The 70655-nt window shown below is 47.6% G+C and overlaps 5 protein-coding genes and 3 pseudogenes across 8 annotated transcripts; 3 read left to right on the forward strand and 5 right to left on the reverse strand.

Annotated features, from left to right (window-relative positions):
• Nucleotides 1-3689: 3689 nt before the first annotated feature.
• On the forward strand, nt 3690-13782 carry LOC147977315 (protein Brevis radix-like 4). 4 transcript variants are annotated; one of them, XM_087519276.1, is made up of 5 exons: nt 3693-4201; nt 8427-8933; nt 9033-9475; nt 9577-9668; nt 13132-13782. In XM_087519276.1, exons 1-4 carry the CDS (start codon nt 4073-4075, stop codon nt 9653-9655), a joined length of 1158 nt encoding a protein of 385 aa, XP_087375402.1. In that variant the 5' UTR covers nt 3693-4072; the 3' UTR covers nt 9656-9668; nt 13132-13782. The 4 variants fall into 4 exon arrangements, with proteins under 4 accessions (XP_087375403.1, XP_087375402.1, XP_087375401.1 ...); XM_087519277.1 differs by lacking the exon at nt 13132-13782 and having other exon boundaries at nt 3690-4201; nt 9036-9475; nt 9577-10040; XM_087519275.1 differs by lacking the exon at nt 13132-13782 and having other exon boundaries at nt 3694-4201; nt 9577-10040.
• LOC147977316 (Ribonuclease P protein subunit P38-like protein) lies at nt 10151-15990 on the reverse strand. The gene is made up of 4 exons (XM_087519274.1): nt 15183-15990; nt 11678-11733; nt 11392-11584; nt 10151-11013 (listed from the first exon to the last, which is right to left on the reverse strand). The coding sequence occupies exons 1-4, from the start codon at nt 15909-15911 to the stop codon at nt 10657-10659; spliced, it is 1335 nt and encodes a 444-aa protein (XP_087375400.1). The 5' UTR covers nt 15912-15990; the 3' UTR covers nt 10151-10656.
• Nucleotides 15991-19314: 3324 nt separating this feature from the next.
• LOC147977317 (uncharacterized) lies at nt 19315-19940 on the reverse strand (annotated as a pseudogene).
• Nucleotides 19941-21298: 1358 nt separating this feature from the next.
• On the forward strand, nt 21299-22496 carry LOC147977318 (DIBOA-glucoside dioxygenase BX6-like; annotated as a pseudogene).
• A 2069-nt stretch (nt 22497-24565) lies between these two features.
• On the reverse strand, nt 24566-27830 carry ILP1 (GC-rich sequence DNA-binding factor-like protein). The gene has a single exon (XM_087519279.1). It carries the CDS (start codon nt 27632-27634, stop codon nt 24740-24742), a length of 2895 nt encoding a protein of 964 aa, XP_087375405.1. The 5' UTR covers nt 27635-27830; the 3' UTR covers nt 24566-24739.
• Nucleotides 27831-28026: 196 nt separating this feature from the next.
• LOC147977320 (uncharacterized) lies at nt 28027-30286 on the forward strand. Its single transcript, XM_087519280.1, has 2 exons — nt 28027-28234; nt 29404-30286. The coding sequence occupies exons 1-2, from the start codon at nt 28144-28146 to the stop codon at nt 30078-30080; spliced, it is 768 nt and encodes a 255-aa protein (XP_087375406.1). The 5' UTR covers nt 28027-28143; the 3' UTR covers nt 30081-30286.
• A 259-nt stretch (nt 30287-30545) lies between these two features.
• On the reverse strand, nt 30546-32893 carry LOC147977321 (chaperone protein ClpB1-like; annotated as a pseudogene).
• Nucleotides 32894-37773: 4880 nt separating this feature from the next.
• On the reverse strand, nt 37774-40387 carry LOC147977322 (chaperone protein ClpB1-like). Its single transcript, XM_087521128.1, has 6 exons — nt 40151-40387; nt 39327-40019; nt 38887-39227; nt 38501-38780; nt 38085-38282; nt 37774-37974 (listed from the first exon to the last, which is right to left on the reverse strand). Exons 1-6 carry the CDS (start codon nt 40385-40387, stop codon nt 37774-37776), a joined length of 1950 nt encoding a protein of 649 aa, XP_087377254.1.
• Nucleotides 40388-70655: the final 30268 nt, after the last annotated feature.

Here is a 70655-nt window from a genome sequence, read left to right on the forward strand (position 1 = left end):
TAGTATAGTTAGAACACAGTACTATCACTAATCTATGCCCTCCCTTGAAAAATTTCTTCAGATATGTGCAAAATCGTTTGAAAAATTCCTTCACTTGAAAATTGTTTCTGCATCCGTCACTAGTTTCACCCTACACTGGTCCCACATCTAAGCCCCCCGAGGAGCTAGCCTAGACTTGAACGTGAGTGTTGAAACATGTTACATGCTCTTCTTTATTATTTTGGAGTAAATGGTTGGGATATGTATCGTCCTTGGTCATCTAATTGTGTCTTTTTTATTTTCGTAACATGCATTACTTTAGCTGATGTCTTTTTTATTTCCTTAACCGGCAATTCTTTAGCGTGATGTATTTTACTTTCTAACAGGCAATTCTTTAGCACGATGATAGTATAAAATAACCCTGAACAGTTTGTGCATATAACTTGTTTCAAATGACAGAAATGGTGCCAAGTATATAAATTCACAAACCAAGCAAAGATAACCATGGTATGTAGCTTCCACCACCAGCTTGTCATTTGCTCCGGCCGCTTGAGCTAATGATGCACGCATGTCCATCACCGCACTAATTTGCTTGGCTCGGACTGTATGTACTACTTAAGTGCGATGCATATGCTCATTAACTTTGTGTCCACTTACTACTTTAATTACCAGCTTGTGAAGTGAAGTCCACGACTTTCATGCACTCACAGCAGTTAATCTTAATTTTAGAGCGGGCGAATTAAGCGTGCATGCATGCATGGCATGATGGGGGCACAATAATCAGTTGCAATTAAGTGGAGGAAGCGTCCGGACATTAGCTAGAGATATGATCTACCAGAGCGCACGCACGCACGCACGATGAATATATGTGGAGTGGCAGGCCGGCTCTTTTGTGCATGCCAATGATGGATGTAATGTAGGGATGATATAGGGAGTGCGTGCATGCCGTCATGCATCGCCAAACTACCTACATGTGTACTCATCCATGTTCCCGGCTGGCCTGATCATGCAGGTCGTGTAAAAATGATTGTCCCTTTTTTCAGATTGGACCCAGCTTGCTAGAGAACTGAGAACATACTAGTGTTTTCTTCAAAGAATGAACACCAATAATTAAGTTAATCACAACATTTAGAGTGAAAGTTTCCGTAAAAAGAATTATAGTGAAAGTTAGAGGAAAAGACTGGAAAAGTTTAACTTAACCACCAGCTCTAGGGCAACTGACCAATTGCGGCTGAAAAACCATGTCATGTTCTTCTTATTTACATTGTAAATTTTGTAGGCATGAAAGTAGGAAAATTTTGGACGAGCAAACACTGAAGTAGGTAAAGCTTAGTTGGACAAATGGGATTAGTTTAATTCACAGCAATACTAGCCAGTGGCGGAGCGTAGTGGGGACAATTCCGGGCCCTGGCCCCCCCTTCCAAAAGGAAAATTTACCAAATACACTTACTTATCTGCTAATTGCTCTACTAATCGTCCGGCGTCTCTGATCATCCTAGCCTTTTCTATGCCATATACACTCATTTGGCCCCTCCTAATATTTGATTCACGCTCCGCCACTGATACTGGCGTCACTGAAGCAGAGCTCAAGACGTGCCTCATCGGTCTATATATCGGTATGACCCTTCATTCACCTATTATACTGGAGACTAACTGTGCGTTTATGATGTCTTTCCTATTGAATTAAAATCTTCACAGGTCATTGCTCATTGATCTACGCTCAACACCTCGAAATTGCTGCAGAGGGTCAAGTTAATTAAGATCAATCGCCATGCCAATGTGGTAGCCCATGAGATTGCTAAGTTTAGTTTTTTTTAATAAAACACATGATATTTTGCTTAATAGTTTTCCGCATTGTATGGCGCCATGGATGATTGTAAGAACATTTTAATTAATTAATTAATTAATATATTAGGGTGTTTTATAAAAAAAGACACCACAATACTAACCGCGGCTCATTTGGTGTGTTTTTTATATTTCCTAGGTTACTTTTTCATAAGCCCGTTGATCTCCTTCTAGCAGTTTTATTTATGCATCTTCATTTAACCCTAGTATTGTTGTTTCCTTTCTTATCCTCTAGTCCTACCGCCACAAGCTCCCACCTTCTCCATGTATGGTCACTCTCATGTCATTGCGGTCTCGCTTGCTCGTCAACCAACCGATCGTCTTCCTCTTCCCCCCAAGCAACTGGCCGGCAACAATACCAAACCACCACCCCCTCACGCAATCCCTATATTATGATTGTGAGGCGATCGTCTTCTTCATCCCCCCCCCCCCCCCCCCTCTCCGACCCCTCCACCAAACCATAAGCTTTCTCTGTTACCATTTGCTTTACTCTTCGTCGTCGCTAGTGAGCTACGCCTGTCGCCTATCATCTCCCTACCGCGGATTGCCGTCGCCGCCACACCATGTGCGAGCTACGACTGACACATCTAGAGGAGTTGAGGGAGGCGGGCGTATGTGCGTCGGGTGGGTGGTAAATTAACAGGATTGCCATTGCTTAAACATTTGTGCACCCAAAACTTCTTTTGAAATGTTGGTTAAAACTCTTTGATTGCGGCCGCGCTTGCTCGTCAACCAACCGATCGTCTTCCTCTCCCCCCCTAGGTAGCTGGCCGGCAACAATGCCAAACCGCCACCGCCTCACCCAAACCCTATATGTTTGTGATGCGATTGTCTTCTTCATCGTGAGTGTCCCCTCCCCCACCCAACCCTAAGCTTTCTATGTTACCATTCGATTTGCTCTTGGGTCGTCGTCGTCACAGTTGCGGCTGGTGTGCTACGCATGGCATCTCCCTACCACGGATTGCCACCGCCGCCACGCCGCCTGCGAGCTCGGCTTGACACATCTAGAGGGGTTGAGGGAGGCAGGGCGTATGTGTGTGGGGTGGGCGGTAAATTAAAAGGGTTGCCATTGTGCTAGTAAGTACAGTACGTTTGAACATTTGGGTCTGCTGCCCACGAAGGCGAGACATGTACGCGCGTGTCGGCAGTCCTCGTGTAGGGTGCGACGGTGTCCAGCAATAGCTAGAGTCGACAGCACCGTGCTGTAGAGATGGACGGAGGGACGTACGGTACGGCGCTGGCGAAGGAAGAAGACATGGATGTAGTGGCGACAAAGGCCCAGCGTACGTACTCCACTAGTACTGTACACCACTGCAACGGCGGCACATAGATACAGCTAGCGGCCGACCAGCACAAAGAGCAAAGCAGCCGGCCGTAGCAGACGAAAGAGATTACATGCATGTGTGGGCTCGCGCGCTCGTCATCGTACTGGTACCTCCTAAGACCTCGACCATGGAGGCCGGCCGGTGTTCCATCTCTGCATGCAGCACGCGCGATCGTGGAATGGATCGAAGCAGATGCAGATCGGAGCACGCGGACCGATCCATGGAGCGATCGATAAGGAGGAAATAAAGAGAAAGCGAGGGATGATTCATGAGCAAGGCTGCGTCGCGTCGTCGATGGCACCAAAGCACGAAAAAGTAGAGTGGTGCGTTGCATGTCGTAGTATGAGGCAGGCCATCACAGCACAGGCAGCAGCAATAGCAGAAGGAAGGCAGCTGGCTATTCGATCGATCCTAGCAAGAGCAAGGCTATTGTCTTTTTTAACCGCGAGGTAACAGTTGCCCCCGCGCACCACGAGTATTAAAGTGCTACTCCTACTCAGCAGCGAGGTACTAGCTTATTTAGCCGCGTCTGCAACTCTGCATTGCGCATTGCTCAGCTCAGTGGACGCTCAAAGCCTCAAAGCAGAGAGAGAGAGAGAGAGAGACACGCACGCCATCCATCCTTCTATCCTTTCCTTGCTAGTAGTAGTAGTAGTAGAGTATATATAAAGTGCGGCACTGCGCAGTAGAGTACTCCACTCCACTCCACAGCTCCATATACTCAAGCTACAAGCGGATCCATCCATCCCAGTCCCAGTCCCAGTCCCAGTGAGGGGGCATATATATACAGCCATCAGGCCGCTGCCGCTGCAGAGTGCCGAGTGGAGCGGGGTGTGGGGATCCATATTCGAAAGTAGCAAGAAGAGGAGAGGCTGACCCAGCTGGTGGAAGAGAAGGGAGGCCAAGAGCGGGAGGGGGGGAAGATGCTGGCCTGCATCGCGTGCGTCAACAAGGAAGAAGGCGGCGGCGGCCGGGAGAGGGAGCGGGACGGCGCCGGCGGCGACAGGGACACGCCGACATGCAGGGACCCCGTCAAGTCGCTCACCTCCCAGGTACGTCGTCCGTCCCGTCCCTGCATGCGGTGGTCGGTTCCCTCGCTTGCTCCAGCAGCGCCATGCTGATGCATCTAGCTAGCTAGGTTTGTACGTGGAATCTACCGGTAAGATGCATGCATTTTTGTTCAAGTTGATTGATCTCTCTCTTCAAATTTGTTCAAGATGCATACAGGGACCCCGTCCTTCTTTACGGAGGGAGTATATCGATTCTTGGTGCTTGTTTTGTGCTCCTAATTTAAACCAAAACCAAAAACGCCTTGTATTTTGGATCGGAGGAAGTAGTATGTACGTGCGGCAAACACACGTACGCTACGCACGGCACACACCAACACACACACACACATGCAACAGTAGTTGTTGATCGGTCGACCGAAGCACCCACCCATGGCAACAGATGTTTGGACAAGTATTCTTTCTTTTGTGGGTTTTCAACTTGAAACGGTGTCCTCTCAATCTCAAGCCAACATGCATGACAAGTAGAGTAGTCAGTAGGAGCAAACATGTAGCTTTAGTTTTATTTGTTAAAGTGAGACGGACACGGTTGATGATGGTGATGATGATGTTGGTCTAGTGGTGCGGCGGTAGTGATTAGCTGCTCTGCGCGCGTGGCGTCGCTTTCCTTTCGTGTTTGGCATATCATATGCACAGACAGACAGAGAGACAGCAGGGACATGTCGTCGTCGTCCTACCCCCACCCCCTACGCGGCCGGCCGGCCGGTCTGTGCTTTCCGACCGTCGCGGCCCGGCCCCCGATGCGGGGAGCAAGCAAGCTATTCTATGCTAGTATGACTATGAGGGGGACCCGTGCGCGCGCATGGTGTGGAGGTGTGGATCAGCGAGGAAGGGACCGATGGAATCATGGCTGGCTGGCTGGCTGGCTATCTTCTTCTCCGGTCCAGCCTCTACACCTACCTCTCTGCCTGGTTGGTCCTGGAGCTACTACACTGCATGAGACTGTGCGTGTAGGCGGCAATCCCGATGCACGCACATGTCCATGTCCGATCCATCCATCCATCTGCACCTAGAGCTACACGGCTACACGGCCGGCCGTGGGCTCCATATGGACCATGCATGTCCCTGTCCACACTAGTGCATGCATGCTGCTACGGCCGCCAGGACGACCGACCGGTGCAGCTAGCAACCTCTCTCGCTCTACACTACACTGCTGCTGCGTTGCGTTACAGTTACATATGGATACCAAGAGCTGCAAACTATCCTATCATGCAGCTGCAGGTGCTGCTGGGTTGGTTTTTCTTCAACCTTGTAGTATTCCATTTCTGCCTTCTTTAGCTTGTAAGTGTTACGTGCCTTTAATCGGATCAGCTGCGATCGACGCTGCTCATCGACGGCTTTAATCGCCACTCATCAGCGAGTGCCAAAAAGAAAAAGAAAAGAAGAAAGAAGAAACGCATCCATCCAACCATCAGAATACCAGGAGGGAGGGAGAGGTCTTTTCTCTTTTCTCTTTGGGCAAAGTGCAAGCATACATGCCATGCCAACGCCAACGCCAACGCCAATGCCAAGCACAGCAGCGCACTGCATGCATGCCAAAGTTTCTGCCACCTCCTCTCCTCTGCACCCTCACCCTCTTTATATATTCTCCTTCTCTTTTTGTTAATATATGACCCCCACTATAGTACACTACTACCGTACCATACCATACACACACACACACAGCCACACAGCCAGACGAATATCTCTTCGTGCCTCTACATTCAAAGCCCACATTCATACGTACTCCCTCCGTTTCTAAATATAAGTCTTTTAAGATATTTCAATATGGACTACGTACGGAGCAAAATGAGTGAATTTACACTCTAAACTACGTCTATATACATCCGTATGTAGTTCATATTAGAATCTCTATAAAGACTTGTATTTAAGAGAACAAAGGGAGTACTTACATACTACGTACATGTATGGCGTGGCGCCACTTTTCCTTTTCTCACCGGCCAACGTCCACTTCAATTCAACTTGCAAGCATTTTCAGCCGTCCATCTGCTTCATTCTTCATCATCGCTGCCGGTCAAACCTTCAGTCCACACAAGATGTAGTAGCCGCATTCACTACTTGGTTAACTGCTTATCTCTTGTCAACAGTCCACACATTGGATCGTTGCCTTTTTCTGCTTCTGAATCCTTGACCCCAGCCAGCCAAGGTCACTGGCTAATTAAGTACGTGCTCTTTGAGCTAACTCTTTAATGAGCCGCAGTAAGACATTCGGAAAAAATAAATTCAAACTAGACTACACAGCAAGTTAATCAAAGATGGCCTGGTCAAAATCAGGGAACAGATGGAGACAGTGTAGGCCATGGCATCATGCCTGCACTGCTGCTGCAACCATACATGCATACACAGTTATATGGTTTAGATACAACCACCTTTCACTTTGTGTCATCTCCTTGTGGAGGGTTTCCTGGAACAAAGCAAAAGGCACATACAAAAATCATCCACTCCATACTATATATAAATATGCTTCTTTCTAAAATATGTGTTCCGATGCTTCTTTCTAAAATATGTGTTCAGATGCATGCAACAAAGAGTTCATTCCACCTCTTCTTTTGTGTGGCAAAGAAGCTTTGATCACCTTCAAAACCTTCTCGCTCACAACACCCACACGCCTTTCTTAGTTTCTTTTATGTTATTTTTGGACAAAAGAAAAGAGCTCATGCAGATGTCCCACTCCCATCCCCATATGAGATAAACGCATAGATCGATGTGGAAGGATGCACTATGGTTTCATATATATATAAATGTGCGCGGAGGGATTCCTGGAACAAAGCACAAGCTTTAAGCAAATACAAATGATCAACCATACGTTTATCTATTCATACATGTCTTCAGATGCTTCTTTCTAAACGATCAAAGAGCGGCCATGGACTATTCCTCCCCCTCTTCTTTTGTCACAAAGAAGCTTTGATCAACTTCAAAACTTCCTCCCATATCTGGCTCCTCCTTTGTTCTTTCCTTTTCTTTTTCTTTTCTTTTCTTCTCTTTTTGAATGGAAAAAGAAAGTGGATGTAGATGACTCATCCCCATACAAGATAGTACATAGTCGGGTAGATTGATGTACAAGGATGCATGCTTTCTCAAAAGGAGAGAATGCGAAAGAGATCCCCTGGCCTAGATGGATGGACAGACAGATAGACAGGGATGTGCCAAGCATATTGCTGCTGCAGCCTCCAGCAGCAAGGCAAGAATCCAATCCCCAGCTCTGTGCTGTGCTGTGTGGGGATCTTCAATTTTTAAATTTTATCTTTTGCCTGATAAAAGAGGTCAGGGAGGGGGATGCATCAAAAGATGGGTGCTAGTGCTATCATGAAAGGGGCCAAATCTGACTGTAGATGAAACATACAGGAGACTGAAAAAACACCATGGACAGAGGTATGTTTCTATAGACTATAGTATGTGTGTGGTTAAAGAGAACAAAAAGGAAAGCAAATGGGTCAGAGAATCCATCCTTGTTTGCTTGCTTCAACTGGCCCTATCTAAGCTAGATGCAGAGAGCAACATTGTACTAGTGTAGTGACCATGTGGTATTTTACTTAATTACCTTTGATTAGGGTGAGAATTCACCACATACTGTCATGAATTACTAACTAGCAAGTGTAAAACAGCTAGCCAACAGTTAGTAGCAAGCTGTTGTGTGAGTGAAAGCAACAAACATGACATTGGTGCTGTCTGAACTGAAAAAAGGAGTGTTTACCAGTGGAGGGACTGGCCATGAGGTCAAAGCAGAGGAGTGCAACATAATCTTTGAACATGTCATTTCTCTGGCCCCTAAAGGCGCAGCATCAGGAGCCGGCATCGCCTAGCATTCACATTTGACCGGAGACCGCATTATATATAAAATGGCCATGTGGAATGCAGTTCGTCTGAACTTCACACCAGATGGCACAGTAAAGTAAGATCAGGATTGATAGGTTTAGAAACACTTGAGCTGAGCTTCCTGAAGTTCACTGCAGAATCTTCAGCAGTTGCTTGGAGACTGTTCTGTTTGGTTGTTAATTATAGTTTAGAGTCTTTGAATCACTGAGAGAGATGCAGTCCTGCAGTTGCTACAATCTAGGAGTAAGTAGTATGCATCTCTGAATTTTGGTCTGGAGCTAGCTGCAAACTCTGTTGCATTTGAAGCATGAACATCAGCTGCGCTAACAATGGTGTTCTGTATTGATTCAACATATGTTTGATTCTGACACTTTGAATTTGTTGGACGGTGCAGCTCAAGGACATGGTGCTGAAGCTGTCGGGAGGCACGCAGAGGCAGGGGGTGCCGAAGCGGGGCGGCTCGCCGCCGCCGAGGGGCCGGACGACGTCCCTGTACCGGAGCGGCTACTACCGGCCGGGCGTGGTGCAGGACGACATGGCGGTGCCCCCGGCCACGTACCTGGGCCACGGCGCCGGGGGCGGGGGCGGCACGGCGGCGTCGAGCGCGAGCTCCACGCCGGCGTGGGAGCGGCCGCCCAACGGGGGCGGAGGCCCGGGCGGCGAGGCGGCGGTGCGGGAGTGGGTGGCGCAGGTGGAGCCCGGGGTGCAGATCACGTTCGTGTCGCTGGCGGGCGGCGCCGGCAACGACCTGAAGCGCATCCGGTTCAGCCGGGAGATGTACGACAAGTGGCAGGCGCAGCGGTGGTGGGGCGACAACAACGAGCGCATCATGGAGCTCTACAACGTCCGCCGCTTCAGCCGCCAGGTGCTCCCCGACGCGCCCCGGGACGACGACGGCGAGGTCAGTGTCACCATCGCTCACCCGCTCTCTCTCTCCGTCTGTCCGGCGACGGCGCCATCGTCGTGCATCGTTGCTTAAGGCTCAAGGATTTGTTTGCAGCAGAGGGAGTCGTTCTACTCGCAGTCGCAGGTGGGCTCCACGATGGGGAGCCCGGCGGCGACGCCGTCGCCGGCGCCGGAGAGCATCGCCTGGGGCGCGGCCTTCGCCCGCCCGCAGCCCTCCGCAGCGGCCGCCGGCCCAGGCGGCGCCGGCGCGGCGCGGCAGCACAGCTTCCGCGGCCCGCTGTCCCCGCCGCCGCCGTCGTCGTCCAACCCGTCGGAGCGCGCCTGGCAGCAGCAGCAGCCACACCCGCAGCGCCAGAACGAGCCCGACCTCCCGGAGCCGGCGAGGACGACCACCTCGTCCCTGCCGGACGACGTGTCCATCAGCAACGCCAGCGAGCTGGAGGTGACGGAGTGGGTGATCCAGGACGAGCCCGGCGTGTACATCACCGTCCGCGAGCTCGCCGACGGCGCCCGCGAGCTCCGGCGCGTCCGCTTCAGGTCCAAATCTCTCCCGTTCATTTCCTTCTCTGAATCCAGCACATGATCAGATGATGATTCTTTGGGGTTCTTGAAACTTATTATCATCGTGTTGCCTGCAGCCGTGAGAAGTTTGCGGAGCTGAACGCCAAGCTGTGGTGGGAGGAGAACAAGGAGAGGATACACGCGCAGTACCTCTGAATCTTCTCCATTGGTAAAAGTTAAAACTGGGATACTTTCACTCTGAAGCTTCAAGCTTTGTGATGCAAGGGAGGGGGAAAGATTAATAGTATCTGATACTACTACTGGCACTTAATTACAAGTATATATGGAGTTAGTTTGTGTTTGGGGTTGGAGCTGGGAAAGAGAGAGAGAGAGAGAGAGAGAGAGAGAGAGAGATAGGAGGGGGAGAGGGGAAAGAGAAATGTTTATTTAGGGTTTAATTAGGGCAGTGCCATGATGCCCAGCCCATGTGAGCTGTGATGGACTGTCACTGCATGAATGCAGGTGTACCATGTTCATGTTGAGAACCTGTCACAATGCTTGACTTGAGTATGCTTAATCCTCATTTCCTATGCATGCCAGACATCTTTATCTGTCTATTTTATTTATTTATGCAGTAATGATAGGCATACAAAAAACATAACAAAATATCCTAGCACTGCAATGTGGCATGTTGGCTCAACAATCACAATGTGCGCAGATCAGTAATAACCTTATAGATTAATAACAACACTGGTGCAATTCTGTGCATGGAAGAAATGTGCTACATACGGGCATACAGTATGATGAATCCACCAGAAATCATAAGCACATACCACATGTACAACTGCTACCCAAATGAGCTACAAACTGGACGCACCCTTGTCACGCGGTGTTCTTGACAGTTATCTTGATAAAATGTGAAGACAAGTGATCTAAAACATGACCGGAATTCCGTGTCAAACCTTGATACTGAGAGGTGAAAGAGATGGGATTGTGGAGGGTTGGATCAAAATGTGATCTGAGGTTTGACGTGGTCTTAGATCACCCCTCTTCACATTTGCCAGGGGTTGCAAGAATACCAACTAAGAACACAAGGGGCGGCCATAGGCAGATAGGCTTCACATGCTGGATTTGCATTTGGTAACTTACCTGACGACGGCACATCAATGTAGTGCACACATCGTGAATTAAGTCAAAACACTCCATCAGAGCCGCGCTCATCGAACAGCAGACGCGTAGGGGGACAGAATGTACTCTCTTATCCGGGATGCCCCGTCCCTCGCCAGCATGCCCTCGAGGTCTCCGAGGATCCTCGCCAGCCAAATCTCTAGGCTTCGCTGGATTTCCTTGAAATTGTTCCTGACTGCACTTAGTGCTCTTCTTGTGCTCACTTTGGCTTCTGCTGGCAGCTCATCGCAGAAGCTGCTTTTCGCGGTCTCTGCTTGCACTGTGCCCAGCTTCTGCCTTGTTTCAGCTGCTCGGTGCTGAAGGTGGAATGCTTCCAGCAAGTACTCTGTTTGCCGCTGTGTTCTCAACTCCGAGTTGAGTGTTGAATCACAGGGGTCATTAGCTTGCTGCACAAATAGATAATAGGTTAGTTTTTCTTATTGCAGCCGGTTAAATAGCAATAGGAAGAAGTAATACTATACTGCCTCAAGAGTCATGCAATAGAGCCAGGAAACAATTGCCCCAATATGAAACTATCTCCTACTTCTATGAACTAGTGTAACAGTTAGCTTACAAGCTAGTATAGCACTGAGGTCATTCCTGTGTTTACCTTTAGGCTTTAGCAATGCATCAATAGTCAGGTCACAAGGATGTTAATCACATCATATGTTGGATGATGCGTTTAAATAACAGTGATGCGGTACTACCAGCCAAGTTAGGTTATATAGACTGCATGTGCCTTGCGAGAGCAGTACGCATATGCCATGTCAGATGATGAAACCTACCATCCGTTTGCAAAGATCATCGATCTTCCCAGCAAGAGTTTGGTATCTCTTTACTTGCTTCCTCATCACCAACGGGATCTTGGATAGATCTCCATCTCCAACCTTCTCCAGATTAATTAACTCCTGCTCAAGCAGCCGGAGCTTTGCAGGAACTCCTGACGATTCCACATCCACCTTCCAAGGTGATTCTCTCCTGGTGAAAAAGATGGTTTAGAAATGAGAGGAAACAAGTAGCATTTATTTGGTTGCTGCTTCACAAAAATGTTTGCCTCAGTTAAATACTCACCGTGGTACAGCAAGCTTTGTGTTGTACATTGACTCAACTGATTCATACTTCATGTCCTGCAAGATGCAAGTAAAACTGAGTGACCATAGGGGCAAAACAAGTTACAATCCAACAATGCTCTAGCTAACTGTGACACAACAATATGAGCAAGCAAGAAAAGTTTTACATCAAGAATCCTTGAGACAATAACCAGAAAAACAAGTAGGTTGACTGCCAGCCACGGCATAACCCTATCAAAAACGAAGAATCAAATTTCTCAGAACTAGATAATCACTTGAACTGAAACAGCATCAGCTAGTGAATCGTCCTTAACTGAGTCGGTTGACTATATTTAAGTGGGTTGCTGATTTTATTCCCTATCTTGCTTTTTTGACTCTGCACCGTTGAGAACAGAGGTAAATACTGAATGACGAATAGCAAGCTCACTCTTAACGTTGATTTGGGAAAAGTGAGGCAAAGCATATGGAGGGAGAGGTCAAGAAAAGAGTTTGCAGTTTATACAAAAGGAAAGAACAGACTAAGACAGCAAAGAACAAACAGCATAGGAGCTGACAGGCTGTAAGACTGAATAAGCCTTTATATCTGGATCATACGAAATTAACCTAGTGAATTTTGTTACTTGGAAGTCCGAAAATAATTCGATCAATACAAACTTACGAGATACATATAAGATCTATATACCTTCACTGCTAATGAACAAAATATGGGGCAAAAATCCAAGTTCGTTCCCTTTGCGAAGAAATGCAAGATCACCATTATCCTATCATTGCAGATATATGTAATGTTTTGACATACATGAGACCAATAGCAAACAGCTAATGCATATGTGCATATCTGTGTTGCCATACTAGATGATATAGGAACATTGAGGAATTTGCAGTTTACAAAAGTACAGAACTAATATCAGCTTAATGGTGTCTCCTTCACCACCCCAGCCTCATCTATCACCAAACAATCCTCATCCTTCAATCCTCATCCTATTTTCTCAGTCTTGTAGCCACTAGCCCCCCAACACTTTCTGCTCCTCCATCTGTCTCCATCATATAATCGATCTCACCTCTCATGTCTGAGTGAAAAAACCCTATGCAAAGCAGAGCCAAGATTGAGTGTCCGCTCAAAGCTACTACCCTTTGGATACCACTAGTGCCCACTTGATCAGCCCATGTAAAACCACATTGTCTTTTAGCCTTCTGTTATCAGAGCATCACTAGTTCTCGTAGATCATATTTGAGCTATGGCACAGCAACACGTTTGGACAGTTTCACAATATGGTTGATAGCCTTAATGGCAGCTTTAAAAGTTATGTAATATATAAAAGGCAACCAAATGACAGTGTGGATTAAAAAACTACAGTTTTTCATGCTTTGATTCAAATCATTGCCTAACCACTTCAAAACATTTTTTCTTCTAATTCTTACCCTCTCTGATGGATTTTAATTTTTTTGGAATTGTAGGTATCCCCTCTGAGCATTTTGTCAAGTAACATTCTGGACACAGCAAATCAGTGGAAGTAGAAATGCAGCGTACACGTCCAATGAGTACTAGACGAAACAACAGAATCAAATAAGAAATTACTCGTGAAGGGCGGATCAGCTGTAGTTTGTGTCTTTTCCGCTTGATATGGGCATGAACTTTCTCTTCGATAAATGCATATGCAGTCAAAAAAGGCATGAACTGCTGTGTGGTTTATCTATGTTTCAACAAGGCACCAAAACTTGTACATAAGAAATAGGCTGAAGGAATACATGACATGGCATTATGCTGAGAGGAGGACATAGCTAAAAAAACGTGGGTGTTCATCCTGTACAGTAAGTCAGTAACTAAGGTCAGCAGCCCTATGATGATCTTGGTGCAGTACTCAACTACTCATCTTACAGGGCACTGTTACCATGAGCAAACAGCAGGATGCCCGTGAGTATCTGACAACCATATAGGTCTAGAAACGGGCCAGACAAGATTCTTTGTTGGATGCAGATGCAAGGGCGCCCCCACAAAAACAGTGCCTGTATCCTAATTGATCCAAGGGGCTGCTTTCAAAGTGGTTATTTGTCTGTTCTATTGTGGGTACGGCATGCATGGCACTTTGCTCGTGGAGATTCAGGGAAAATGTGTATGCAGACCTACCACAGCAGAGTGCATCAACCAAACAAAACTGATAAGTTGAGATATCATGGAGCATGGGGAAAATCTGCAATTGGTTGAGTTGTTTCCACAAATGTTGTCTCTGTCCTCCTAGTCTTATAGCCCACCATGTACTCTATACAAAGCAAAGCCAAATTAGAGTGTCCCCTCATAGCTCCTATTCTTTGGATACCTCGAGATACCGCTGGTATGTGTCCACTTGATCTCCCCATGTCAACACATTCTTTTAACCTTCGGTTCACCAAGCATCACTAGTTCTTGTAGATCACGTTTGAGCTACGGCATCGCAACTCGTTTGGACAAATTCACAATATGGTTGATAGCCTTAATGGCAGCTTTGCAGGCTATGTACTATAGAAAGGGCAACCAAAAGGACAGTGTGGATTCAAAACAAGAGTTTTCGATGCTTTAATTCAAATCGTTGTCAAACTATTTCAAAACAGTCTTCTTCCAATTGTTTCGAAACAAAGCGTAAACTGCTATCCTTGACACAACAAATCAGTGGAAGTAGAAATGCTGCGCACATATCCAGTGTGCACCCAATGAAACAACAGAATCAAATAAGCATATGCAGTCATAGAAGGCATGCACTGATGTTTGGCAGTAGTTTATCCACATGCTCAACAAGGCACCCCAAACCCAGACTTGTACATAGAATTTAGTCTGAGGTAATACATGATTATAGCAAGAAGAGACAGAGCTAAAAACTATGGCCAGCAGCCTATGATGATCTTGGTGCAGTACTGGACTAGTCATCTTACAGGTCACTGTTACCATGGCCAGCACCAGGAAATCTGTGACCATAGATAGGTCTAGAAATGGGCCAGATGAGATTGTGTGTTGGATGCAGATGCAAGGGTGCCCCCACCCCACAGAAACAGTGCCGGCATCCTAATTGATCCAAGGGGCTGCTGTCAAAGTGGTCATTTGTCTGTTGTATTGTGTGGGTACGACATGCAGGGCACTTTGCTCATGGAGATTCAGGGGTATCACTATCACTATCACTATCACTATCACTCCTGGAAAAATGTGTATGCAGACCTACCAGTGCAGGATAATGTTTTTAGCATGGAGCATCAGCCAAACAGAACTGATAGGAGCACGGGCAAAATCTGCAATTAAGCGAGGTGTTTCTACTACAAATTTCTACCAGGATAATGTAGGAGGAGTGGTCTTCAGGATGATTTTATGATGTTTAAAAGCAGAACCGGATTCGATGGAGTGTCCATCGGTTGACATTAATAATTTTGCGTTCTTCAGAGTTTAATTCAGTAGTAATAGTAGGAGACACGCACTTCCATGGTGGAATCATGGCAGAAGAGAGGTCAATGGGGGAAAAGGGGGGAACTTTTTGTCGGCTTACCTGCCACCCTTTGGAGCGCGAGTCCATCCAGGGCGGCATTCCCGACGCCGCCGCCGCGGAGGACGAGGAGGAGGAGGTGTAGAAGTCGTCGCCGCCGCCGAAGCCGTCCTGCTGCTGGCGCTGCTGGGCGTAGAGCGCGGCGGCCGCGGCCAGGGCCTCCGCGTCGGTGTCGCCGTAGCCCTCGGCCGGATCCGGCGCGCGCTGGTGCTGCCGCGCACCGGGTTCGTCCTGCCCGGCGCCGTTGCCCGTGGCGGCGAGGAGCGCGTTGAGCAGCCCGTCGCGGTCGGCGGCGTCGCGCTCGAGGCGGTCGGCGCGGGCCCGGAGCGCGGCGGCCTGGGCCTCGGCGTCGGCGAGGCGCGCGCGGAGGGAGGCGGCCTCGTCGGCCGCGGCCGCGGCGCGGGCCAGCAGGCGGCGCTCGGCCTCGGCCCAGGACGCGCGGTGGCCCGCGAAGATCTCGGCGGCGCGCGCGTTGGCCCGGGCGTCCTCGCGGCGGCGGGCCCGCAGCTGGCGCAGCTGGTCCTCGGTGGCGAGGAGGCGCGTGGCCAGGATGCGGCCCCGCGACTGCAGCGAGGCCACGTGGCGCGCGCCGGCCGGGAGCGAGGCGAGGAAGAGCGCGAAGGCGACGCCCAGGTAGGCCGCCAGGGCCTCGGCGCCGGCCTGGCCTGCGCCGTCGGCGTCCGGGGGAGGGGGCTTGGTCGGCGGCGCGTCGTCGGCGTCGTCGGCCGCCATTGTTTCGGGGGGGCGCGTGGAGTGGTGGAGAGCGATGGGTCGGAGAGGAGTGGCGATGGCGACTGTGTGTGTGGGTGGAAGTGGAAGGAGATAGATTTGGGTGACGGAAATGCCCCTGTCCGTGTGTGTGCGTGGGTGGGCCCGCACGTGATTGTGATTGGGTGGAAAGTCGTGATGATGATTGACGATTAGGATAGTGTGGTTCGGCCGCTCCTTGTCGCCCTGCCTGCCGGTCGTGTGCGTGCGAGCGACGGTTAACTATGGATGGGATGCCACACAACACAAAGCCCGCAAAGAGCAGAGGACCATCCTAAATATGCAAGGATAATAAGGTTATAATAGTGAAACTTTCGTACAAAGAAAATGTTTTCTATGAAGGAATTGATTAGTGGCATCTATATTACTCTCTCCGGTCCTTTTTACTCTGCATATTAAGTTTGTCTGAAGTCAATCTCATCCAACTTTAACCAAGTTTATATAAAAAATTATTGACATTTACATAACAACACCAATATCATTAGATTCATCTCGGAATATATTTTCATATTATATATTATAGATGCTAATAATTTCTAATATAAATTTGGTCAAACTTAGCTAAGTTTGACTTTCGGCAAATTCAATGTGAAGAGTAAAAAGGACTGGAGGGAGTACCATTAAAAAAACAAACTACTAAAATTTCTAAGAAAGAATGAGTTAGTGGCATTGGTGTTACCCTTCGAGCACAAAGAAAATGAAATAAAAACTAAAACATAATCAAATTATCAAGTTTTTTCTAAGGAAGAATGAATTACCGGTTTTGATATTGCCCTTTAAGAAGAAGACGATGAAATAAAACTAAGACAATAAAAAATTAATCAAGTTTCCTAAAAGAATGAATTAGTGGCATTCATACAACCCTTTAAAAAAGAAAGAAATTCAAAATAAAGGAATAATAATTATAATTTCCAAAGTTTGCGACCAGTTTACTCAGGAAATGCATTTTTTTATAGTACGGAATTAAAATGCTACACCTACATAGATATTGCAACTGATCATCTTTACAGTGAGACGTAGCTTTCTTCCAACCACAAAACTCCCCCTATTTCCTAAGAATTCTTGCCATGCTTTGAATTGCGTTTTATACTAAAATTTCTATAATCGAAAACTTAATCAAATAATGACAACATTTGCACACAATTTACACGAAAATTGTGCTTTCTGGTAATATGCAAGAGTAAGCATATAATAGTGAAAGTTTCACAATAAATAAGTTTTTTCAAAAGGAATGAATTAGTGGCATTTGTATTACCACTAAAAAAATAAAATCAAAACAAATCACAACACTGAGATTTTCTATGAAAGAAAGAATTAGTGGCTTCGGTATTACCCTATAAGAACAAAGAAAATGAAAGAAAATCAAAATTATGAGGTAATCTAACAAAGAATCAATAAGTGGCACTAATATTACCATTAAATAAGAAATAAAATGGAATAAAAACTAAAATAGCATAAGAGAAAAAGTAGCATGAATCTCAAAGCAGAAATCAACGACCAAATAAATTGACTAGGTGAAAATCTATTTTTAGGTGACTTACATTTAACTAAAATGAGGCTAAAATTATCCATGTAAAAAAGAAAAAAATGAATAAAAATATAAAGAAAAGTAAAAGAAAAAACATGTAAAAAACATGCAATGTGTAACGGGCTTCGAGCACAATAAAAAAGTGACTTACCCCATGGTAGGGCAAGTCAAAAATCCAGCCAAAGAAAAAATTGACTTACACCAAACAGGGAGAAGTCAAAAATTCAACCTAAGAAAGAAGTGACTTATCCCAAAGAGGGGCAACTCAAAAATCCAGCCAAAGAAAAAATCGACTTATACCAAACATGGGCAAGTAAAAAATCCAATGGTCAAACAATTGACTTACCCAGATTTAAATTCAACCTAAGAAAAAAGTGACTTATCCTAAAGAGGGGCAACTCAAAAGTCCAGCCAAAGAAAAAATTGACTTACACCAAACAGGGGCAAGTAAAAAAATCCAATGGTCAGACTATTGACTTACCCAGATTTAAAAGTCAGGTAAACTGGGATTGCTAATATGACATGAGTTTAGAGCAACTCCAATGGACCGACCCAAACGGACGGTGTATTTGTCCGTTTGGGTCGGCCGCCCACCCGACGTCTGCCCAGTTTTGTATTTGGGTCGGCAGTGCGCCTAACGCGCCGATCCATTTCATGTTCGCATTCAATTTTTTTTTTTAAAAGGCCTGCGGCCGATCATGCCAGCAGCCATGTCTCATGTCGGCATCATGCCAGCGCCGGCATACAATGCCGGCTTCAGAAAATACCACAGTTCATACTAGCGCACTCGCCAGCCGACCGGCACACATGCCAACACACAAAACAGTGTGGGACTTGAATTCGACCACGCCATCGCGGCTCCTGTGGTCATGCCGGCACACCTGCCGGCATACAAAAAATATGGCCCTCGCCGCCATAGATCACTCGTTGTCGAACTTGACCATGTTGGCCTGCATCTTCTCGAACCACGGCCTCTTCCTTGGCGACACGGTGTTGAGATCCACCTTCATGATCTCCACCCCGGTCATCATGCTCGCAAGAGCCACTTCTTTCACCTTTGTCTTGGCGTTGGCGGCCTCGATTTCTAGCATTTTGGCTTGCTTCTCCGCCTCGAGCTCGAACATCTTGGTTTGCTTCTCGGCGTCAAGATCAAGCCTCCTCCTTTGGATCTCCACGAAAGCATCCATTTGCTCCGCCTTGAAACGCCGGCACTCCTCCTCCCTTGAGTCCTTCTTATTCATCATGCCGTCCACGCTTGCGATCAAGGCGTTGGTGGCCGCATCTCGCTTGTCCTCCTTCTTGGAGTTGGTATTCCCCCTCGGCCATGCCGGTTCGCCCTCCCCAACATCCTCCACGACTTTCTTCCCCCCACGTGCCTTGAGGGCGGCATATTGTGCCTTGAACTTCTCTTCGTCCTTGATGACCCGATAGCAATGGGAGAGGTTGAAGCACTTGCCATTGTGTTGAACCTTGAATGCCTCCAAAGCTTGAAATGCCTACAAAATGTTTCCATGCAAGCATATGGGCAAGTGATAGCAAATGAAGACGTAAAAGGATGATCTTGATGACACAAAAGAGGCGGCTTGCTTGCTATCATACCATGTCTTGCATGCCGATGCCGCTCACGGGGCGGGCCTTGACGCTCTCAAGGATGGCGCAAAACTTGTTGCACTCTTGTTGGATCACCATCCACCGCTTGGAAATGAAGACCCACCCGCGCGTGCTCACAAATTGGTAAGGTGGAAACTTCTTGCGCTCGTGAAACTCGCGGTGCACATGAGTCCAAAAGGTCGAATGCTTTTGCTCGGCGCCCGTCTTTGGGTCTTGTCCAATGTCTCGTCAACACTCGCAAAGAAGTTTGTCCTCGGCAGCTGTGTACACCTTCGTGCGCTTGCTCTTGCGCTTCGGCTTAGGACCGGCGGCTTGGTTGGCGAGCTCGTCCTCGAATAAAGGCTCCGCTTCGATGTCGCACTCGTCCTCTTCCTCTAGCCCATAGTCCTCCGGGAACTCGTGGTCCAGGGGGAAGCCATCCAGGCCGATGTCGACCTGATCACGCATGAAGGCTGCCTGATCGGGATATAGCCAGCGGCCGGCGTGAACGCCCCGCGGCCGTCCTGGCTTTGTGTCTCGTCGGGATCGTAGCCAACGCCCGGCGCACCACCCTCGAAGATGAGGTTTTGCATGTAGTCCTCGTCGACGGCGGACGACATTTCCTCGAACAGGTTACGGGCGTCCGGGAGCCCGCCGGCCGACGTCTGTCGCCCGCGTTTCCTCGTGCCGCCGGACGACGAGCCACCGACCACCGGGGTGGCATTGAGGTCGATGGGCGCGGGTGCGGGCGTGGAAGGCGTGATCACACTCACGTCGAGCGAGCACTTCCCGGAGAGGCGGGAGGCCTACGGGTAGACGTGAAAGCCGGGGACCGGGTTGCAAGCCGACGCGCGGGGTGAGTCGGGCGCCACCATCCGAGGAAACGCCGACGAGCTGGTGATGGCTGCGGCGACGGCGGCTTGAAGTACGCTGTGCTGGCTAGGTTTACCCCTAGCATGACTTACGAAACAGGGCAAGCCAAAAATCAGGCTTAGAAGTCATGAAACAACATAAGCAAAAACAACAACACAAATCACGACAAAAAAATCAATGGTCAGACAATTGACTTACCCAAATTCAAAAGTCAGGTGAACTGGGATAGCTAATATGGCATGAGCTAAGAGCATCTTGAACGCTATCCCCTAAACCGGACACTACATTTGTCCATGGATCAATGAGGACCAATCCGTGAACACTGATGTGAAAGCTGTGCATTCAACCATATCTTGAAATGTCCATTTCTTAAAAATGGTAACCAAGCCGGCCAAAGCTACTTTCGGCGGATGGAATCCGTCCACCTTCCGCCAAATCTGATGGTTAGTTAGCATTTAAATAACAATTATACAACCTTCGTCAACTAACAACTTGGCATTAACAACCCATTAATAAGCAAAACTAACACTACTCTAGCGCATACGTAAGCTCTTATATATACGCGCATACACTCAACTCTATAAACACACATATGCGCACCTTATCTTTATGAGCACTTTCGAGAAACCGAGCAGATATATCATCTTGAAATTACGAGTAGGCGCCTCGTAGTCGACAAAAACATATCATCACACTGCCTAATACTAATAGAATACCATGGTTTAATTTGTTCTCTTCCCAACAGAATACTAGCAGCCTTCTGCCAAATAACAACAAGGGCCGGGGTAAGTGGTGGTTTTTCATTCGCGAGTGGATGTTTGGACTCCTGCAAAGTCTCTTTTTGTTTGTCTCTGATTTGCGAAAAAAGGGACGTCGGAATGCATTGACGGATCGTTGCTAGACTGCGTTGGATGACAAATCGTGCCCGGACAGCACGGTTTGAATGTTTACGGAAGGTTTGAGGGTCAGCTTAGGCCTTGTACAACGGGAGGTTGCTTAGAGAGATGCTTAGTAAAATAAATCAAGTTTTTTTTAAGCACCGGTGCTTATTGTTATAGGACAGACACTTAATTAAGCACCTATTCTCTACAAATGTCCTCTGCAAATAAGCATCCATACTTTGAGAAAAACTCGTGCCTCGGCGGATCCAATGGCCTCCGGCGACCTCATTTTCATTTTTCGGGAAAGAGGGGAGGAGAGTAGCCATTTCCATTTCGGGAAAGGGCAGGCGGATCCCATGGCCTCCGGCGAGACCTAATTTTCTTTTTCGAGCTGTTCTTGCTTATCTGCGTGGCTTGAAAAGATGTGAGGAATCAATCCTCGTGCCTAACATTTCTTCTTGGTTACAGATCAGATCTGATCCTCCTGCCTCGCCCTCAGCATCCTCACCAAGGAATGGCCACCCAGGGACACAGCGGCGGCGGCAGGAGCTTCGTCCTCGACGCCAATCTTCCACCACCACCCCGACGCCCTCGCCCCGCACGCCGTGTCGAACCGCGTCTCCATCCCCGTCATCGACCTCTCCGGCCGCCGCGCGGAGGTGGTCGCCGCGGTGAGGGAGGCGGCCGAGACCGTGGGCCTCTTCCAGGTGGTGGCGCACGGCGTGCCGGAGGCGGCCATGGCGGGGATGCTGGCGGCGGTTCCACGAGGAGCCGGTGGAGGCCAAGGCGCGCTACTACACGCGGGACGCGGGCAGGAGCGTCCGCTACAACTGCAACACGGACCTCTTCCGCTCGCCGGCGGCCCGGTGGCGCGACACGCTCTACCTCGACGACCCGGACAAGCTGGCTGCGGAGGAGCCTCTCCCTCCGGCGTGCAGCGGCGTGGTGCCGGAGTACGCCCGGCTGATGCGGCGGCTGGGGCGGTCCCTCTTCGGGCTGCTGTCGGAGGCGCTGGGCGTGCGGCGCGGCCACCTGGAGGAGCAGGCCGGGTGCATGGAGGCGGTGACCATCTTCGCTCACGCTGGGCGCCGGCAGGCACTCGGACCCGAGCTTCGCCACGGTGCTGCTCCAGGACCAGGTCGGCGGCCTGCAGGTGCTGGTGGAGGAGGGCGGGAGTGGCCCGGCGTGGGTGGACGTGCCGGTGGTGCCGGGGGCGCTGGTGGTGAACGTGGGCGACTTCCTGCAGCTCGTGTCCAACGGCCGGTTCCACAACGTGCGTGGTGGGCAAGGACGTGGGTCCCCGGATCTCCGTGGCCTGCTTCTTCCGCGCCAACGACGCGACGGTGTGCGCGCCGGTGGTGACGGGGAGTGGTTCACAGGCGCGGTACAGGACGGTGGCGGCGGCGGAGCTGCTGGGGTCGTCGAGGGCGCAGAACCGGCTGCGCGACCTGAGGATCTAGCCGGCTCTCCTCCCGCCAGATATGAGAGGGAGATGCAAGCTGATAAGTAGTGTAGTAATTTGGGATGGGTTGAGGTTATCTGCATGCTGGGACTTGAATGCACAAGCTGCTCCCCAAGCCTGAGAGACTTGCTGTGGCCTCCATATATGTTTCTGCTTGCTTACTGATATTGGAGCACTAACAAGATCATCACAAGTACTATTATTCGTGAGTCCAATTCTGAATTCCTTTATTAGATACATACATACTCCCTCCGTTCCAAATTACGTTTTAGTTCGGGTCAAATTTGAACTAAAACCACGACGAGTAATTTGGAACGGATATAAATCTCAAGAACAACGTTTCATATCGATGCATCCACACCTACAAAGAAACCAGTAAATGCACTGATAATTGGACCAGACGTCGAGGCTCCCTGCTAACATATGCCCTCCTTGATACTCCTGTCCTGTCGATGCATCATCGGATCACAAAACAGTCGACCACGGAGTCCGTCGAGCTAGATTGTTAATCGCACCTTCAGAATGGGGCTATTCTTATTGCTCATGAGCTGCTTCCTAATATCCTCCTTGACTTTGTCTTCCATGCATGCCTTTTCTGCTTCTTCTTCAGCCATATTTCCCTTGATTACGATAATAAACATTGGGGAAACCAGGACACAAAGATGTAGTACTTCCTTGATGCTTGGGAGCAATTCCAGTCCAGAAAAGCCGGTTTTACAACCGGTTAGTCGCAGGCTGAGCACCTCAAGTTTCGGCATTGATGTTTCCTCGAACACAAATGACAACACTTCCACTTCCACTTCGCTCTCAAACTAACTCTGAGTACCAAGGGGCTTGTGAATAGCCCGCTCTGGAAAATGACAGGCCCTTCGCTCTCAAATGTTTTCTCCTTCAGACTCAGAATGGACAAGCTTGGCAGGTCCCCAAGGGCTTGCATTGCTCGAATGTCTCCCGACACCTCGGTGTATTCTAGCTTGATCTTCACAAGATTCCGGAGCACAATGATCCATTTTGGCAATTTTCTCAGCCAGCCGTGCAGCTTCAGGCTCCGGAGATTTTCTGGAGGTGAGATTACTATGCCTTGCAGGCAGTCATATAGATCTCTTTCTGCTGAATGCACCGTGAGAGATTCAAGGCTGCGGTGACCTGAAATGGCCCAACAGAACTCCAGACTATTATCCTTGTCGATGCCAAACACTCCTAACTTCAAATACACTGTGTAGTACACTATGTCATGAAAATTCCCACCCCCAAAATCCCTACCACCCTGCTGTCCCAATTGTTCGTCGAGTTCCTCCCAAATTGCCTCCTCGTCCCCATCTTTCGTTTACGTCGCTTGATAGAGGCGCAACCTGCTAGGGCTCAAGGTGGGCACGACTCGCGTCACCATCAATGGTCACACAAGACATTGAGTCTGTGAGACATCAGTGCCTAAAGAACCAACCCCTAACGAGTAATCAGAACATCGATCTCTAGATTGAAACGGATTCGGAACCAAATGCAATTCATGTACCATGTCAAGGAAAAACTAGCTAGCAAGCTCTCTGTTTCGGAAGGTCTTCAAGATGCATTTCTAGCCCTTTAGTATCATCTTTGATTCACAAGAACTGTATTCAGTGGTAGCAGGATGCCATGCATGGTCTTGTATGCAATGCAGGAATTAACAGAGTCACAAGTGTGGCGTGGGAGAATATCATCAGGCTGCCAGCAGCAAAACAGGCAGGCACACAGGGTTGCTGGTGGCCACTGCAAACTGCTCCTGGGTCAGCGGCACACAAGAAAAAACATCATTCAACATCAGATGTGAGGAGAAGCTTGTTGCGGTATCTTTTTATTATCAGTGGGGAAACAGCAAACATGTGCCTAACAGAAGATGAGAATTGATGATAGTCAACATCTTTGGGAAACCAGGCATCGGATAATCAACTCCAAGAATTGTGTATTTTGCATGCCCCACTTCCCCAGACCTGGACTAAACATAAAGCCATTTCCATAAATGCTAGGACTAGGACCCACAGCTCATGTCTGAAAGTCCGATCTATTTTACCAAGCTGGCTTATCAAACTATATCAAGGAATGTAAGTTGACTTGCATGAGCCAAAGCCAAACTCTTATCAGAATGGTCCAAAACTTCATAACACACAAAAGCAAGCTTGCATGAAAGATGTCCAGTAATAATAATGTAATGCAGAAAAGTGCTGGACATATATATGCCTTATCAGTCAGTTAACTGACGTTGGCCATTACTGAGAAAGACAATGATTCCTGAAATCCAGAAGCACCATGAAAATTGCACCAACATGCATGTAACTGTAAGATTGGACTAGGTACTCATGATCATTTGATGTACAGAGATAATTAGACATTACAACATTCCCGTGAACCAAAAGGATATCGAACCTGCTTGCCGCCTTCAAACAAAAATGGAATTCTTGTTCTATGTCAAGGGAACAACTAGCTAGAGAGCTTCTCTGATTTGGAAGGTCTTCAAAATATTTCTAGCCTTATCGTACTCGTTCAGCGCCACCAATATGTTCTTCAAACGACGAGCCAGCCCACGTATCTCTTCTTCACTAACGCCTGAAATGTGTCTACTCTTGAGCTTGTTTGATAGTTCCAACACGAAATCTGTGAAAGGCTGCAGCTTCTTGTTTGGTGAAGACCAGACTCCTGAAAGTGATGCGGCTATCCTTTCGGCCCTTGTGATCGCATCATGGACTTCCAGAATGATACTTTTCATATGAGGAAGAATCTTTCCTATCAATAGCTCTTCTAGAGCAAGTTTCTCCAGGGCATCTACTGCAAGGACCTTTTTCCACAGACACACATTTTTAAGCAGCCGTGTGGCCACTCCGAATCTGTATGCAGCATACTCAGCAGCACCTGGCACAGTCCTTGTCAGCATTGATCCCCAGGCTGGTACTGACACGTCAGCAATTGCCTCAGTCAGACGACTACACACCGTCGCCAGCAGTTGATGCAAAGCCTTGCTTGTTACCGGCACATAGTTAATCACCATAAAAGTTGCATCTACAGCATGTTGTGTTCTTTGCGTGCTCAAAATGTCCCAGCAGTGCTTAATACGGTGGTGCAGGACAGGAAGGGCTACCTTTTCCGCTAGAACTTGAATGAGGTTCAGATCTAGATCATTAGGGTCAGCACTGTCTTCATCTTGCACTCCATAACCCACAAGAACGTTAGTCCACTGCATGTCAAAGAAACTAGTTGTTTCATGGAGAGGGTCCCAATTCAGAAGCTCCAGCCTCACATACGGGGTAAACACAGATGGCACACTTAGTGACACATGAGCATCTCGGTAGGCCAAAGGATATTGTGTTTTCCAGCCTTCAAATTTGTCCTTGACAATTGTAAGGCTCGAGTATTCCTCTGCAGCATCACTGAATACAGCATCAGCAGTCTTGAGCAACTCATCACGGCTGGACAGGTAAGCACTGGTGTCGGTGTCACTCTCATCAGTGCTTAGCTCACCTTCAATGTGCTCAGTAGCACTCTTTCTTGCAGAAGACAATCTTTTGGATTCGGATCGAGCTTTTCTTCGCCTCCTGTTCTCTTCCCTGCGCTTAAGATCCATACGCTTCTGGAGGTTGATATCTCTGCCAAACTCATCCAGCTCCGGTGGTAGGTTAGCGCTTTCCCTGGCAGCAGTTGCTGCTGCTTGTGCAGCATGCGATGCAGCAGACAGATTAGCTGAGCTCGGTCCTTTGCTAAGAACAGATATTGCTGCACTCACCGCAGCTTCAATAACACCTGACTCATCAGCAAAATCGGCAGCCCGCCTCTCTGAAACAGCCAGTGCCCGATTTTCGTGCAATTTCTGCATGTGCTCCTCCAGCTCCTCTATGAAGAATGCCTTATCATTCAAGAAATCACACATGACAGAAATATAGTTCCGGAGCTCCTGCATATACACAAACTTCTTCTCTGCATCCTGCAAGCCACCCTCCAGGCTGGAAATCTCTGAAAGGGCTTCATTTAGATGTGTGTCGGTCCTCGCTAAAGAATCAACTGTTGTCTTGTGGCTTTCCTTGAGCTTTCTGATGTTCTCCTGCAGGGCTTTGCTTGCTACATCAGCTTGCTGAGAGATGGACAAGAACTCTGCACTACCCGATGCAAAAACAGATGCCCCAGGCACAACCCCGCTAAAGGAGGGCTGATAATGAGGACCCCCCGAGTACCCAGACGGCTGCGGCTGAACCTGCTGCCTCGCAGCCGAAACACCGTTCGTTGCTCTCTGAGCAGAAGAATCGTCCATCCTATTACCAAGCGCCTTTTTGACCTGCGCTTCCTCCCACTTCCTTTCTTCCTCCTCCTCGTCATCAACCTCATCATCCTCAACCTCCATAAACCTATCTTTCATAGCCCCCAAACTGGCAGCAGGGCCCCTATTATTGATCCCCTGAAACACTCCTTTTGAGCTCCTCTGGCCATCACTCGTCTTCTCAGAGTACATGGCAATCCTACCCTCCATCTCATTGTCCTCTTCATCGCTGGACCCGCCAGCCGCGTCCCTCCTGCTGCTGAGCACACCGCCACCATCAAGGGAGATGAAATCAGGCGCCGCATGCCTCGGCTGTTGCAGTTGCTGCCGCTTTGCCCGGATGGCTTCGATAGTCGCCTTATCAGGTATCAGTGGCCCTTTGTCCTCATCTTCTCCATCATCCTCGGCCTCCTCTTCAGAATCATTACCTTCAACCTCGTTCGGCAATGGTCTCCGTGGCCCAATGCTGGCCTGTGCCATAGGTTTCACCAGACCTTTGAGAACAACCACTGGCTCCGCCGGAGCTGCTTTACCGGCAGCGGTGGGACCAGACGAGGTGCTGGCCGCAGCTCCAGCCAGCCGCTGGTGCCGGGACTCAGCCGCCGCCGGAGGAGGGGGAGGAGGCGGCGCCGGAGCCCGCATGAGGCTCCCAGGGAGCGGGCGCGCGTTCTTCTGGAGCTCCCGGAGGCGCTCGGGGGTGTACTCGCCAGCATGGCTCTGGAAGTTGGACGGCTTGGGCGCGGGAGCCGCGGCGGCGACAGCCGGCGAGCTCCGGGCCCGGTCCCTGGCGGGCGTGACGCGGTGGAGGGCCGCCGCGGCCGGGGAGGCCGTGCGCGCCTGGCGCACCGAGGCGGACGGGCGGCGGCTCCGCTGCTGCGCGAAGGGCCCCTCCTCGGCGTCGTCCTCGTCCTCCTCGTCGTCGGCGAAGCTGAGGCGGCTGGCGCCCTGCGGCCTGGGCTTGGGCGGGGGCTGGGCCTTGGCGGCGGGCCTGCTCGCGGGGCCGGCCTCCTCGGCCTTGCCCCCGTCGTCGTCGTCGTCCGCGCGGCGGCGGAAGTTCTTGCGGTGGCTGCTCATCCCGGCACGGCGAGGCGGAACCGGGTCAGGCGGGGGGAGGGGGGGGTGGATGGAGAAGGCTTGGATTTGAAGTTGGTAGCTAGGCTGAGGGCGCGGGGATCTCACCGGCGGTGGGCGGCTAGGGTTCCGGCGCGGCGCGTCGAGGAGATCCGGGTGAGAGATAGAGAGTAGGCCAGCAAAAGAAAACCAGAGTCCAAGTAGGGTCCGGACCCGGCAAGGAACCGGCTTCATGTCGTGCTGGGCTCTCTCTCAGACTTGGCCTGCTACCAGCCCAGTTGACAGCCCATATAGCCAGGCTCTCAGACCCGGTAAGGAACCGGCTGCCTGCTTGCCGTTCATAGCCCATATAGCCAGGCTCAGTTGAGCCCAGGCCTTTTTCTCAAAAAAGAAAAAGTTGAGCCCAGGCCTGGCCAGAGCGTCGTCATTCTCATTTCCCCTGCTTCCAGAACACCACCACTCCCCACGGACGACTCTTCTCGCCGCGCAAACCCTAGCTAGCTAATTCTCCCATGGCGACGGCGAGGCTGCGATCCGCGTCGGCGTCCTCCCTCCGCGGGATCCTCCTCCGCCACTGCTCCGCGGGACCCGCCGCCGCCTCAGGTTCCCCCCCACCCACCGCCTCCTCCCCCCGTGGCCGTCCCCGGTGTGATAATGACTAGTAGTAGATTTGATCCGCATGGTGCTGTGTAGCTTCGACCTGAGACGATTTGGTGAGACGTGTGACGCGATTCTGCTGCGGAGTGGTCAGCCCCCTGGTTTGATTAGGTGTTACAATTAGTGATTCTCGCCAGTGGGCGCTGAGCTGCTGGTGTCATCCGGCCCGCCTAATTGATCTTCTGTAAACTGAGAATTGCTGGTGTAGGTTGGTTAAATTGTTACAAGGGCATGCGATCTGAGGTGGTTAGGAACAGCACCCTGTCCTTCATTTTACCGACAACTGCGCCTTGCCCCCCCACACACATTGGTGTTGCTGTGCTTACGCCGGTTGGAGCTCACAAGGAAAATCTGCGATCTAGTAGTCCACTCTTCTTTCTTTACAGATGCTGCGCACGAGCAGAACCACCTATATCGCTATGGCGTGGCTAACATGCAATTTCCCCTTTTACTGGTCTATCATCACAACATGTATGCCGTTGTATTTGCGTGTGTTAGGAAACACGATGGAGGTCACAGGACTGATGGTATGCTTCTGTTGGTGTGGTAATTGATTTCCTTGTTTGGTTTGCTAGCTGGAGCACTGTATCAGTGCTGAACTGCTGCTGTTATCTGACTGGTTGGTGCATTATGGGCCACTGGGTTGTGTATAACCTGAGAACTGGTGACGTAGTAAGTTGTTTAGGCTTGGCTATTTCCATTCAATGTAGATAGATAGAGTTATACTTTTGTTACATTGAGCTATCTTTCTGTAGAGTAACGCCCCACTTACACATATTTGCAATTATCTTCCAGTAGTGTTTCAAATTTAGGCCCTGAGCAGGAGCACCTCTTATAGTTGCAGTTTGGCAAACACATCTAGTAAATATTCTACTGTTTTGAAGTGCTTGTACGAACATGTGTGTGAATGTCTTGAAATTATTTTGTCAAAAGAAAAATGTCTTGAAATTATGGCATGTGTTGCCTTGAGATGTGTAGCGCCCTGAATTGAAGATGAAAAGCAAGTAGCTATAACAGGTTTACTGTGTCAAAGTGCATCTGTTGGATAACCAAAGTGAATCTTGTACTGTCTTGCATGTATCCGTTGGATAGCTCATTGCCCTTTGCTTTGCCAGATTTTCAGGTTCCTGGATCTGCAACATGGAGGCATTTCTCAACATGCAGGCCTAACCCTCTTGCAAAAGGGAACAGCTTTGGCTCAATGGCTTCTCTGTACAGCCAGACAAGATGGGCTTCTCAAGCCACTGCTGTGAAAGAAACTGACCCCAGTGGCGGCAAGATAAGCATTGGGCCCAAATCCAAGCAGATCAAGGAGGAGGACAAAGATGATGGACTGGTTTATCAGGGACCGATATCATCAACCATCAAGAAAGTGAAGCTTCTGTCCCTGTCCACCTGCTGCCTCTCTGTGTCGCTAGGCCCTGTCATAACGTTCATGACTTCGCCCGACATGAATGTGATCCTCAAGGGAGGAGTCGCATCCACCGTGATCTTCCTCAGTGCCACAACAACCGCAGCCCTGCACTGGTTCGTGAGCCCCTACATCCACAAGCTGAGATGGAGGCAGGGTTCAGATAGCTTCGAGGCGGAGATAATGTCATGGCTGGCTACACCCCTGAAGAAGACGATCAAGTTTGCTGACATCAGGCCCGCAGAGACTAACCGGCCTTTCGTCACCTTCAGGGCCGACGGGAACTTCTACTTCGTCGACGCCGACCACTTCCCCAACAAGGCCTTGCTGGAGAGGCTCACGCCTAAGCTCCCCAACGAGTCCGCGTTCAAGAACTTGTGATGGAAGCTACTGTTTTGCCCGCATTCGTGCTCTTGAACCTGGCTGAGCTATCGAGTCCTTTTTCCTGTAGCTAATACTTGTGAGAATTTGTGGTATAAGGTATCGCTGTTGTTTTTAGTTCAGTACGGAGATTTGTGAATCGCTGGCGTGGAATATTTTTAACTCCTGGACGATTTTGAATAAGTAGCAGCAACATATCCCTCTTTTGTGATTGCCAATTTAGATTGGCAGTGGTATCTATTTGCAGATTCTCTTGAAGCTAGGGAAAACATTGTGCGACTTGTTATCTATGGTGCCTACATACTCTTGATCGATTAGCATGATTACCACAACTTTCTCTGCTTGCATTTGAGTATGATATTGCGAGATTGAGCCCTTCATCTCTACAGATTCATGTATGGTGTCTGCTTCGTCTTGCAACTTCATCAGAAACAAAGCTACCAAAAGCTATCTTACACACACAAATAGAAAGAAAAAGAACAGTCATCCTGTGATGAATGCGTGCGTCTGAATTAGTTTCAGGATAGCTGCATGTTTTTCCTGCTTCAAAGTTCAAACCGAGTCTGCTGCGCTTTCCTTCTACGCAACTTGGTACTTCAACCCCTTGTTGTCGTTGTCAGCGTCAACTGAGATCGTCGAGCCTTCATCAGCTTCCCCACTGACCAGCATCTTGCAGATAACCGTGATTACATTCTTCTCGACCCACCTCTTTATAGGCCTCGCACCGTACATCTGCATGACACAAAGTATATGTGGTTATATATTACCACCCAATATGTACATGAAAAAAGTTCGCTATTTCAGAGACTGAGCCGCATGGTACGATTCACTGGAAGAAGATGCAATATACTTATTGGGTCATGTGATTCCGACAAAATAACATCCAATGCGGCGTCCCTTAAAACTAGAGAGATGCCCTTGCTGGCTACTCTAGCAATAGCGTCCTTCATCTGGATATTCACAATCTCCTTCAGCTGGTGGTGCGAAAGCGGCTCAAATATCACAATCTCGCTCAGTCTGTTGAGGAATTCAGGCTTGAAGTATTTCCGAACCTACAAACATACATGACACTGGATCAGCAAATGGCTTGATTTTATAGGGCTATTTATGTTTCACTCACATACCTGTTTCATGAGGAGTTCATGTGCCCCTTTCGTCGCGTTTCCTCCTGTTAGGTGCTCTGCCCCTAGATTCGAGGTCATAACAATGACTGTATTTTTGAAATCTACGTTCTGGCCTTTACCGTCAGTCAGCACACCATCATCAAGTAGTTGAAGGAAAACATTCAACACCGAGTAATCTGCCTTCTCCACCTCATCGAAAAGAATAACAGAGTATGGGCGTCTTCTGATTTTCTCCGTCAGTTGTCCACCGTCATGGTAACCATGATAGCTTTGTGATGCCGTGAAAGAAACACTCCCATTAGTAAAACTAAACAAAAAGTATATATATAATGTAACGTATGAGAGCTCATATATTATGACTAAACCTTGGGGGTGCTCCAGTGAGACGCATCACCGAGGATGAACAACTATATTCTGACATGTCGAAGCGAACCAACATCTTCTCGCTGCCAAATAACTGCTCGGCGAGAGCTTTTGCAAGTTCTGTCTTTCCAACACCAGTTGAGCCTAGAAAGAGGAAGGAGCCCACCGGTTGGCCACCTCGAGCAAGGCCAACCCTGGAACGCAACACGTCATCTGCAACCAAATCGACCGCCTCATTCTGACCTACTACTCTCTCATGCAATCTGTCTGCTAAGTGCATTAACTTGACCTTCTCATCTTGATCAGCCTGAGTTAAAGGAATCCCGGTCCACCGGCTTACCACCTTTAAATAACAACATGAGCTTAACGGCTTAACTCCTATCTTCAATAACAAAATTTGTTGAAAATGGCGTGACAAGCACACATCCCTTACCCTTTTGCTTTCCGCTTGACGGAGGTGCAAGCCTCGTCTATTAGATCAATTGCCTTATCAGGAAATTGACGACCTACGGCATGAATGAAACCCATTAGTTTTGCTCAAAGGTAAATCTTACGCCGGAAAACCAAGCTTGTAAAATTCTATAAGCTTGTCTCACCGGTGATATAGCGGTCAGCGAGGTGCACGGCGGCATCAACAGCAGCATCCTGGATTTCCAGGCCATAGTGGTTCTGATACCGCTGCCTGATCCCCTGCAGGATGGTGGCTGTAGCCTGTGTGGTCGGCTGCTCAACGTGCACCTTCTGGAACCGCCGCTCGAGCGCGGTGTCCTTCTCTATGTGCTTCCGGTACTCGTCGAACGTGGTGGCGCCGATGCAGCGGATGCGGCCACGGGCCAACGCTGGCTTGAGCATGTTGGCGGCGTCGTTCCGGCGCTGGTAGTCGTGTGCATCTCGTCGATGAAGAGGATGATCTTGCCGCCGGAGGCCTCGGCCCGCCTGATGACGGCCTTCATGCGCTCCTCAAACATGCCGCGCCACTGCGTCCCGGCCGGCCACCATGGCCGCGAGGTCAACCTCCACGAGGCGCGCGCCGGCGAGCTGCCTGGGCACCTTCCCGGCGGCGATGCGCTGTGCGAGGCCCTCCGCGATGGCCGTCTTGCCCACCCCCGCGGCGCAGTTCTTGGTCCGGCGGCAGAGGATGCGGACGAGGCGGTCGATCTCGTCGTCGCGGCCCACCACGGGGTCGGCCCTGCTGGCGGCGGCCGTCATGTCCTTGCCGTAGGTGTCCAGGGACAGGGAGGTCCAGTAGTTGTAGAAGCTCCACGCCGCGCAGCACACGGCCGTCGCTACTCCGGAGACGACCATGGTCTGCATTAGGCTAGACATGTTTCTCTCGCCGGCCGGTGAGGAGAGAAGGGAGGAGGAGCTGGACGACGGCGAGCGCGATAGATAGGAGACTTGATTAATTTGGGCTGACGTGGGAGAGGGGCTACGAATGGTGCATGTCTACCATCCAATATTGTTTCGTGTACTACTATATGGAGGAGTTTTTGGAAGAAAATGGTATGTCGATGTGATGCGAGTACATTCCAAATAGGAAAATGTCTATTTCTTATCTCTCAACTATTGGAGTATTTTAGTTTTGGTACTCTAAAACCTGACACCCACAATTTTCATAGTTTTAATGTATTTTGGTTTAATAGATAAATGGAGGTTCCAAATCAGATTGGGAACTCCATAAATTTTCCCCGCAAGAAAAAAGCTTCCATAAATTTTCAAATGAGAAGAGGACAAAAATAAGAAAGCATAGAAACATTAAAAAAAAGCATAGCAATTGTTTCCGGAGTAATGTAGGGTACAGGTTGGACCCGTCTGATCTATGATTCACTTCATCGATGACGGTTATTGTTCTCGTGTGCTAGTCCTTTGGGGCCTTAGCACGACGACTCCCCGACATCTACTACAACAAGGGTTTCCCTTCTCCGGCGAGGGAGGGGCAATGAAGACGGCGCGCCTTCTGCTCGCTCCAGTGCATGTAGTCGTCGCTAGATGGTTTTACGAACATGGATGCAATTTTTATTACTTCTCATATTAGTTTTACACCTAGCTCTTGTATTGCCATGATGTTTAATGAATAGATCAGAGGTTTTACTCGTAAAAAAACTTAGTCTTATACAATACTTAGAATGTTGGGGTCAAACGGTAAATGATATTAATTTTATTTCCCATATTAGTCTCACCGCCACCACCGGCCTCCCACTCTATATTGTGCTACAAGACTTAGCTGACCCTAGACCCGCAAAAAAAAGACTTAGTTGACCCTTATATAACATCGAAGGCGAAAGCAAATGGTTTTTGTCTTGGTCCACCCACCTCTTCGCCCGCCCAACTCACCGCATGTCCTCATCGACGCTGATGCACACACGACCAATCTAGCTCTCCAAAGCTTAAATTTACTTTGAAAAATTTAAAACAATGAATTTGAAAAATATTAACAGCAGTATAGAAAAGTTATTGCAATTAAAAAATGTTCATAGCTTCTAAAAAATGTTGCTAACAATGAAAAACTGTTCCTGCTTTTCAAAAAAAATGTATGTGAAATTTTGGACAAATGTGTATACAATGAAATTTTTTTTGTGTAGTATAATTTTTTCGTACCATAAAATAAAATTTAGGTGACATTTTAAAGAAATATTATCTCATTTCTAATTAATGTGTTTGACATTGAAAAAATTGTTATACAAAATTTAAAAAGTTTGCATAAGTTAAAATATATATTTTCATATTAAGAAAATGTATGTAAGTTTTGAAGAAATATTCATGTGTTTAAAAAATTTCCTTTTAATTTAAAAATATTTAGACCATGTAAAATTATTGCTCTCTTAGTTCTAAATAACCGTTTATTACCCCCCAAAAATGCTCAATGCATATTTAAAAATATTGAATATGTATTCTAAATAGTGTTTAAAACATGTATTTCATAATAAATATGCACCGTGTTTTTAAAAGATGTCCAACGTGAATAAAAATATGTTTCTTGTGTACACAAAAATGTACATTGTGTACTGAAAAAAGTTAACATGTGGTGAACAAAAAGGAATGAGATGAAAACGGACCAATAAACAAAGAAAACCAACAAAAACCGAACAAGAAACAAAGAAAACAAAAAACAAAATTAAAAGTGAAGAAAACCAATGCAAAAGAATCACGAGCGAAGAATTGGTTATTTGAACTAAACGAGACCCTCGAGCACAACACGTTTACGAGGATGGTTGCGCCCCTTCGGTCGATTTGGTATGTGAGGAGACAAGCAATACATGAAGGTTTCCTAGCGCTGGCTAGCCTCATCTGATGGAGTGCTCAAATTGTATGTCCAGATCTACTGGTATGTTGCCGTTGTGTATTGGAAATATACGCATGCAGGGATGCGCTGGCACTAGCGGGAAGACCTGTTGGAATGACCAACTTCGTATCTGTTCGTATTGACAATGACGAAGTACAAGCCGCTGGTCAGGACTATTGTTAACGATGTATACTATATGCTGGAACATATTTACGGCCGAGTTACGCCGGCAAGTATAAGTATGCGCTGGTTAATATAACATGCACGCATGCTGACACAATTGATGGTTTAACATGAAGTTTTCATATGGCTTTGGCTTGGACCGGGAGAAAATCAAGCTAGATGGACGCATGCATGTACAAGGAGTCCAAAACAGGCACGTACATCCAAAGTATATATTCTTCCTTCCTCACGTGAGCTGTGGAGATTCATCTAGAAAAAGGTATGGCATCGTGCACACCCAGGAAAATTATTCGCTTGGGGGATCAACGCTGAATTGGAGGCATAAAATCAGCAGCTGCCATATTCTGTGAGAAAGGAGTTTGCTGGACCGCGATCTTGGCTGAGGTCCACCGTAGTTAACCAATCAAAGCTACATCGTACAAGAATTTAGTTGTGTTTTTTTTGGTAATTCCTAGTTGTAAAAGGTGTCCTGTTTCTAGGCATTTTGGTGTGCGTGCGTGAGGGCCTTAGGCCAAGTTTGAGTTGGCTATAAAAGCCACAAGGCGTCATGTAAAAAGGGAGGACATTTTGGAGTTTAGACAGCGTCATGTATCGACTATGAAGTGGCCCTCTTCAGGTGTCGTTATTTATATTGTGTGAATTTTTTGCGTGAAAGTTGCACTTGGCTTGAGGTCCGCCGTTTGCGACGGGTTGCACGCTGGTTTCGTCTACTTCGACAGGAGGTTCCTCGTGTGCCAAAAGATTGTCCGTTGGTCGTCGTTACCCCTACTTCAAGTTACACATACTGCTTGTGTAGTTGGGAGTATTTTTCATGGATGGATATTGAAGGTTATTGTATCGTAAAAGATCAGGCCAAATCAGCGGCGCGTCCGAGTTTGTGCTCTCATCAAAATATGGAACTTGTATTACTAGGGGGCCAATGCGAACATATATATGATGTATAAGAGGAAGCCAAAAGGTTAGAATACAAAAAGTTAAAGAACATCATCAATATAACTCTAACACCCCCCTCAAACTCATGGTGAATCCATGACACTGAGTTTGGAAAGGTGAAATCGATGTTGCGCTCTAGTCTGGGCCTTCCGCTTACTGTAACTCAGAAGGCAAATAATGAAGAATAACAACATGATGCTGCACAGCGGCGCGCACATAAGAAGCATTGACACTAATATGCTTGGTAAGCTCATGCTTCATGGGGTTCCGTGCAATACTGATAGCACTTGTACTGTCGGACAAGAGGGTGATAGGTGTAGTAACAGAAACACCAAAAATCCTCCGGTAACCATCATAATCAAGTCATCTCTGCCGTCTGAAGAGCCATAACTCTTAACTCGGCCCCCACACTTGAACTGGAAACTGCAGTTTGTTTCTTCGTCTTCCATTCAATGAGAGAATCACCAAGAAAAACACAGTAAGCAAAAAGTGAACGATGATCCGAAGGATCACTAGCCCACATAGCATCCGAATAGGCCTGGAACTGTAATGAGCTGGAAGGGAGGAAAAGACGATGAGAGATCGTGACACGAATATATCATAGAACATGAAGAAGATGACTATAGTGAACTGAAGTGGGAGCAGAAACAAACTGATTTGGAATATGGACATGATAGGAGATATCTGGATGAGTGACAGCAAGATAGACAAGAGTCCCAATAAGGCGATGATAACGCGTCGGATCAGAAAAGAGCTCATCGTCAGAAGCACAAAGGTTAACACTGAGCGCCATAGGAGTCTCAACAGTGCGGTCATCATTAAAAGCCACACGAGCAAGAAGATTCTGGATATATTTTTCTTGGGAAATAAAAAAGCCATTCGAGGTGGACAAAACCTCAATCACAAGAAAGTAACGAAGAGGACCAAGATCATACATAAGAAAGTGCTCACTAAGACGAGCATTGACAAACGCAATGTACTTAGAATCATCGCTAGTGATGATCATGTCATCAACATATAGAAGAAGAAAGTGCGACCACGAATAGAAAGGTGGACAAACAACGCTAGATCATGAGCATTGAGCGAAAAACCAGCTGTAGTGACCACGGAGGCAAAACGCTCAAACCAAGCTACATGTACAAAGATTGAAGGTGACTTCGGACTGCCTAGGAATGGTGAATGATATAAACGATGGGACAGTAGGTTCTCACTCGGCTATTGTACATGAAATAAAGAATCGTAGAACTAGTTTTACTTTGTGTTCTTTTGTCCATCGCTAAATTTGCCTATAATTTAGGCATAGGTACACATGTTTGGTTGAGCAATCCTCATGATGTGATACTTGTACCTATGAACATTGTTATCAATCAATAAAGTGGTGAGATTTCTTTAGAAAAAGTATAACTACTGTAACTACAACTTTCACTTTCTTCAGAAGGAAGTTGCACTGGTCGTGATGTTCCATTTTCACATCCCTGATTCGCAGAGCATTTAAAACAGACAATATGACAGACCGATACGAGAGTCAAGTTGAATTCATCGATGTGAGAATGGGGTTATTTAAGGATGAATTATACAAAGATGTTCTGTGTTGACATTCATAGAGAATAGAACAATGAATGCAACAACAACATCCATAAGCAAAGGCAATGCAGCAACGGTGCCATGCATCAATTCGAAAGAACACACCCTGCTACTGACTTGCACAAATGCATGGTCTGGACGGAATTAAACGGAAGTTGCAAGATGTACACACAGAATCATTCAAATCAAGCTGTGCTTACGCCGTTCTTTTTCAAAGCGTTAATCAATCATAGGTGTTCCTCTTGCCCCCTGCATCTACATTATTGTTCTTGTTCACCACTCGAAACTCCAATCCTTTCCAGTTAATGGCAGCGTCGATGAAGATCGTCGATCCTTTGTCAGCTTCTCCTTTGACCAACATCTTGGAGATACTTATCATGATATTCTTCTGCACCCACCTCTTTATGGGTCTAGCGCCGTACATCTGTGACAAATTAAAAAATATGATTAGTTATTGCCAAGTCAGGTTCATTATTACTTGGCTCAAATGAGTTTGATGATACCATTATTTTGGAAACAATATTAAGTACTCACTTGGTCATATGACTCTGACAAAATAACTTCCGGCACATCATCGCTAAAAACCAAAGAGACGTCCTTGCGAGCTACTCTAGCAATGATACTCTTCATTTGGATGCTCACGACCTCCTTTAGTTCGTGCTGCAAAAGTGGCTCAAATACCACGACCTCACTTAGTCTGTTGAGAAGTTCCGGCTTGAAGTATTCCCGAACCTACACCAACAAACACATACGATGAGTGAATCAGCGATGAGACTTAGACCATGTTCGGAGTTCCACCAGCTCCGCGAAATCCCGGGAGCTGCGGAGCTAGGAAACAGGCGCTCCGCCAATTTAAACAGTAACTCCACACGCTCCGGGAGTGGAGTTGTGCAGTGGCGGTTCTCCAAACAGAGCCTTAATTATATCAGGGACATTTATCAGTCACAAACTTGTTTCATGAGAAGGTCTCGTGCAGTTCCCTTCATGTTTTCTCCCGCTATTCTTGGTGTTATGTGCTCCGCTCCGACATTTGATGTCATAATGATGACTGTGTTCTTGAAATCCACGTTCCGGCCTTTACCATCGGTCAATACGCCATCATCAAGCAGCTGGAGCAAAACATTCAATACCGAGTGGTGCGCCTTTTCCACCTCATCGAAAAGGATGACACTGTATGGCCGTCTCCTAACTTTCTCAGTTAGTTGCCCACCTTCTTCGTAGCCATAATAGCTGTAAATTAAATGATATTACATAAGCAACTGAAATTAGCACTACAAACAAATTAAAACATGCTATTTGAATGTTCAAAAAACACACAGTATACAACAAACCAAACCTTGGTGGTGCTCCAACGAGACGCAGGACAGATCCGGGGCTAACATATTCAGACATGTCAAAGCGAATCAACATCTTGTCGTCGTCGAATAGCTGCTCGGCGAGAGCTTTTGCAAGCTCTGTTTTTCCAACACCAGTCGGACCCACAAATAAGAAGGAGCCTATTGGTTGACCAGGATGATCAAGACCGGCCCTAGAACACAACACCGCATCTGCAACCAAATTGACAGCCTCATATTGTCCAACTACTCGCTCATGCAATCTGTGTGCTAAATGGACTAACTTGACCTTCTCCTCTTGATCAAGTGTAGCTATAGGAATGCCTGTCCATCGGCTCACAACCTTGAATATATACAATAAAACAAATTGAAATACACATGACACAGGCATATATCTGTCAAAATAATGGACATATATATAAATTTTAAGAAGTATGGCTACCTGTGCAATGTGATCCGGACCAACAATCATTTCACTCCCCTCTAGGCTTGTGCAAGCCTCGTCAATGAGATCAATTCCCTTGTCAGGAAATTGTCGACCGGTGACATAACGGCCAGCGAGCTGTGCAGCGGCAACAATTGCAGCATCCTGAATTTCCAGACTATGGTGCTCTTCGTAGCGCTGCTTTAGACCACGGAGGATGCCAATGGTGGCCTGCTCGCTCGGCTCGTCGACGTGCACCTTCTGGAACCTCCGCTCGAGGGCGGGGTCCTTCTCGATGTGCTTCCGGTACTCATCGAACGTGGTGGCGCCCACGCAGCGGATGCGGCCACGGGCCAACGCAGGCTTCAGCATGTTGGCGGCGTCGTTTCGGCGCTGGTAGTCGCCGGCGCCGATGAGCGTGTGCATCTCATCGATGAAGAGGATGATCTTGCCGTTGGACGCCTCGGCGGAGTTAATCACGTTCTTCATGCGCTCCTCGAACATGCCACGCCAACTGGTCCCTGACACCATGGCCGCGAGGTCGAGCTCCACCAGGCGTGCGCCGGCGAGCTGCTTGGGCACCTTCCCCTCGGCGATGGCCGTCTTGCCGACCCCAGCGGCGCCGACAAGCGCGGCGCAGTTCTTGGTCCGGCGGCAGAGGATGCGGACGACGCGGTCGATCTCGTCGTCGCGGCCGACCACCGGGTCAGCCTCGCCGGCCGTGACCGCCTTCTGACTCATGTCCCGGTAGTAGGCGGCGTTGTGGCCGGAATTTCGTTCGTCATCGCGGCGCACCACCGGCACGGGTCGACCTGCTTGTCATCGCGGCGCACGGGCTCCACCGGGTCGCGCTGCTTGCTGGCCAAGGTCGTCATGTCCCGGCCGTAGGTGCGCAGGCAGGTCTTGTACCTGTAGTACCTCCACGCCCCGTAGCACACGGCCGCCGTGGCTCCGACGCAGGCCATGACTCTGATCTCCTCCAGCGCTAAGCCGAGGAAGGTGGAGCTGGACGATGCGCGCGGCACGTAGGTTCCCAGTACAGGATCGTAAACTTGGCATGCACACGACGCACGAGACATTGGCCGCGGCCAGGAGGAAGAAGAAGACATTGTTGGTTGACGCACACGCAACAGACAGCGTTCGCTGCATCGATGCTTGGGCCCTTTTATGCGTGTCCTACGTACAAGAAGCTAGCTTGACTTCACGAGCAAGATGATTGACCCCGCTTAAGGTAACTTTTCCTACCTAGTTGACTATCACAAGAAGCTTAACTACGCTTTCATGCAAAAGTTAAAAGATCTCTCCCGTGGCACTCCCCGCGTGGGCGGCCCGGGAGCCAACCCTAGCCGCCGACAAACCTCCCCTCCTCCCCCCGCCAGTTTCGGCGGCGGCGGGGCCTTTCTTCTTCCCTTTATTATGCTATTCATTTCAGAGGTGTTTTCCCTGTTCATATTCGTGCAGTTTGGAAGCTTGCAGTCCCGTCAAAGATGAGTGAAATGCACAGAACCATCATATTCGTGTCATGATTAGCGAAACAAAAACGGGAGGATGTGTTCACCTCTCGGCCATAAATTCTTCCCCCATGATTTTAGCTGACCCCACCTTCGTGATTTTAATTGGACTAGCTCAGCCCGTAACCCCCTTTCCGTGTGAATCGTCCCATAAGCTCTTAGCGAAAAATCACTACTTTATGATTCGTGGCATTGTGCACTGCATCGAATTTCTAACAGTGGCAAAAAACACTAAACTATTTTTGAGCACTTTTTTCAGATTTTTTTCAATCTATTCATCTTTAATAATGATAGTACAACGAACACTAGAAATAATAAAAATTACATCCAGATTCATAGACCACCTAGCGACGACTACAAGCACTGAAGCGAGGCGAAGGCGTGCCGCTGTCATCGCCCTCCCTCGTCGAAGTCGGGCAAACCTTGTTGTAGTAGACAGTCGGGAAGTCGTCGTCCTAATGCCCCATAGAAGCAACGCTCCAGAACAGTTACTGCCGCCGATGAAGAGCATAGATGAAAAGATCCAACCTGAGGACACAAGAACATAAACGAACGATGAACAAATTCGTGCAAATCCACCAAAGACAGATCCGCCGGAGACACACCTCCACATGCCAACCGACGATGCTAGACGCATCAATGGAACGGGGACTAGGCGGGGAGATATTTATTCCATCTTCAGGGAGCCGCCACCGTCTCGCCTTCTTGAGCAGGACACATACCCTAACAAAACTAAAAAACAGATAAAAAAAGGATCCCTCCCACCAGCAAGGGCCAGGATCCACTTTGCCCCCATGGCCCTAAGGCCACCGGAGATGGGGTGGACCGGCAAGGCGCCGGTGTGAGGCAGAGAAACCCTAGCTTTTTGGGAGGCGGCAGCTGGCTAGGTTGTGACCGACTAGTTGACTAGTCTAGTTTTGACGTGGCTGATCTCTCATGGGCCTACAACGGTGACGGCGTGGCATTAACGACCGTTGACTCATCTCTCCGAAGCGACTGGGCCGTACCTATTGGGAATATAACTATTGGGTTAACCCGCCCAGGAGGGGCCGGGTTAAATTCCTGACGGTTCATCAAGACAAAGCCCATGAAGATTCTTAAGACGGTAGCTCATTACGCAGACTCGTCAAGGGCCTGAAGCCCAAAGGCGACTTAAGGCCCAAACAAGTGTAAACCGTCATATATGTGTAACTTCTATTATAAGGCATGTACAGTTAGTCACCGAGCCGGACACGTTGTTTATGAGCCGGCCGGGACTCTGTAAGCCGCTGGGCGTCGACCTGTGTATATAAAGGGACGACCTGGCGGCGACTTAGGGCAAAAGATAACATATCGAAAGCTAGGTTAAGCGTATTCGCTCCTTGGTAATTGAGACATAAGCAATATCACCTCAAACTGGATTAGGCCTTTACCTTCACAGCAAAGGGCCGAACCAGTATAAACTCCTTGTGTCCTTTGTCCCATTTAACCCCTTTAAGCTAAACCTATTGCGATGGCTCCATGACTAAGTCCTCACACTAGGGCATCTGCCGTGACAATTCCATGACAGTTGGTGCCCACCGTGGGGCCAACGCACGGTGTGGTCTCGACTTCTTACAGGGCAGCTTCGAAGGGATCAAGGGATACTCTGTGGGCCGGATGACCAAGAGTCGTCACGGCAAGCTCTACATCGACGACGCAGGCTGGGGCCCCGAGGCCGGCTCAATCGAGTACGGGTACCGGGTCCCCTTCGGTGGAATCCACGTCTTCATCGGCAAGATCGGCGAATCGGGCCCTGAGTCGGACTTCTGCACCGACATCATCGAGACGGCTCAGCGTGCATGACTCGCCCGGGTTCAACCCGCCGTGAAGGGCGCCTTCGTTGGATGCATCCATGGGGAGAATTTGAGGAAGGATCTATGTCTGGCGGTGAGACGACCATCTATTCTGATGGTGAGTCGTCCACGGGTGAGACTACTTCATTGTATCAACTACAAGATGGCAGGCTTGGGGGTTGTTCCGATGGCGATAGTATTCCGGACCCATGTGAGCCGCCGAACCGGGTCGCAATTTTCATGGCTGGTACACAGCCAGGGCAGAATTCTACGACTGCGGCAACAATGATTTCCGGGCCAGCAACGGCAACGGCTGGCAGGGCAGGAGGCCCTGTGCGCCCGCCGGCTCAGGTCTTGTCCGACTTATTGGATAGTTTGACAACATTGTTAAAAATAGAGGTTAACCTGGCAGATCAAGATCAGCATAACATGGAAGTTGCAAAACTGCTAGATCAGATAGCTCAAGCTAAGGAGGATCTGGCGGCTAAGGACGCGAGGATGACGGTGGAACGAGCTGCTCTGGATGCTCAGACACAACGGATCCAGGATGATTCCTTCCGGCTCCCGTTGGATCAGAATGCTTCAAACGACGTCATGAGAAGAAGGCACCGGAGTCGTCTGCCTCCGGTCTACGAGGCGAGGAACATCTTCAACACACCTGGTGTAGGGACTAGTGACCTGCCAGAGGTAAAACGGGCGGTAACCGCGCCTAGGGCTGGAGCGCCGGTTCAGCCGCGCGCGACAGATCTGCTTCGTCTGAACAATATCCCGCCACAATATGTGCCAACGCTGTCGGGTCATTATTCTAACCCTTTGGATAATATGATCGTTGCGGCGTCACGATTGGCGGCTCTCCCAGTGGAAGGCGAGTCTCCAGCTGCGATTGAAATGCGGAGGGCTAGGGAGCTTCTTCAGACTGCATTGGTACAGCAGGAGGCTTATTCTTGCAGTCGTGAGAGGATTCACTCAACCCCCCGCCCAAGCCGGAGTTATAGCAGACACATTGACTCACCGACCGTTTCAAGCAGTGACAGACACCGTAACCAACGCCGTGGACATGACCCGGCGTGCGGTGGTGCTAATGCTCATGATTTGGTGGGTCAGGGCAGAGCACGCTGGGAAGCCAAGCTGGCGGCTCAACAAGGGGCTCATCAACGTTCTCAGGTTTATCCAACAACTTCGGTGGAGACAGGGGTAACCTCCAGAACTTTGGGAGTGCCATGTTTAGTGCCATCTTTACGCAACATACGTTTGCCCAAGGATTTCAAGGGTCCTCGAAAGGTGCCCAACTACACATCCAACTTACCCCCTGAAGCATGGGTTGAGAGTTATGAGATGGCGATGGAGCTGTTGGATGTTGACGATGCTGCATGTGCTAAGTACTTCACGATGATGCTGGAAGGGGCGACCCACACTTGGTTGAAAGAGCTGCCTGCTAACTGAAGGAAATATGCCATAGAGGCAATAATAAAGTTGTTATTTATATTTCCTTATATCATGATAAATGTTTATTATTCATGCTAGAATTGTATCAATCGGAAACTTGATACATGTGTAAATACATAGACAAAAGAAAGTGTCCCTAGTATGCCTCTACTTGACTAGCTCGTTAATCAATGATGGTTAAGTTTCCTGACCATAGACATGTGTTGTCATTTAATGAATGGGATCCATCCGTTAGCTTAGCATAATGAACGTTTAGTTTTATTGCTATTGCTTTTTTCATGACTTATACATGTTCCTCTAACTATGAGATTATGCAACTCCCGAATACCAGAGGAACACCTTGTGTGCTATCAAACGTCACAACGTAACTAGGTGATTATAAAGATGCTCTACAGGTGTCTCCGATGGTGTTGTTGAGTTGGCATAGATCGAGATTAGGATTTGTCACTCCGTGTATCGGAGAGGTATCTCTGGGCCCTCTGGGTAATGCTCATCACTATAAGCCTTGCAAGCAATGTGACTAATGAGTTAGTTGCGGGATGATGCATTACAGAACGAGTAAAGAGACTTGCCAGTAATGAGATTGAACTAGGTATGATGATACCGATGATCGAATCTGGGGCAAGTAACACACCGATGACAAAGGGATCAACGTATGTTGTCATTACGGTTTGACCGATAAAGATCTTCGTAGAATATGTAGGAACCAATATGAGCATTTAGGTTCCGCTATTGGTTATTGACCGGAGAGATGTCTCGGTCATGTCTACATAGTTCTCGAACCCGTAGGGTCTGCACGCTTAACGTTCAATGACGATTCGTATTATATGAGTTATGTGATTTGGTGACCGAATGTTGTTCGGAGTCCCGAATGAGATCACGGACATGACGAGGAGTCTCGAAATGGTCGAGGGGTAAAGATTCATATATAGGACGATAGTATTCGGACACCGAAAGTGTTCTGGGGGTACCGGGTACGTATCCGGTCACTGGAAGGGGTTCCGGGCACCCCCCTGCCAAGATATGGGCCTTATTGGGCCTAGGGCGGGACAGACCAGCCCCTTATGGGCTGGTGCGCCCCCATATGGGCTGATCTAAGTGGAGAAAGGAAAAGGGGAGTAGGAAAGGAAACAAAGGGAATAGGATCCCCCCTTCCTTTCCCCTCCCCCCTCTTTCCTTCCCCCCTCCGGAGATAAGGAAAGGGTGAGGCCGAATGGAGGAGGCCCCCAAGTAGGATTCCTCCTACTTGGGGCGCCCCATGGCTGTCCCCCTCCCCTCCCACCTATATATATGTGGGGAGGGAGCGCCTAGAACACACAACAAACATTGTTAGCCATGTGCGGCACCCCCCCTCCACATTTTACGCCTCCGGTCATATTCACGTAGTGCTTAGGCGAAGCCCTGCGCGGATCACTTCACCATCACCGTCACCACACCGTCGTGCTAACGAAACTCTCCGTCGACCCTCTGCTGGATCAAGATTTGGAGCGATGTCATCGAGCTGAACGTGTGCTGAACTCGAAGGTGCCATACGTTCGGTGCTTGATCGGTTGGATCGCGAAGACGTTCGACTACATCAACCGCGTTAAGCTAACGCTTCCGCTTTCGGTCTACAAGGGTACGTGGACACACTCTCCCCCTCTCGTTGCTATGCATCTCCTATATAGATCTTGCGTGATCATAGGAATTTTTCTGAAATTGCATGCTACGTTCCCCAACAAAAACTTCCATTGGATCGTGGGCCGAGTTAAAAGTCCGGTTTACCCAGAATTTTAAAGATACATGCAAGCAGCCTATGTCGATTGTGGACCTGAATTCCTGTATCCAAGAAGAAGGCGAGTCAACAACCCATTGGGTGCACCGGGTCTCGACTATTCTGCATTCATCGGATCGTATCAATGCCAGCTCAGCAGTCTTGATGTTGGAGAAAATTTTTCATTTTATGCCCCTTAAGCAGAAGTTAGGACGATTCAAGCGCCACTGCAATGACATGGGGGAGCTGATGGTGGCTCTGGTTAAGTATGCCGACTCTGATGGTACCAAGTCTGAGGAAAAACCGGGAAACAGAAAGAAGGGTAGTGGTAACACAAGGCAGCAGCATAACTCGGCAAGCCAGGGAGGCAACGGTAAGCGCAAAGCTGAATAATTTGGATTTTGTGGCTAAAACCAATATGCAGAATAATGGACAACGACGTAAGGGAAAGCCACCTCCATGGATTGGGGGGGGGGGTCAGGTTTCGATCTTGAGCGGCAGCTGAATATGCCCTGTCCAAGGCATGGTACACGGGAGAGGCCATCCACTCACCTCTGGAAGGATTGCTTCATTATGAAGGAGTACAGAAATTCCAATCTTTTTCAAAACAATCATGGGCCGGGCGGCGGCTCAGGTTCCGGCTCTCATGGCCCGGGTTATGGTGGTGGAGGTTCTAATTCTCGTTTTCAAAGCCAAGGTAATCAGGGTGGTTACAACCAACAGAACAATCAGGGGAATCATCAACGGCAATCTGGTTATCAAAGTAACCCGAAGCAGTTGAATAGTGGACAGTACCACGTCTTCACCACAAGTTTATGCATGCGGGATCAGAAGCTCCATAAAAGGGCAGTGAATGCCGTCGAGCCGGTGGTTCCCCGTTACTTGCGATGGTCTGAGCAACCCATTGTGTGGAGTCGTGAGGATCACCCGCCCCGGGTTGATAATCCGGGTCACTTGGCTTTGGTGGTGGCGCCTTAGGTTGGAGGATACAAATTCACCAAGGTGCTCATGAATGGAGGCAGCAACATCAATATCCTTTACTATGAAACTTTCCGTCGCATGGGATTGACTGATAAAAATCTTATGCCATCGAATACTGTTTTCATGGTGTGGTGCCTGGTAAGTCGGTGTATCCGGTTGGTAAAATATCTTTGGAGGTTGCTTTTGGAGATGACTATGATTCCAGATCTGAGGCGTTGACCTTTGAAGTGGTTAAAATCAAGAGCCCTTATCATGCTCTGTTTGGGCGGCCGGCTTATGCTAAGTTCATGGCAAGGCCTTGTTATGTTTATCTGCAGCTAAAGATGCCTGGTCACAAGGGCACTATAACAGTACATGGGAGTCGCAAGGTAGCCTTGGAGTGTGAAGAAGGCGATGCTGCGTATGCCGAGTCTGTTTGTGCGACAGAGGAGTTGAAGTTTTACAAAGATAATGTTGACCCGGCAGATATGACATCTTTAAAGAAGCCAACCATAGAGCATGACCCTTTGTTGAAGTTCAAGTCGTCAGACGACACCAAGCTAGTTGATTTTGTTCCTGGCGACTCATCCAAGCAGTTCAGTATCAGTGCTAATTTGGATTCAAAATAGGAAAGCACGCTCATCGGGTTCATCCATGAGAACCGGGACATCTCTGCATGGAAGCCCTCAGACATGCCAGGTGTACGGAGGGAACTCGCTGAGCACATTCTCAATATTGATCCAAAGTTTAAGCCAGTCAAGCAATTCCTTCGCCGTTTCAATGAAGAGAGGCGTAAGGCTATTGGTGAGGAGGTCGCCCGGCTCTTGGCGGCTGGGTTCATTGTTGAAGTTTTTCACCCTGAGTGGTTAGCTAACCCGGTGCTGGTGCTCAAGAAAAACAGCACCTGGTGCATGTGTGTGGATTATACAGATTTAAACAAAGCTTGTCCGGATGATCCCTTTGCTCTCCCCGTATTGATCAAATTATTGATGCTACGGCGGGTTGTGAGCGTCTGAGTTTTTGGATGTTTATTCTGGTTATTATCAGATCAAGATGGCAGTTAAGGACCAGGAGAAGACAACCTTTATCACCCCCTTTGGAGTCTTCTGCTATGTATCCATGCCTTTTGGGCTCAAGAGTGCCCAGGCGACTTATTAGCGATGTGTGCAGAATTGTCTTCATGATCAGATCGGGCGCAATGTTCATGCCTATGTGGATAATATTGTGGTGAAGTCCAGGAAGAAGGAGACCATGATTGATGATTTGAAGGAAACCTTTGACAATCTCTGGGTTTATAATATGATGCTTAACCCGGCCAAGTGTATTTTTTGTGTACTAGTCGGTAAGCTTTTGGGTTTTCTGGTTTCAGAGCGGGACATTGAGGCTAACCTGGAGAAGATAAAGGCCATCACCTCTCTGGCTAAGCCGGTGTGTATCAATGATGTTCAGCGATTGGCGGGTCGTATTGCGGCCTTAAGCCGGTTCATAAGCTGGTTGGGTGAGACGGCTATTCCTCTGTACCAGATGATGAAGAAGACATATCATTTTGTGTGGAGTGATGCTGCTGATCAGGCATTTCAGGCCTTGAAGAAACAATTGGCTGAGCCGCTAGTTCTTGCTACTCCTATTGTAAGGAGCCTTTATTATTATATGTGGCTGCCAATAGCCGAGCTGTCAGTGTAGCCATTGTGGTGGAAAGAAAGGAGTCAGGGAAGGAGCATCCGGTTCAACGACCGGTTTACTACATCAGTGAGCTACTTATTGAGTCCAAACAGAGGTATCCACATTGGCAGAAGCTGGTGTATGGGGTTTTCATGGCTAGTCGAAAGCTCAAGCAATATTTTTGGGTCATCCTGTTACTATGGTTAGTTCTGCTCCTTTAGGGGATATTATTCAAAACAGAGAAGCCACAGGTCGGGTAGCCAAGTGGGCCATTGAGCTTGGACCTCATGGTCTAAAGTATGTGCCTTGTACAGCCATCAAGTCTCAAGCACTTGTAGATTTTATCAATGATTGGACAAAGTTGCAAATGCCTGAGGAGAAGCCAGATAGCACATATTGTACTATTCACTTTGATGGGTCCAGGCAGTTGGAGGGCTCGGGGGCTGGAGTTGTCTTAACTTCCCCGCGAGGTGATACATTTTCTTATGTTCTCAGGTTGATGTTCCCTTGTACTAACAATGCAGCTGAGTATGAATCCTCGCTCCATGGTCTTCGGATGGCTAAGGAGATGAAGTTAAGCCGGGTGAGGTGTTTCGGTGACTTAGATCTGGTGGCTCAACAAGTCTCTGGCACTTGGGACTCTAAGGATCCACTCATGGCGGCTTATCGTCCAGAGGTTGATGCTATTGCGGGTCATTTCAAGGGTTATCAATTTGAACATGTTGATCGTAGGAAAAATGAGGTGGCTGATACTTTAAGCCGGTTAGGATCTCAGCATAAGCCGGTGCCACCTAACACTTTCTTAGATATTCTGCATAACCCTTCTGTTAAATTGCCTACAGAGGAGGATCTTGCTATCCCTGACCCGGAAGCACAACTAGTGGCGGCTCTTCATGCTATTCCTGATTGGACAGTTCCATATTTGGCTTATATGACCCGGGGCGAGTTACCTGAGGATGAAACTTTGGCCAGGCAGATAACCGGGCGGTCTAAGTCAATGACTATTGTCAATGGAGAGTTGCATCATCGCAGTGTTACAGGGGCGTTTCAGCGTTGTGTTTCTCCAGAAGAAGGCTGTGAGAATCTGCGAGAGATTTATGAAGGGGATTGAGGTCATCATGCCGGCTCTAAGTCACTTGTAGCCAAGGCTTTCCGTCAGGGGTTTTATTGGCTGACGGCTCACGCCGATGCTGAGGATTTAGTCAGTAAATTTGATGGGTGTCAAAAGTTTTCACGCTGAGCTCACGTGCCTGAAGGAAATATGCCCTAGAGGCAATAATAAAGTTATTATTTATTTCCTTATTTCATGATAAATGTTTATTATTCATGCTAGAATTGTATTAACCGAAAACATAATACATGTGTGAATACATAGACAAACAGAGTGTCACTAGTATGCCTCTACTTGACTAGCTCGTTAATCAAAGATGGTTATGTTTCCTAACCATAGACAAAGAGTTGTTATTTGATTAAGGGGATCACATCATTAGGAGAATGATGTGATTGACTTGACCCATTCCGTTAGCTTAGCACTCGATCGTTTAGTATGTTGCTATTGCTTTCTTCATGACTTATACATGTTCCTATGACTATGAGATTATGCAACTCCCGTTTACCGGAGGAACACTTTGTGTGCTACCAAACGTCACAACATAACTGGGTGATTATAAAGGAGCTCTACAGGTGTCTCCAAAGGTACATGTTGGGTTGGCGTATTTCGAGATTAGGATTTGTCACTCCGATTGTCGGAGAGGTATCTCTGGGCCCTCTCGGTAATGCACATCACCTAAGCCTTGCAAGCAATGCAACTAAATGAGTTAGTTGCAAGATGATGTATTACGGAACGAGTAAAGAGACTTGCCGGTAACGAGATTGAACTAGGTATTGATATACCGACGATCGAATCTTGGGCAAGGAACATACCGATGACAAAGGGAACAACGTATGTTGTTATGCGGTCTGACCGATAAAGATCTTCGTAGAATATGTGGGAGCCAATATGAGCATCCAGGTTCCGCTACTGGTTATTGACCGGAGACATGTCTCGGTCATGTCTACATTGTTCTCGAACCCGTAGGGTCCGCACGCTTAAGGTTTCGATGACAGTTATATTATGAGTTTATGAGTTTTGATGTACCGAAGTTGGTTTGGAGTCTCAGATATGATCGCTGACATAACGAGGAGTCTCGAAATGGTCGAGACATAAAGATTGATATATTGGACGGCTATATTCGGACACCGGAAGTGTTCTGGGGAAGTTTCGGATAAAACCGGAGTACCGGGGGGTTACCGGAACCCCCTGGGGGGTTAATGGGCCTCATGGGCCTAAAGTGGAGAAGAGGAGGGGCTGCCAGGGCAGGCCGCACGCCCCCTCTCCCCCTAGTCCGAATTGGAGAAGGAGGGAGGGGCGGCGCCCCCCTTTTCTTCCTCTCCTCTCTCCCTTCCTTCCCCCTCTCCTACTTGGACAAGGAAAGGGAGGGGAGTCCTACTCCCGGTAGGAGTAGGACTCCTCCTGCGCGCCTCCTACTAGGGCCGGCCGCACCCCCCTTGGCTCCTTCATATACGGAGGCAGGGGGCACCCCTAGACACACAAGTTGATCCACGTGATCGTTTTCTTAGCCGTGTGCGGTGCCCCCTTCCACCATAATCCTCGATAATATTGTAGTGGTGCTTAGGCGAAGCCCTGCGACAGTTGAACATCAAGATCGTCACTACGCCGTCGTGCTGACGGAACTCTTCCCCGACACTTTGCTGGATCGGAGTCCGGGGGTCGTCATCAAGCTGAACGTGTGCTGAAACTCGGAGGTGCCGTAGTTTCGGTGCTTGGATTAGTCGGAGCGTGAAGACATATGACTACATCAACCGCGTTGATATAACGCTTCCGTTGTCGGTCTACAAGCGTACGTAGATCACACTCTCCCCTCGTTGCTATGCATCACCATGATCTTGCGTGTGCGTAGGAAAATTTTGAAATTACTACGTTCCCCAACGGTGGCATCCGAGCCTAGGTTTTATGTGTTGATGTTATATGCACGAGTAGAACACAAGTGAGTTGTGGGCGATATAAGTCATACTTCTTACCAGCATATCATACTTTGGTTCGGCGGTATTGTTGGACGAAGCGGCCCGGACCGACATTACGCGTACGCTTACGCGAGACCGGTTCTCCCGACATGCTTTGCACAAAGGTGGCTAGCGGGTGTTAGTTTCTCCAACTTTAGTTGAACCGAGTGTGGCTACGCCCGGTCCTTGCGAAGGTTAAAACAGCACCAACTTGACAAACTATCGTTGTGGTTTTGATGCGTAGGTAAGATTGGTTCTTGCTTAAGCCCGTAGCAGCCACGTAAAACTTGCAACAACAAAGTAGAGGATGTCTAACTTGTTTTTGCAGGGCATGTTGTGATGTGATATGGTCAAGACATGATACTAAATTTTATTGTATGAGATGATCATGTTTTGTAACCGAGTTATCGGCAACTGGCAGGAGCCATATGGTTGTCGCTTTATTGTATGCAATGCAACTGCGCTGTAATGCTTTACTTTATCACTAAGCGGTAGCGATAGTCGTGGAAGCATAAGATTGGCGAGACGACAACGATGCTACGATGGTGATCAAGGTGTCGCGCCGGTGACGATGGTGATCGTGACGGTACTTCGGAGATGAAGATCACAAGTACAAGAAGATGATGGCCATATCATATCACTTATATTGATTGCATGTGATGTTTATCTTTTATGCATCTTATCTTGCTTTTATTGACGTTAGCATTATAAGATGATCTCTCACTAAATTTCAAGATAAAAGTGTTCTCCCTGAGTATGCACCGTTGCCAAAGTTCGTCGTGCCCAGACACCACGTGATGATCGGGTGTGATAAGCTCTACGTCCATATACAACGGGTGCAAGCCAGTTTTGCACACGCAAAATACTCAGGTTAAACTTGACGAGCCTAGCATATGCAGATATGGCCTCGGAACACTGAGACCGAAAGGTCGAGCGTGAATCATATAGTAAATATGATCAACATAGCGATGTTCACCATTGAAAACTACTCCATTTCACGCGATTATCGGTTATGGTTTAGTTGATTTGGATCACGTAATCACTTAGAAGATTAGAGGGATGTCTTTCTAAGTGGGAGTTCTCAAGTAATATGATTAATTGAACTTAAATTTATCATGAACTTAGTACCTAATAGTATCTTGCTTGTTTATGTTTGATTGTAGATAGATGGCCCGTGCTGTTGTTCCGTTGAATTTTAATGCGTTCCTTGAGAAAGCAAAGTTGAAAGATGATGGTAGCAATTACATGGACTGGGTCCGTAACTTGAGGATTATCCTCATTGCTGCACAGAAGAATTACGTCCTGGAAGCACCGCTGGGTGCCAGACCTGCTGCTGGAGCAACACCAGGTGTTATGAACGTCTGGCAGGGCAAAGCTGATGACTACTCGATAGTTCAGTGTGCCATGCTTTACGGCTTAGAATCGGGACTTCAACGACGTTTTGAACGTCATGGAGCATATGAGATGTTCCAGGAGTTGAAGTTAATATTTCAAGCAAATGCCCGGATTGAGAGATATGAAGTCTTCAATAAGTTCTATAGTTGCAAGATGGAGGAGAACAGTTCTGTCAGTGAGCATATACTCAAAATGTCTGGGTATAATAATCACTTGATTCAATTGGGAGTTAATCTTCCAGATGATTGCGTCATTGACAGAATTCTCCAGTCACTGCCACCTAGCTACAAGAGCTTCGTGATGAACTATAATATGCAAGGGATGAATAAGACTATTCCCGAGCTCTTTGCAATGCTAAAAGCTGCGGAGGTAGAAATCAAAAAGGAGCATCAAGTGTTGATGGTCAACAAGACCACTAGTTTCAAGAAAAAGGGCAAAGGGAAGAAGAAGGGGAACTTCAAAAAGAACAGCAAGCAAGTTGCTGCTCAAGAGAAGAAACCCAAATCTGGACCTAAGCCTGAAACTGAGTGCTTCTACTGCAAGCAGACTGGTCACTGGAAGCGGAACTACCCGAAGTATTTGGCGGATAAGAAGGATGGCAAGGTGAACAAAGGTATATGTGATATACATGTTATTGATGTGTACCTTACTAGAGCTCGCAGTAGCACCTGGGTATTTGATACTAGTTCTATTGCTAATATTTGCAACTCGAAACAGGGACTACGGATTAAGCGAACACTGGCGAAGGACGAGGTGACGATGCGCGTGGGAAATGATTCCAAAGTCGATGTGATCGCGGTCGGCACGCTACCTCTACATCTACCATCGGGATTAGTATTAGACCTAAATAATTGTTATTTGGTGCCAGCGTTGAGCATGAACATTACATCTGGATCTTGTTTGATGCGAGACGGTTATTCATTTAAATCAGAGAATAATGGTTGTTCTATTTATATGAGTAATATATTTTATGGTCATGCACCCTTGAAGAATGGTCTATTTTTGATGAATCTCGATAGTAGTGATACACATATTCATAATGTTGAAGCCAAAAGATGCAGAGTTGATAATGATAGTGCAACTTATTTGTGGCACTGCCGTTTGGGTCATATCGGTGTAAAACGCATGAAGAAACTCCATACCGATGGACTTTTGGAACCACTTGATTATGAATCACTTGGTACTTGCGAACCGTGCCTCATGGGAAAGATGACTAAAACACCGTTCTCCGGTACTATGGAGAGAGCAACAGATTTGTTGGAAATCATACATATAGATGTATGTGGTCCAATGAATGTTGAAGCTCGTGGCGGATATCATTATTTTCTCACCTTCACAGATGATTTAAGCAGATATGGGTTTATCTACTTAATGAAACATAAGTCTGAAACATTTGAAAAGTTCAAAGAATTTCAGAGTGAAGTTGAAAATCATCGTAACAAGAAAATAAAGTTTCTACGATCTGATCGTGGAGGAGAATATTTGAGTTACGAGTTTGGTCTACATTTGAAACAATGCGGAATAGTTTCGCAACTCACGCCACTTGGAACACCACAACGTAATGGTGTGTCCGAACGTCATAATCGTACTTTACTTGATATGGTGCGATCTATGATGTCTCTTACAGATTTACCGCTATTGTTTTGGGGTTATGCTCTAGAGACAGCCGCATTCACGTTAAATAGGGCACCATCAAAATCCATTGAGACGACACCTTATGAACTTTGGTTTGGCAAGAAACCAAAGTTGTCGATTCTAAAAGTTTGGGGCTGCGATGCTTATGTGAAGAAACTTCAACCTGATAAGCTCGAACCCAAATCGTAGAAATGTGTCTCATAGGATACCCAAAAGAGACTGTTGGGTACACCTTCTATCACAGATCCGAAGCAAGACATTTGTCGCTAAGAATGGATCCTTTCTGGAGAAGGAGTTTCTCTCGAAAGAAGTGAGTGGGAGGAAAGTAGAACTTGATGAGGTAACTGTACCTGCTCCCTTATTGGAAAGTAGTACATCACAGAAACATGTTTCTGTAACACCTACACCAATTAGTGAGGAAGCTAATGATAATGATCATGAAACTTCAGAACAAGTTACTACTGAACCTCGTAGATCAACCAGAGTAAGATCCGCACCAGAGTGGTACGGTAATCCTGTTCTGGAAGTCATGCTACTAGATCATGATGAACCTACGAACTATGAAGAAGCGATGGTGAGCCCAGATTCCGCAAAATGGCTCAAAGCCATGAAATCTGAGATGGGATCCATGTATGAAAACAAAGTATGGACTTTGGTTGACTTGCCCAATGATCGGCAGCAATTGAGAATAAATGGATCTTCAAGAAGAAGACTGATGCTGACGGTAATGTTACTGTCTACAAAGCTCGACTTGTCGCAAAAGGTTTTCGACAAGTTCAAGGGATTGACTATGATGAGACCTTCTCACCCATAGCGATGCTTAAGTCTGTCCGAATCATGTTAGCAATTGCCGCATTTTATGATTATGAAATTTGGCAGATGGATGTCAAAACTGCATTCCTGAATGGATTTCTGGAAGAAGAGTTGTATATGATGCAGCCGGAAGGTTTTGTCGATCCAAAGGGAGCTAACAAAGTGTGCAAGCTCCAGCGATCCATTTATGGACTGGTGCAAGCCTCTCGGAGTTGGAATAAACGCTTTGATAGTGTGATCAAAGCATTTGGTTTTGTACAGACTTTTGGAGAAGCCTGTATTTACAAGAAAGTGAGTGGGAGCTCTGTAGCATTTCTGATATTATATGTAGATGACATATTACTAATCGGAAATGATATAGAATTTCTGGATAGCATAAAGGGATACTTGAATAAGAGTTTTTCAATGAAAGACCTCGGTAAAGCTGCTTACATATTAGGCATTAAGATCTATAGAGATAGATCAAGACGCTTAATTGGACTTTCACAAAGCACATACCTTGACAAAATTTTGAAAAAGTTTAAAATGGATCAAGCAAAGAAAGGATTCTTGCCTGTGTTACAAGGTGTGAAATTGAGTAAGACTCAATGCCCAACCAATGCAGAAGATAGAGAGAAAATGAAAGATGTTCCCTATGCTTCAGCCATAGGCTCTATCATGTATGCAATGCTGTGTACCAGACCTGATGTGTGTCTTGCTATAAGTCTAGCAGGGAGGTACCAAAGTAATCTAGGAGTGGATCACTGGACAGCGGTCAAGAACATCCTGAAATACCTGAAAAGGACTAAGGATATGTTTCTCATATATGGAGGTGAAAAAGAGCTCATCGTAAATGGTTACGTTGATGCAAGCTTTGACACTGATCCGGACGATTCTAAATCGCAAACTGGATACGTATTTACATTAAACGGTGGAGCTGTCAGTTGGTGCAGTCCTAAACAAAGTGTTGTGGCGGGATCTACATGTGAAGCGGAGTACATAGCTGCTTCGGAAGCAGCAAACGAAGGAGTCTAGATGAAGGAGTTCATATCTGATCTAGGTGTCATACCTAGTGCATCGGGTCCAATGAAAATCTTTTGTGATAATACTGGTGCAATTGCTTTGGCAAAGGAATCCAGATTTCACAAGAGAACCAAGCACATAAAGAGACGCTTCAATTCCATCCGGGATCTAGTCCAGGTGGGAGACATAGAGATTTGCAAGATACATACGGATCTGAATGTTGCAGACCCATTGACTAAGCCTCTTCCACGAGCAAAACATGATCAGCACCAAAGCTCTATGGGTGTTAGAATCATTTATGTGAAATCTAGATTATTGACTCTAGTGCAAGTGGGAGACTGAAGGAAATATGCCCTAGAGGCAATAACAAAGTTATTATTTATTTCCTTATTTCATGATAAATGTTTATTATTCATGCTAGAATTGTATTAACCGGAAACATAATACATGTGTGAATACATAGACAAACAGAGTGTCACTAGTATGCCTCTACTTGACTAGCTCGTTAATCAAAGATGGTTATGTTTCCTAACCATAGACAAAGAGTTGTTATTTGATTAACGGGATCACATCATTAGGAGAATGATGTGATTGACTTGACCCATTCCGTTAGCTTAGCACTCGATCGTTTAGTATGTTGCTATTGCTTTCTTCATGACTTATACATGTTCCTATGACTATGAGATTATGCAACTCCCGTTTACCGGAGGAACACTTTGTGTGCTACCAAACGTCACAACGTAACTGGGTGATTATAAAGGAGCTCTACAGGTGTCTCCAAAGGTACATGTTGGGTTGGCGTATTTCGAGATTAGGATTTGTCACTCCGATTGTCGGAGAGGTATCTCTAGGCCCTCTCGGTAATGCACATCACCTAAGCCTTGCAAGCAATGCAACTAAATGAGTTAGTTGCGAGATGATGTATTACGGAACGAGTAAAGAGACTTGCCGGTAACGAGATTGAACTAGGTATTGATATACCAACGATCGAATCTCGGGCAAGTAACATACCGATGACAAAGGGAACAACGTATGTTGTTATGCGGTCTGACCGATAAAGATCTTCGTAGAATATGTGGGAGCCAATATGAGCATCCAGGTTCCGCTATTGGTTATTGACCGGAGACATGTCTCGGTCATGTCTACATTGTTCTCGAACCTGTAGGGTCCTCACGCTTAAGGTTTCGATGACAATTATATTATGAGTTTATGAGTTTTGATGTACCGAAGTTGGTTCGGAGTCTCGGATATGATCGCGGACATAACGAGGAGTCTCGAAATGGTCGAGACATAAAGATTGATATATTGGACGGCTATATTCGGACACCGAAAGTGTTCCGGGGAAGTTTTGGATAAAATCGGAGTACCGGGGGGGGGTTACCGGAACCCCCCGGGGGGTTAATGGGCCTCATGGGCCTAAAGTGGAGAAGAGGAGGGGCTGCCAGGGCAGGCCGCGCCCCCTCTCCCCTAGTCCGAATTGGACAAGGAGGGAGGGGCGGCGCCCCCCCTTTTGTTCCTCTCCTCTCTCCCTTCCTTCCCCCTCTCCTACTTGGACAAGGAAAGGGAGGGGAGTCCTACTCCCGGTAGGAGTAGGACTCCTCCTGCGCGCCTCCTACTAGGGCCGGCCACACCCCCCCTTGGCTCCTTCATATACGGAGGCAGGGGGCACCCCTAGACACACAAGTTGATCCACGTGATCGTTTTCTTAGCCGTGTGCGGTGCCCCCTTCCACCATAATCCTCGATAATATTGTAGTGGTGCTTAGGCGAAGCCCTGCGACAGTTGAACATCAAGATCGTCACCACGCCGTCATGCTGACGGAACTCTTCCCCGACACTTTGCTGGATCGGAGTCCGGGGATTGTCATCGAGCTGAACGTGTGCTGAAACTCGGAGGTGCCGTAGTTTCGGTGCTTGGATCGGTCGGATCGTGAAGACGTACGACTACATCAACCGCGTTGATATAACGCTTCCGCTGTCGGTCTACAAGGGTATGTAGATCACACTCTCCCCTCATTGCTATGCATCACCATGATCTTGCGTGTGCATAGGAAAATTTTGAAATTACTACGTTCCCCAACAGTGCCGGCTCAAGAATTGAGGATGATTCTAATTACTTGGCCGTTTGCAGCCCGGGGGCTCAATATGGTTGGGCCTTTCAAAAGGTCCAAAGATAAAAACACACACCTCCTGGTGGCGGTTGACAAGTTTACAAAGTGGGTTGAGGTAGAGCCGGTTAGTAAATGTGACGTTGTGATGGCGGTTCAATTCATCAAAAAGGTGATTTTCCGTTTTGGCTTTCCCCACAGTATTATAATTGATAATGACACTAATCTATCCAAGGGTGCTATGGAAGAATTTTGTCAACGTGAGCATATCCGGCTTGATGTATCATCAGTGGCTCACCCCCAGTCTAATGGTCAAGCTGAGAGAGCCAATCAAGAGATCCTGAGAGGCATCAAGCCCCGGCTTATGATTCCTTTGCAGAGGACACCGGGTTGTTGGGTGGAGGATTTACCTTCCGTGTTATGGAGTATCAATACTACCCCCAACAGATCTACGGGTTACACGCCTTTCTTCATGGTTTACGGAGCAGAGGTGGTTCTCCCTAGTGACATCCGTCACGACTAGCCCCGCGTGGTGGCTTATGTTAAAGCTGACAATGAAAAAGCACGTCAGGATGCACTTGACATGTTAGATGAGGAGCGCGACCTTGCAGCAGCTCGTTCGGCGATTTACCAGCAAGATCTGCGCCGTTATCACAGCCGCCGGGTTAAAACCAGAACTTTTCAAGAAGGTGACTTGGTGCTCCGGCTTATCCAGGATCAATTCTATATGCACAAACTATCCCCACCTTGGGAAGGGCCCTTTGTGGTTAGGAAAAATCTGAACAATGGGTCATACTAACTTATCGATGTTCGAGACCGCAAGGACTCATGCACGTCGGAGGAGGAGACCCGCCGGCCGTGGAGTATTGCTCATCTTCGGCCTTATTATACCTGAGCCACCGGCTCACCTGATGTACATATTTTGACAATGTATATATTATGATTAATATAATAAAACTGGCATCCATGATAATTCAGGGCCTCTGTCATTTCATTTCTCAGAAACTGAGTCTTTATTTTATACGATTACTTAAAGGCTTGATGCCAAATTATAGGGACCAAAGAGAGTCTTTTGCATAGCACGACTCAAACATAGGTACCCGGCGAGCACATCTCACAAATATATCACTTGGGGGCTTCCTGCTCATCGAGCATAGCTATGACTACCCTTGTTGATCCGGCTTATGTGCCCAGAATATAATGTTACTTGGGGGCTATTTGTTCAACGGACAAGTGTTTTTAAGACCCTTGTAATAGGCTTAAAAGCCAGGCTTGGAAGCCAGGTGTATTCACCTAAAAACCCTAGTTATCCTGCCTTCTTAAGTTTGCCACTCCGCCCAGGTAATCCTGGAACGACCCGCCATACTTTTGACAAATTCAATCTTATACAGACACTGAATTTGTCAAAGTTAAAACGACGATTGGTTATGTGAGGTCCGGCTTATAAGGTTTGTATGAAGGTTTAACTCAGTGGCTGTGCAGCCCTTGAACGCACTTGATTTTTTAGGCCTGGCCGCCTGTGACAGCCTTGATTTTTTGATATTTGATTTGAACATTTTTTGAGATTCCTCTCCGGTGATATATCGATACATGGTTTACAACAAAGGAGGGCTATGCCTTCGGAATCATACATGAAACTACCCGGTGTTTATTAACCCGGCCTGGCTTTAAGACTAAGTCACCTGGGTATGATGATTTTGTTGGAAATATGCCCTAGAGGCAATAATAAATTGATTATTATTATATTTCCTTGTTCATGATAATCGTTTATTATCCATGCTAGAATTGTATTGATAGGAAACTCAGATACATGTGTGGATACATAGACAACACCATGTCCCTAGTAAGCCTCTAGTTGACTAGCTCGTTGATCAATAGATGGTTACGGTTTCCTGACCATGGACATTGGATGTCATTGATAACGGGATCACATCATTAGGAGAATGATGTGATGGACAAAGACCCAATCCTAAGCCTAGCACAAGATCATGTAGTTCGTATGCTAAAGCTTTTCTAATGTCAAGTATCATTTCCTTAGACCATGAGATTGTGCAACTCCCGGATACCGTAGGAGTGCTTTGGGTGTGCCAAACGTCACAACGTAACTGGGTGGCTATAAAGGTACACTACAGGTATCTCCGAAAGTGTCTGTTGGGTTGGCACGAATCGAGACTGGGATTTGTCACTCCGTGTAAACGGAGAGGTATCTCTGGGCCCACTCGGTAGGACATCATCATAATGTGCACAATGTGATCAAGGAGTTGATCATGGGATGATGTGTTACGAAACGAGTAAAGAGACTTGCCGGTAACGAGATTGAACAAGGTATCGGGATACCGACGATCGAATCTCGGGCAAGTATCGTACCGCTAGACAAAGGGAATTGTATACGGGATTGATTAAGTCCTTGACATCGTGGTTCATCCGATGAGATCATCATGGAACATGTGGGAGCCAACATGGGTATCCAGATCCCGCTGTTGGTTATTGACCGAAGAGTCATCTCGGTCATGTCTGCATGTCTCCCGAACCCGTAGGGTCTACACACTTAAGGTTCGGTGACGCTAGGGTTGTAGGGATATGTATATGCAGTAACCCGAATGTTTTTCGGAGTCCCGGATGAGATCCCGGGCGTCAGGAGGAGTTCCGGAATGGTCTAGAGGTAAAGAATTATATATAGGAAGTGCTATTTCGGCCATCGGGACAAGTTTCGGGATCACCGGTATTGTACCGGGACCACCGGAAGGGTCCCGGGGGTCCACCGGGTGGGGCCACCTGCCCCGGGGGGCCACATGGGCTGTAGGGGGTGCGCCTTGGCCTATATGGGCCAAGGGCACCAGCCCCAAGAGGCCCATGCGCCTAGGGTTCAAGAAGGGAAGAGTCCCAGAAGGGGAAGGCACCCCTAGGTGCCTTGGGGAGGAGGGACTCCTCCCTTGGCCGGCGCCCCCCTAGGAGATCTCCTAGGGCCGGCGCCCCCCCCCTTGGACTCCCTATATATAGTGGGGAAAGGAGGGCCTCTCAACCTACGCCTTTGGTGCCTCCCTCTCCCTCTCCAACACATCCTCCTCCTCCATAGTGCTTAGCGAAGCCCTGCCGGAGTACTACAGCTCCATCACCACCACGCCGTCGTGCTGCTACTGGAGCCATCTCCCTCAACCTCTCCTTCCCCCTTGCTAGATCAAGAAGGAGGAGACGTCGCTGCTCCGTACATGTGTTGAACGCGGAGGTGCCGTCCGTTCGGCGCTAGGATCATCGGTGATTTGGATCACGACGAGTACGACTCCATCAACCCCGTTCTCTTGAACGCTTCCGCGCGCGATCTACAAGGGTATGTAGATCCACTCCTCCCTCGTTGCTAGATGACTCCATAGATAGATCTTGGTGACACGTAGGAAAATTTTGAATTTATGCTACGTTCCCCAACAGATTTTATATGCTTGGAAGCGCTATGCTCTAAGTTTGGGATATTACCCCTTGCTACATATGGCCTATTAAGCCGGTAGTATGTGTCAACTTGCACAGAGTGTTGTACGCTCAATTTTTTTTGGGTTTTCACCCTTCCGCTAGTAAATTAAGCCGGTGGGGTATCACATGTATGTTGTTTTTATTAAAGGTCATAATTAAACCGGCCCTTGTTATGGACTATCTTTAGCCACTAATGGTTTTTGATAAGGTATTATGACCCGTCCTGAGGTAAACCGCCAAGATCCTTGTCATGTGTTTGTGTGCAGGTACAATAAATAAGTCTGGTGCATACAGTTGATGAAATCATAAACTTAAGTGACAGATCTTCAACTTGACAGATCAGTAGTATCATGCAGAACAAAACATGCACGATGGCATGGCAGATCAAGAGTTTAACTAAGCCTATTACAAAGGCATCTGATACCCCACATGAATAATTGTCTTAGCAGTTTCACAGAAAGCATATGCTAAGCCGGCCTATGGCTTACGACTCTTGGCCTTGTTGTGTTGAAGGTTGTGGCTCGTCCAGCACCGGTTCATCTGCCTCCTCTTCACCCAATGGCTGGAAGTTAGTGGTCGAACAGTTGATCCCAGTTAACACTCTGAATACAGATTGATCACTTATAAGTGTGGATGGGTCAACATCAGGGGCATAAGTGTGCTTACGGATTGGAGGAGTCAGGTCCAGAGCATCATGAGTCGGCGCCTTCACCTTCTTATTGTTGGCATCATAAACCGGTTGGTAATGTGTAAGATCAGTGTCTTCAGCCAGTTTGCTAGCAAAAGAGCGCATTTCCCTCGTAAGAGCGGCGAAGTCATCTGCAGTGAAGGGTGACCCATCTTCTTTTATGCTTGGGCAGCCATTTGCCAAGTCTGCCGGTTCAAGATCAACTAGCCACACTTTGGCCTGGGTTAGTGCAGTAAGGGCACCGACTCTTGCAGCTGATTTTTTCAACTCCTCAATCCGTGCAGGCATCATATATAGTTTGTCTAACGTATCCTTGATAAGGGTTGGAGCCGGTTTGTTGTGAGCAGCTGTGCAGATGACCCGCTGTGCACCAGTGTATAGCTGTTCTATGAGCGTGTAAGCAGCTTTCAGCTTTTTTCGCATGTCTAAGCCAAGATGGGTAACCCGGGATCCTGCGTCATTAAGGATGTTTGTAAGCCAGGAGCATATTGGATAAACATATGTTCAAAGATTAAGAGGAAATTATTTTACCGAAAACGGCAGCAGTCATGGCGTTAATTTGCTGCTTTAAGCCGGCAAGCTATATAGACACCGATTCAAGGCCACTTTAGCATCCTCCGCCCTCTTCAGCAGGGCTGACTTCTCTGTATCCCAACCTGCTTGTTCAGCCTTGAAGCTTTCCTTCAATTTCTCCATCGTTGCTAAGGCACTAGTCAGTTCATCCTTGGCCTTGGAGGTTTCTGCTTGTTGAGACTTGATGTTTTCTTGAAGGTCAGCGACTTGAGATTCTTTGCTTCTAAGCTTAGTCTACAAAAGTACACAGTAAATAAGATGGCAATGAATCTAATTGAAGTCCCAAGCACAATACAAGTATTATACTTGGCACTTGGGGGCTAATGTCTATTGCTTCTTAAACCATTGTGAAGTCCCAAGCACAATACAAGTATTATACTTGGCACTTGGGGGCTAATGCATATTTCTCTTCAAACATGGCTTTATTTGCTGACCAGGACAAATGATGGAGATCCGGTTTACGAAGGTTATAATTGGGATTATGGATTTCTCGCAGATGATTAGTCTCGACTTAATATTTTTAAGCCGACCCTTGGGGGCTACGGGAGCAATGTTCATTCTTACTGAGTTAAAAGTCCCGGCTCAACAAATTTATTAAGCAGGCCCTTGGGGGCTATAGATGCAGAAGTTAAGGTGTTGGTATTATAAAGTCCTTGTTTATACTTGCAAGTATAAACCGGCCCTGGGGCTACTGGAGTTGATCTATGCAACTATTGAAGTTTATAGCACATGTTATTCTATCATGTTCAATATACTTGGCGGTTAAGGGAAAGAGTATTCATATAACAAGGAGTTGCAGTGTTACCTCGTAGTGCTCCTTCATCAGGTTCACTAAGCCGGCTTCAAAGTCACGGCTGGTGTACAGACGGTTTAAATAACCAGAGTGGAGATCTTGAGCACTGAAATGAGTATAGCTCTCCAAGTCCGTTTTCCACTTGCCTTTATCCTCAACAGAAATTTCTTCTTTAGCATTGTGCTTAGATAAGACAGTGGGTTGACCCGGAGCTGTGAGTCCAAAGCCGGTAACAACAACGTCATCATTCTTCTCCTCGGTAGATTTGATTGGGCTTGGCGGCTTAGAGATAGCCGGCTCAACATCCATATGATCCATGGAAGGTTCAGGGTCTTCCAAAGGAGAGTTGTCAATGGTGGCTTCCACAGTTGGATGAGGAGACTCTAGTTGCTTCTGGCTCAAACAGATTGAGATCGTCGGCTGGCTTAGTAAGCCTGGCTTTCTTGATGGGCTTGGCTTGGCCCCTGAGAATAAGAACTGTCAAGAGGTTAGTATAATTATCAAAGCATATGGTATGAATGGTTAAAAGGTATCCTTACCCAGGTACAGTTTTAAAAGCCGGGATTTGTGTCCCTGATGACTCGCTAGAGGAAGAATGAGAAGTCCCCTGATGGATTGAATCAGATGGGTTAAGAGGTTGTCGGAAATGACCTTCCTTGGGATAAAATATATCAGAAATTTGAAGGACCTCTGGGCGGCGTTTGCGAACTGGCGTGTTTGGTAAGCCGGAAGAAGTGATGTGACCACCACTATGCCGGGTGACTCGGCGAGCTTCGTGTTGCTGTTTCTTCAAAAAAAAGTTGGAATCTGTCGGTGTTAAAACCAGTGGATCTCGGGTAGGGGGTCCCGAACTGTGCATCTAAGGCGGATGGTAACAGGAGGCAGGGGACATGATGTTTTACCCAGGTTCGGGCCCTCTTGATGGAGGTAAAACCTTATGTCCTACTTGATTAATATTGATGATATGGGTAGTACAAGAGTAGATCTACCACGAGATCAGAGAGCCTAAACCCTAGAAGCTAGCCTATGGTATGATTGTATGTTGTCCTACGGACTAAAATCCTCCGGTTTATAGACACCGGAGAGGGTTAGGGTTACACAAGGTCGGTTACAAAGGAGGAGATACACATATCCGTATTGCCTAGCTTGCCTTCCACGCCAAGTAGAGTCCTATCCGGACACGAGACAAAGTCTTCAATCTTGTATCTTCATAGTCTAATAGTCCGGCCGAAATATATAGTCCGGCTGTCCGGAGACCCCCTAATCCAGGACTCCCTCAGAATCCAAGTGAGCTAGAGAGTGAGAAAAGCTTACTTTCCGGTTTGCTTGTCCGGCTTTCTGTGTTGGCAGAGGATCTGAGTCGGAATAAAGAGTAATTACCTTTGCGTCACCTGCACGGATGGCCTCTGCGTCGTCCTGATAACAACCATTGTCAATGAGATGTATAAAAAAGGAGCCAAGAGAATCAAGTGTTGGGGAACGTTGCAGAAAACAAAAAATTTCCTACGGTTTCACCAAGATCCATCTAGGAGTTCATCTAGCAACGAGTGATTGGATTGCATCTACATACCTTTGTAGATCACGCGCGGAAGCTTTCAAAGAACGGGGATGAGGAAGGCGTACTCGACGTGATCCAAATCACCGGAGATCCTAGCGCCGAACGGACGGCACCTCCGCGTTCAACACACGTACGGTCAGCGTGACGTCTCCTTCTTCTTGATCCATCAAGAGGGAAGGAGAGGTTGAGGAAGATGGCTCCAGCAGCAGCACGACGTCGTGGTGGTGGAGGAGCTGCAGTACTCCGGCAGGGCTTAGCCAAGCACTATGGAGGAGGAGGATGTGTTGGAGAGGGAGAGGGAGGCACCAAAGATGTGTTATGAGAGGCCCTCCTTCCCCCACTATATATAGGGAGTCCAAGGGGGGGGGGGGCGCCGGCCCTAGGAGATCCAATCTCCTAGGGGGGTGCGGCCAAGGGAGGAATCCCTCCTCCCCAAGGCACCTAGGAGGTGCCTTCCCCTTCTAGGACTCTTCCTTTAGGGTTTCCCCCACCCTAGGCGCATGGGCCCTAGGGGAAGTGGCGCCCCAGCCCACTTTGGGCTGGATCCCTTCCCACTTCAGCCCATGGGGCCCTCCGGGATAGGTGGCCCCACCCGGTGGACCCCTGGAACCCTTCCGGTGGTCCCGGTACAATACCAGTGACCCCGAAACTTGTCCCGATGGCCGAAATAGCACTTCCCATATATAATTCTTTACCTCCGGACCATTCCGGAACTCCTCGTGACGTCCGGGATCTCATCCGGGACTCCAAACAACATTTGGGTTACTGCATATACATATCCCTACAACCCTAGCGTCACCGAACCTTAAGTGTGTAGACCCTACGGGTTCGGGAGACATGTAGACATGACCGAGATTGCTCTCCGGTCAATAACCAACATCGCGATCTAGATACCCATGTTGGCTCCCACATGCTCCTCGATGATCTCATCGGATGAACCACGATGTCGAGGATTCAAGCAACCCCGTATACAATTCCCTTTGTCAATCGGTATGTTACTTGCCCGAGATCTGATCGTCGGTATCCCAATACCTCGTTCAATCTCGTTACCGGCAAGTCACTTTACTCGTACCGTAATGCATGATCCCGTGACCAGACACTTGGTCACTTTGAGCTCATTATGATGATGCATTACCGAGTGGGCCCAGTGATACCTCTCCATCATACGGAGTGACAAATCCCAGTCTTGATCAGTGTCAACCCAACAGACACTTTCGGAGATACCCGTAGTATACCTTTATAGTCACCCAGTTACGTTGTGACGTTTGGTATACCCAAAGCACTCCTACGGTATCCGGGAGTTACACGATCTCATGGTCTAAGGAAAGGATACTTGACATTGGTAAACTCTAGCAAACGAACTATACGATCTTGTGCTATGTTTAGGATTGGGTCTTGTCCATCACATCATTCTCCTAATGATGTGATCTCGTTATCAATGACATCCAATGTCCATAGTCAGGAAACCATGACTATCCGTTGATCAACGAGCTAGTCAACTAGAGGCTTACTAGGGACATGTTGGTGTCTATTATTCACACATGTATTACGATTTCTGGATAATACAATTATAGCATGAATAAAGACAATTATCATGAACAAGGAAATATAATAACAATTATCCGAATCATTATTTTCATTATCATCAACAGACTTAGTAGTCTTCTTGGTGGCCTTGGTTTTGACACGAGCCGGTTTTGCCGGCTTATCCTGCGTTTTCCTCTTCCAAAATGGATCATCAGCCTGTTAAGACTGAAAAGATCATAAGTAGACAGCGAAATATGGATTAAGCATAAGATGTGCAATTCTTACAGCTGGCGGCTTGTTGAAAGTACAGAAAGGACTAAGTCCGTTTTTTGCTGCACTCCTTCACAGGTTCATTCAGCAGTTTCTTGGTGGCTTCAATGATTTCCGCATCAGAGAGTTGAATGTTACAATGGCATTGAGGATTGTTTACATCACCAGTGTATTCGCACATTAAGCCGGGGCGGCGGCTTAGTGGCAAGATACTCGAAGATAACCAACACCGGAAAAGGTCGACGCCAGTTAAGCCATTGGCCAGAAAGGCTCTGAGCTTTGAAAAGGCTGGTGCATATTTGGCCCGTTCCCTTGCATTGAGCCATTGGGGGAGTGTATGTGTGTTGCTAAGTTGGTGTTCACGGTAACCCGACAGAGGGTTCTCACCAGCTGGAGAGGTATCTTGACAATAGAACCAAGTTTGGTTCCAGTCTTTGGGGTGACTGTGGAGCTTGGCGTGGGGAAAGTTGACTTCTTTCCTTTTTTTTGAATCAAGACTCCACCAAATTCTTGGGATGGCCTGTCGACAAATTCTGTTTGGCGGTTTAAGTAATAGAACTCCCTGAATAAATCAACTGTGAGCTCCTCTTGAAGATAAGCTTCATAGAAAACTTCGAAGTTGTAGATGTTGGACACGGAGTTGGGTTCGATGTCTTGAGTGTGCAGTTGTAAGAAATGAAGCACGTCATGGAAAAACTTTGAGCCGAGGGGGGGGCTGAACCCTCGGCCCAAGCGATCAGCAAAAACAATTACTTCTCCATCTTTTGGTTGAGGAGGAGTTTCTTCACCCGGAGCTCTCCAATGGATGATCTCTTTCTTGGCTAAGGCGCCAGTGGTGACAACGTTGTTCAACTCTTCCTCAGTAACCCGTGATTTGACCCAATTGCAAGACGTGTATGTCTTAGCCATTTTATCAATGATATGAAAGAAAGGTTATGCCGGTTCAATATTACATGGTTAAGCCGGATTATGGTTAAAAGGTAACAATAAAGAAGCATGCATAGGTGTTAAGACGGAGATTGGCATTGAAAAGTTACAAGGAACCATTGGCGGCTTAAGAGGGGAGTAATGATACCTGGCGGGTTACTATTTCTGAGTTAAGCCGCCCATAGAGATATTGAAAGAACAGATCCGGGGATGAAAAAATCGCTAAGTGCTGAGAAAAACAGGTTTCACAGATTGATGCTATGATTTTGGATCTACCGTGCTTCAGTTAATGAAAAAATATTTAGACCTAAAATATCAGTACTCAAGCAGTTCATGGGTCCAGATCGAGTTTCTAATGTGGAGGAGATATTCTGAATAGTAAAAAGGAGTGCTACGACTGCCATGGCATAGGAGGAGTACCAAGTTCGAATCAAAAAGGAGTGCTACAGCCAAGAAAGAGGACGAACTTCGATAAACCCTAATGGGATCTATGAGAAAGGAGAGAAGGAAGGTGTACCAGGGCTGATGAACAGCGAAGGTGCGCGGATGAAATCTGGTCAAGATCAGGTTGATGCGGCGGCCGTTGTTGAGGCAGGGGAAGGTCCACGGTCATGGCAGAGCTCGAGTGTTTGGGCGTCGCGAGGTGGAAGACAGAGACGAAGAGGCAAGGGGGGGGGGGAAGTGAAAGGGACCCCCGGCCCTATTTATAAGGCAAAGGGATAAGTGACATGCACGGGAATCGAGGAGGCCAAAAAATGGATGTGACAGGCGCAGATGCCGCGATTTTCGAAGATTCATTAAAAAGAAGATTTATTAAGATTTGAGCCTTGTGCAATATTAATGACAGATGATGTCACGGCGGGTTACCAAGATCCTAGAAGATGACGTCACGGCGAGTTACAAAGTTTTGCAAGGGTAATAAGGAAGGAATTTTTTCTATGTATTGAAGATTGATCTGAACAAGTTCAAATCAACCTGGGGCCTAATGTTGGGGATATAACTATTGGGTTAACCGGACCAGGAGGTGCCGGGTTAAGTCCTTGGCAGTTCATCAAGACAAAGCCCATGAAGATTCTTAAGACGGTAGCTCATTACGCAGACTTGTCAAGGGCCTGAAGCCCAAAGGCGACTTAAGGCCCAAACAAGTGTAAACCGTCATATATGTGTAACTTGTATTATAAGGCATGTACAGTTAGTCATCGAGCCGGACACGTTGTTTATGATCCGGCCGAGACTCTGTAAGCCGCTGGGCGTCGACCTGTGTATATAAAGGAACGACCCGGCGGCGACTTAGGGCAAGAGAGAACAGATCGAAAGCTAGGTTAAGCGTATTCGCTCTCTGGTAATCGAGACATAAGCAATACCATATCAAACTGGATTAAGCCTTTACCTTCACAACAAGGGGCCGAACCAGTATAAACTCCTTGTGTCCTTTGTCCTGTTTAACCCCTTTAAGCTAACCCTGTTGCGATGGCTCCACGACTAAGTCCTCACACTAGGACATCTGCCGTGACAATTCCGCAACAGTACCTGAGCGCTCCCTCAGTCACTCCCCTCCCTCGCTCCCCCCTTTCCTCTCCTCTCTCGCGAGGCATGGCGGCGGCGGACTATGTCGAAGGCGGCTCCGGATCCATCTGCAAAGGTGTGGTGGGGACAGAGCATGAAGCGTTGCTGGCTGGCATTGTAGGCGGCACCCGCGACGAGGAGGAAGATTGCTACAAGGTCGTTGACATCGAGCTTGTAGTCATGGCTAGGTAGTCGATGGATTTGATTGTAATTTTTATTACTTCCAGTGTTCTCTTTATTGTTATGATTGATGAATATATTGAAAATTTCTGTTCATCAGTTTCAATGATTACCCTCCTGAACCCCAAATCAGAAGCTAGTCGTACACCATCTCTTATTGCAAATGCTTCCATAGCCATAGCTGACATCCCAGTTTCATACCAGAGTGCTTGTGCGCGGATGAGCCTTCCTTCATGGTTGCGAACCCCCAGGCCAGTTCCTCCCTGGTGTGTATGTTTGTCGAAGCAAGCATCCACATTAATCTTGAGAAAAGGTTCCTCTGGTGGTTTCCAACTCTGTACTTCCTTGGCCTGTTTAACTGCTTGTTGCTTGCCCGTTTCAACAAGATCTACAGCAGAGTCCATAGCCCATTTAACAGCCTGCAACACTGAACGAGTACTCTCGCCGTGCGTCCGTGCGTTTCTCTCAGTCCATACTGCCCATGATCCGCATAAAATGATGCAAGCATCCGACTGTTTCACCTTGAAACCTTCAACTATATCCATCGCCCAGGTCTCCGGATGTAGTGCAGGCAGCTTGACGGATGTGGCATGTTTGATCTCTTGCCAGAAAAGCCTTGCCCAAGTGCAATCGAACAAT

This window comes from Triticum urartu, chromosome 4A, assembly GCF_056163025.1.
Source record: "Triticum urartu cultivar PI428250 chromosome 4A, HENAU_Tu73, whole genome shotgun sequence".
Classification (NCBI taxonomy): Eukaryota; Viridiplantae; Streptophyta; class Magnoliopsida; order Poales; family Poaceae; genus Triticum; species Triticum urartu.

Coding starts and splice junctions, on each gene's coding strand:
- LOC147977316 (XM_087519274.1), bottom strand. CDS start 15,911: ATGGCGGCCGACGACGCCGACGACGCGCCGCCGACCAAGCCCCCTCCC. Junction 11,734..15,182: donor CGCGCTCCAAAGGGTGGCAG/GTAAGCCGACAA, acceptor TGCATCTTGCAG/GACATGAAGTATGAATCAGT. Junction 11,585..11,677: donor ACAAAGCTTGCTGTACCACG/GTGAGTATTTAA, acceptor CTTTTTCACCAG/GAGAGAATCACCTTGGAAGG.
- ILP1 (XM_087519279.1), bottom strand. CDS start 27,634: ATGAGCAGCCACCGCAAGAACTTCCGCCGCCGCGCGGACGACGACGAC.
- LOC147977320 (XM_087519280.1), top strand. CDS start 28,144: ATGGCGACGGCGAGGCTGCGATCCGCGTCGGCGTCCTCCCTCCGCGGG. Junction 28,235..29,403: donor GGGACCCGCCGCCGCCTCAG/GTTCCCCCCCAC, acceptor TTGCTTTGCCAG/ATTTTCAGGTTCCTGGATCT.
- LOC147977322 (XM_087521128.1), bottom strand. CDS start 40,387: ATGTCTCGTGCGTCGTGTGCATGCCAAGTTTACGATCCTGTACTGGGA. Junction 40,020..40,150: donor CCAGCAAGCAGCGCGACCCG/GTGGAGCCCGTG, acceptor ACGGCCGGCGAG/GCTGACCCGGTGGTCGGCCG. Junction 39,228..39,326: donor GTCCGGATCACATTGCACAG/GTAGCCATACTT, acceptor TATATATTCAAG/GTTGTGAGCCGATGGACAGG.
- LOC147977315 (XM_087519276.1), top strand. CDS start 4,073: ATGCTGGCCTGCATCGCGTGCGTCAACAAGGAAGAAGGCGGCGGCGGC. Junction 8,934..9,032: donor CCCGGGACGACGACGGCGAG/GTCAGTGTCACC, acceptor ATTTGTTTGCAG/CAGAGGGAGTCGTTCTACTC. Junction 9,476..9,576: donor CTCCGGCGCGTCCGCTTCAG/GTCCAAATCTCT, acceptor TGTTGCCTGCAG/CCGTGAGAAGTTTGCGGAGC.